The sequence below is a fragment of the Semicossyphus pulcher genome, unplaced genomic scaffold (assembly GCF_022749685.1).
Source record: "Semicossyphus pulcher isolate SPU_LCO1_2020_fin unplaced genomic scaffold, fSemPul1.0.p SCAF_5, whole genome shotgun sequence".
Taxonomy (NCBI): Eukaryota; Metazoa; Chordata; class Actinopteri; order Labriformes; family Labridae; genus Semicossyphus; species Semicossyphus pulcher.
Genome location: NW_027211726.1, coordinates 23,065,231 through 23,137,319, shown reverse-complemented (window position 1 = coordinate 23,137,319; position 72,089 = coordinate 23,065,231). Strand labels below are relative to the sequence as shown.

At 39.9% G+C, this 72,089-nt stretch overlaps 2 protein-coding genes across 2 annotated transcripts; one reads left to right on the top strand and one right to left on the bottom strand.

Annotated features, from left to right (window-relative positions):
- Positions 1-51,845: 51,845 nt before the first annotated feature.
- med10 (mediator complex subunit 10) lies at positions 51,846-54,027 on the bottom strand. Its single transcript, XM_069681723.1, has 4 exons — positions 53,796-54,027; positions 53,624-53,707; positions 53,064-53,166; positions 51,846-52,633 (listed from the first exon to the last, which is right to left on the bottom strand). The coding sequence occupies exons 1-4, from the start codon at positions 53,915-53,917 to the stop codon at positions 52,538-52,540; spliced, it is 405 nt and encodes a 134-aa protein (XP_069537824.1). The 5' UTR covers positions 53,918-54,027; the 3' UTR covers positions 51,846-52,537.
- A 1,870-nt stretch (positions 54,028-55,897) lies between these two features.
- On the top strand, positions 55,898-71,031 carry ube2ql1 (ubiquitin conjugating enzyme E2 QL1). Its single transcript, XM_069681868.1, has 3 exons — positions 55,898-56,022; positions 56,732-57,655; positions 67,473-71,031. The coding sequence occupies exons 2-3, from the start codon at positions 56,951-56,953 to the stop codon at positions 67,602-67,604; spliced, it is 837 nt and encodes a 278-aa protein (XP_069537969.1). The 5' UTR covers positions 55,898-56,022; positions 56,732-56,950; the 3' UTR covers positions 67,605-71,031.
- The last annotated feature ends 1,058 nt before the right edge of the window (positions 71,032-72,089 follow it).

The following is a 72,089-nucleotide window of genomic DNA, read 5'->3' as shown; positions in this document are numbered from 1 at the left end:
GAAGGACAAGAGGAAAGTGGAAGAGGTTTATGTTGTGCCTGGTAATATTTTTGCAGGCCTTTTTTTTGGAATGTGAGAATGTGAAGGCAGCATCTGCATATATGTGTGTATTCTTGTCATTATCCATTACAAAGTGGTTGACATTCAAGCAGTATTTCATCAGTAAATGTGTGTTTTTTTCTGTGTCCTTCATAATAAGATGTGGAGGCTCCTTTACAGGTGTGGGGCACTGTTTTCATCGATGTGTAGAAGCTCTAAGATGTCTATCCATTATAGAAAGATAAACCTTTGTTGATCCCACAATGGGGACATCGCCTCACTCACCTCATTCTCCCCCCTGACTGTAGACAAATTTCTCCAAGCTTCTGCAAGACTGTCGGCCTACTACCTATCCACTGGACCCAATACCATCGAACCTCATACAGACCATTTCCCCCACACTTAATCCTGCAGTCACTCACATTATCAACTCTTCACTGTCAACAGAAGTGTTCCCCACTGCATTCAAGCAAGCTCAGGTCACCCCACTGCTCAAAAAAAAGACACCCTCAACCCAAACCAGGTTGAAAACTACAGACCAGTCTCACTTCTACCCTTCCTGTTAAAAATACTTGAGCGCACAGTCTTTAATAAAGTCACTGTTAGACCCAAATCAGTCTGGCTTTCAGCGGGGCCACTTTACCAAAACAGCACTACTGTCGGTAACGGAATCACTGCGTCTGGCTAAAGCTGCTGGACAGCTGGACAGTCCTCAGCTCTGTTGCTGCCGTCAGCCGCCCTTGACACAGTGAACCCCCAAATCCTCCTCTCTACTCTCTCTGAGCTTGGTATCTCAGGATCTGCCCTCCTCTTGTTCATGTCCTACCTCTGTGTGTATTCAGATTAAAAGCGAAGCCAAAATTCTTCCCTACGTCTCATTTCATCCCCCGGAGAGATAATTTCAGTTGTTTTCTCGAGATCTCAACCAATTTTTCTAATTATCTCGAGATAAAAAAGCTGCTTTTCTCGTCATAACGGGATCATTTTCTGGCGATTGAGAAAAAAAACAACAGGCTGGTCATTGTGATATTACAGACCATGACATGCCATGCTGCCATTGCCCAAACTAATGAGGCAAGTTAAGCCTCTACTTCTATGTTTGCTTATGCAACTCTGGGGATAAGAGTTATGATCATATGATGAGACAGTGGTGTAGCGTTGAGTTTTTGAGATAACTAGATAAATTAGTCGAGATCTAGAGAAAACAAACGGAAGTCGGATTTCCCCTCTGGGGATCAATAAAGAATGATCTTATCTTAAGTCAGAGTATGTCACTCCAGCTGAAATCTTCAAACTCATGTGAATACAGGAATGAAGCTAATGAAGTGAATTTTGCGTTGCGCCTTACGTGCCTCTCAACTTTGCATCGACTTTTTATGTAATTTCATTTTGCAAAAAAAATCAATTCGCTTTAGTGGATCTCAATCAGCCAAATATCTGCTGTCAAAATCAGTTCTTCCCCCCTCATAGCAACCCTCCTCCACCCAATCCCAATCCACCTCCAGCATCCGTCCAATAAGACCTCAATTAGTGTCGAGGCATCCTAAACTACTCTTGGCTTCACTAAGCCCTTAAAAAGGGTCATGAAGTCCTAAACATTTGTATAATTTTTACATTTGCACTATTTATGAATAAGTCCACGTGCTTACAATCATTCCAACATATTAATGACTTATGTAAAAAAAAAAAATACTTTTTATCAGGTGGAAAGAGTCCCAGTAATCCTTCTACTGAAAGCAATTTTGCAAAGAAAGTCAAATCCAGTGCTATCTGCGTTGTTGCATTTGTCTGTGGTGCACCTAATCATTGTCATCCATCTTCCTGACGTCAAGACAGGAAATTAATTATGAAGCCAACTTCCTGTTGAATGAATGTTTTGCAGTCACACAAAACACACACTAGTCAATGTGTTCGGCACATTGATGCATGGTACGCTGAATACACAGCACCCACATTCAAGCCCATTTGCCTGCATTGTGATGAGGCCTTTATATGCAACAGGAAGGCATGAGGTGAAACATCTGTCAGGGCCACATGGGCTGACACATGGAGACAGAAGACAAGAAAAAAAGACTGCAAAAAGAGAAGAGGAGAAAGACAGAAAGACAGATACAGAGGCTTACATAATGACACATCAGACTATGAATAATGTAATATCTGTGTTTACTGTTTTCTATGAATAATGCACAGTGTGTGTCTTTGTAAGTCTGTGTGTGCACTTTTGAGTGTCGTCCCCTTGAGTTGGTAGAATTTGGTCATGGTTTTAAATGTGTGCGAGTGTGTGTGTTTGTGTAAGTGTGTGTTGAGATCAAACAAACGCAGACAGACACGGGTGAGGCAGGGTTCTTTGGATTTGCTTTGAACTCACTGAGTAAAAGAGAGCGAGGAAGAGCGAGCTAGAAAAGGAGGAAGAGGATGCAAGAAAGACGAGAGAGAGAGAGGTAAATCAAAGAGCTGGCCTTTACTCTCTATGTTTCATTTTCTCATCCTGTGATCTTTCTCTTCACTTGTTCAAACTCCTCCAAATATTAAAAGATGAAGACTTCCTCATTTCAGGGTAACACTCCACACATCTCAAGGAAATATCAAGTTATTGATTTTTATATTTGGAGCTTCTCTTGTGTGTGCTCTGTGCTTTGTCAATAAATAATGTCACACAACTTTAAGACTATGTTTATCTCGTACAGTTAACATTGAAAGGTTGAACCAAGGAACACAAGCCTATCGACACAAGCCAACTTTCTTTGATTTCTTTGCTATCCCAAGAAACAATATGTAGAAATGATATCATAAAGCTATTCAGCTATAGAACTGGAACTGGGTCAAACATTACATCATTACATTGGCCATAAACAAGATTAAACATCACAGGGACATTATCAATCAATCAATCAACCAATCAAATTTTATCTGTATAGTGCCAAATCATAACCAGAGTTATCTCGAGACACTTTACAAAAAGAGCAGGTCTAGACTGACTCTTTGTTATGTTATTTAAAGAGAGGCCCAACATGAATCACCATGAGTAGCACTTAGCAATATTTGGCACATTGGCAAGGAAAAACTTTCTCTTAACAGGCAGAAACCTCGAGCAGAACCAGACTCATGTTGAACAGCCATCTGCCTCGACTGGATGGGCTGAAAAATGGGATAGAAGGAGATGCAGGATCGAGACAAGCAAAGAGAGCAAGAACAACCTATGTCCTTGTTTCAACAACAACATATGTCCTTGTTACAACGGAGTATTAGGGCCACATAAAAAAAAAGAAAGAATTAAGATTTTGAGAATAAAGTCGTAATATTATGAGAATGAAGTCGTTATATTACGAAAATAAAGTTATTTCATTAGAATAAAGTCGTAATTTTAGACTGTAAGCCTAAATATTATAAATATCAGAAGAGCAGCCACCCACCTTCACTAAAATGAGGAACTTGTGAAGTTCTGCTTGTGAATGATTGCACAGGAGGCTGAACACAACTTGAGCCAGAGCTGTATTATTGAACACACCTGGTAGCATTGAAGCATAGCATACAGGTACCACGCGAGAACATGCAAGATCTCCTGCCTAGTAATACGTGAGCACACTATACAGCTCAATACATTAGTATATGTTCACACATACGAAATATTTAATCTTTTCTGAACATCAGCACCACTTTTATTATTTTGTTTATTGTGGCCCTAATACTCCAAGTACGTCGTACTTACATCAACAACAGGTAATACAGACTTATGGTTTCAATGCCAATAATAGTGGTACGTTAGTGTAAAGATTAGCAAATAATAAATAAGCAAGAGAAGCATAGTAATGATAACAGGCTTATAATAATGAATCAGCAAGAATAGCATAGTAATGAGAATGATAAAGGCTGTAGTAATCGTAATTGTAACGGTTGAAGTCAACAGGTCTACTATTAGCATTAGCAGCAACAATAATGATGCTATGGGGAAGACTGATGTTAGTAGTTTTTGCAGTCGAGCAGGTCCACAGCAGCAGGTGGTCCGCAGGACCGATCCCCAGGAACCTACAACACAGGGGAGCACAAGAACTCCCGGGAAGATATATGGTTAGTAATGTTAATGGGACCAGAAGATAGAGAGTTATTGAGCTGCATTAATATAAGAGAGAGCGAGAGAGAGAGAGAGAGAGGGAGGGAGGGAGACAGACAGACAGAGAGAGGCAGAGACACACACACAGAGGGACAGAGAGAGAGAGAGAGAGAAGCTCAGTGTGTCAGATCCCCCGGCAGTCTAAACCTACAGCAGCATAACTATGAGCTGGTCCGAGCCTGAGCCAGCCCTAACTATAAGCTTTATCAAAGAGGAAGGTTTAAGGTGTACTCTTAAAAGAAGAGAGGGTGTCTGCCTCCCAGGCCCTGACTGGTAGAATGTTCCAGACAAGGGGGGCCTGATAATTGAAGGCTCTACCTCCCATACTACTCTTTGAGACTTTAGGTACCACTAGCAGGCCGGCATCCTGGGAGCGCAATGTTCTAGAGGGTTAATATGGCACTATGAGCTCTTTAAGATATGGTGGTGCCTGACCATTCAGAGCTTTGTAAGTAAGAAGAAGGATTTTCAATTCTATTCTAGATTTTACAGGAAGCCAGTGCAGAGAGGCTAATACAGGAGAGATGTGATCTCTCTTCCTAGTTCTTGTCAGTATACGTGCTGCAGCATTTTGTACCAGCTGAAGAGTTTTTAGTAACTTATTAGGGCAGCCTGAATGAATTACAATAATCCAGCCTGATCTATATATACATCTATATAAAAAGTTGGGTATTTTTGTGACGGCCTCATTTCATTTGGAGAGAATCCATTTAAAAACCTTATTTCATATTTCTATTTGACTTCGATGGCCTCCTCACACCTATTTTAAGAACTTCTGCAATGTGTTGCAGTTGACTCACAGAAGCACAGAATTCTCCCTCATGCTTAAAGTTGTAATCTCAAAGACTTCAGTTTCGTTCTCTTTGGCGGCACCTATGGCGATTAATGGTAATTGCGGGTGTCACATGTGTGACGTCCACGGTTGGCTCCGGTTGTAACTCTTGATTTTCCTCGCTGACGGTCACTTTCCTTTTTAGACTGGTAGTTTGCCTTCATCTTAGCGTCGAATTTGTTTCTTTTTCTTTGGATTTTCATTTATTTTTTAAGTTGTATCTGTAGTCATCGAGCTTTTCTTTGTTTGTTCAGCCATAGTAGATTACCGTTTACTCGCAACACTTGCAGTGACCGGAAAAGCAGCCGCTTAGCTCCGCCTACCCTCTCTGGCAGACCAACCACTGCTGGGTGATGGAACACGCATCAGTTGCTGGGCGCCGCTTGTGATTTTTTCCATGAAAGTCGCCACAGACACCCAGTCTGTAATACTGCAAATGCAAAGGCTTTCATCAGTGGGCCATAGGCTCAATCACCATTGTGTACCTCATTCAGCGATAGATAGTGACTTAACAGACATTTATTTGAATGAAAATCTCAAGATTATTACTTTACCTCTACATATGGCCTTGCAACGAAACAATGGTGCTTTATATTATTTCATAAACACTGTAACTTCTGACTATGATCCGCAGGTCAGGAATATACAAAATGAAATATAGCTGAGGGTGTAACATCTCGCTCTGAACACATTGGGAAGGAAAACAAAGGGACAACCCGCACTACTGAGTGACAATGAATGTCACTGGTTCACCTTCATTTTTAAAACTGTGATTTGATCCTTTTAGCTCAGAGCTTAATTCAGTTACCTTCAAGTATTTAAATGAGTAGTTAAGGGATGAATGCACAGCGAATAACAAAAAAGCCCAGACATTACCACAATGAATCTGAAAAGGTCAAAGGTTATTGTTTCTGAAGTATATTTCTATTTCCAAGTGCTCTATGGCTCGTAGTTCGTAACAATAGGAGCTTTAATTTGGAAACAATGGAGCATGGACTTTTTGAACAAATTCACAGAAAACAGCAGAAACAGAAAACAACATAATTTCATGCTGGCTTTCCACTAACAGCAGTCTTTATATGTAATAATATCATAGTGGTATATAATATATATTTTTTATAAGTCATGCGAGCTGCTGTGATAACAGATGATTAGATTATTAGGAACAGTGTGTTATCAAATGTGATACCCACAAACAAACTCTCACACAATTTATTAAATGCATTTACACAGAAAAACTGTCCACGGATAAACACATAGACATGAATGCACACACATGCACCTCTACCCAGACTGTGACAACAGATGTACAAAAACACACACAAGAGAGATGAGCAATGCTCGTCCATCTGGGCTGCAGTCTGCCGTGTGTCATAAACATCACAGGAGCGTGACGTGGACACAAAACTGCAATGAAACAGGAGAAAATATCAAGGTGAGAGAGCAGAAATGTGTCTTGGCATGAGCAATCTTCTCCCCGCTCAAAAGGCATATTTTAATCTCTCTCTCAGCTCACACTGCCCAGCAGGTGCACAAACGCTCACTCAGGTTTCGTCCTATTTTTTTCACTGCCTTTGTTTTGTCTGTCCTTGTTCTATCACTTATTTCACTGCTGACCTCCCTTGTTTTCATGCTCTCAGATGCTTTGGCCAGACTGAAAGCAGAGAAAACAGACATCTCCAGAGCTTTTTGCTCGTCTCTCTCGCTCCACTGTGCTGAAAAATAGAAAGACATAGACATCAGATCCGCTCTGCACTGTCATCGTTCAGCTTTAATGCACGCTGAAGGCTACTTTTGAAGGTCTTGCGGTATGAGGTGTTTTATGGAGGCCGTAATGATGAGCAAGTGAATGCTTTAGCTCCGCTACCTGCTCTGTCAAACTGGGCACAATGGAAAAAACACACATGTACAGAGAGGCAACAGTCCGAGTCTGACCTTTATTTGCCCTTTCAGTGGAGTTGTGGATTGCAGATGGGAGCATTTTTCTTGGTTTATAAGCACACACACCAAACACACACACACCGGGTTTGCTCTCAGTAGGACCGCTGCTGGTCAAATATGTCCAGCTGATGAAGTCACCCCACCACCATATGTCACACTACCCCCTGCCCCAATTCCTAGGTCCCCATAAGTCACCCAACATCAACCCCCCAAAACCAAACAATCCTCCTCAGTCATTTGCCAAACAGTCCTGAACCACTTTTTGCTCAAAGCTCTATAAAAATATTCACTGATGTGGTGACATCATCTGCGTGCAGGCTCATACTGCACTGCGACTATGTGCATGTAAGTAACCAGAGTGGCCGACTGTCTGCAACACTGACTCCCAAAACGGGAGTCGACCTATGACTCAAATGTCCATTTATACATTAGTATTTGGGAGGAGACCAGAAATACAGTATCTGACTCAAGCTCTCTAACTGCTCATATTAAGTAGATGCGAAAAAGGTTAGAAGGTGATAAAGTTACCATGAGTAATAACTATTAAAATGCCGTATGAGAGTGGCTTGGAAATGTTAATGGTGGCTTTTATCTTAAACCAGAGTGAAGCCAGACAGGGCACTTCAACTGTCAAAAAACAGTCATTTCATTTGTGTTATACAACATCCTTATTATTCCATATTTATATGTGCATCCATGAAGTGTTTGCAGGGCAACAATGATCAAAAGGACCAAATAATGTATACTGCTGTTGCTTTTCCAATTCTTCTTTTTTATCTACATGGAAAATCTTGGGAAACAAGTGAGTTTAGTATGTATCAGGTCTTCCTGGTAACCATTCTATTACAGCCTTTCCACACTAACACTTTGGTTTTGAGTCTTAGTCTTTATGTATTTTTATTAGTTTTTATTGAAATGTTCCAAAAGTGCTTATGTAATCAAAAAGTCTGTCCACAATCTGACAGTTATGCAAACTTGTCTCATACAAACACAGAAACGTTTTTTGGTTGACACTGGTGCACTGAAGTGGAGTGGAACCAATAACAACACTACAACGACAAGGTAAAGTATAAATTAAGTCCCACCAGCTACCATATTGCCAGACCTGCCAAAGTGATCCTCAAGATAAGTGGATTAGATGTTGGAAAAATTCTTGTATACAGCATAATGTATAAGTCAGATTTTTTCAAAGGCATTAATTCTGCTGTAGAGGAATAGATGAAATGATTTCAGTATAATACAGGATATTTGGGGAGTTGAACCCCTGAGATTTCTAAATATCAGTGAAAATAAAAAAGTTTTCCTGTTCAATCTTCTGTCATCAGACTGCTGGTTCATTTTATTTGTACAAGACACAGTGCCAGACGTTACAGCACTCATAAAAAGCAGAAATGAAACAAGCCAGAGTTTTGACCAAACGAAGCTGCCCTGCAGATGTCTATTTGTCCAGAGCAATTGTCTTAACATTACTTTGACTTATTACATTTCAAATATATGTTTGCAGAATTTTTGCTGCCTTGTAACATACAAAGGCTGTTCACAGGGAGAGAGGAGGGTTTTAATTTACGGCGGGAATTAAACATGAAACAGCATTATGCTCGGTCCAAACTTAAAAGTATGTGCATTTCGATTTGTGGGGTGGTTTTGTGGAATGGTCGCGAAGAAAAACAAATCAAACAGAGTATAAATATAATGCAATTAAAAAAAATGTACAGAAGATTTATCTTCGCTAGGTACAGTAGAGAGGAAGACGAGTGTAACACTCGCTGATGGGAATGGTGTTCCATTGTTTATGTTTGTTTATTAGCTTGATCGAAGGTATTTGCATAAAATATGTAAGGCTTTGGTTAATGTTGGGATAGGACTAGACAAGCATCTGCTTCATCCTATTCCTTTTTGGACAGAAATTGAGATCATTATTACTGCTGTATTATTAATGTGTTCATATTGAGCCTTAATTTTCAATTATTGTATTGTTCTGAAATATTTCTGTTAAATTGCTATTCTTGCTTTGTTCATTATTATATTTTCTAAATTGAACTTTTTAATTTTATTTCTTGAATTGTTCAAAATAAAGAAGAGGAAAAAAATAAGAAGAAAGAAAGAAGAAAGAAGAAGTCATACAACGCAGGAAAAATGGGCCAAATGAAATGAAGGCAGGAAGAACAGCAGAGACCATTTAAAGGGCAGGTATCAAATTTGCACATATTGGCTGTATTGCTGTGAACTTACTGTGAGTCTGCTGGCTAAGTGCACTTTTCTACATTAAGATGCATTTGTGAAAGGAGTTCAAGACATTGCAACATTTGTCAGAGAGGATTTACTCACATCTCTTCACATCAAAGTGTGTCATTTATTAGGGAAAGATACAGGTCATTGAAAGCAAACATGAAGACTGAGAGAGACTATTTATAAAGAACCCACTGACTGATAAAAATGACAACCAGGACAAGTTTTTCTAAAAAATCTTACATAAAGACTTATTCGTCACATTTGTTTTTGTTTGAAAATGTCTAGAATTATTAATAAAACTAAATGTTAATGCAATTATTTCCTCACATACCCTTGTTACCAACACATGACTCGAATAAACTGCAGAGGAGGCTTGATTGTTAAGTCCAGTATACTGTGATCAGATTAAGAAGTTGAGTCAGAAAATATATTATTTTGCAAGGATTGCAGTTGCTGCTCTCTTTATAGGCTCAAAGAGAAATGTCTGTTATAAGCCTTTATTGCGTGCTATTACATCACTGTTACAAAAAGGATGGGAGGCTGGAGAGTTCAAACGCGGTCCAACTGATTTGAAAAACATTCCTTTTTTTAGAAAATAGAAAAAAAAAATCAACAGCAAGATCATTTTTTTAATTTGTTAAGATAAGACGATGACAGTGTTCTGTTCTGATAATTTACCCCCCAATTTTAAATAAATCAATAACAATGCCCCCCAGAAACAGATCAAGAATAATGGCTTAGGTTGATGAACACAAAGCAGATCCCCATGGCTGCCACAGATCTCCTCTGTTCCTTTGGAAATGATCAGCAGGCGTACTCAGTGAAGGGCAGAGGAGTGTGCCACTGATGTGGCTAAAGAGAGCACTAAGAAGGGGAGGGCGGAGTACGACTGGAGAGTCATACATGCGTTCTTCTCTCTTTTGTCCCATTTATGCCCATAATTCATTTCAGCATCACTATGGAAACTGAGAGGCCATAATCAGAGAGCAGCGTCCTAAGTGGTGCCTGAACAAAAAGACGATTTAAAAGAAAAGGCTGGAAAAACACTGTTGACTTTGATGAGAGATGATGAATGAAGAAAAATTACAAGCCATGGTGAAAGACTGGATGAATTAAGTATTGAGTTTATGTGCAATTTAGGATCCTTGATCATTTAAGAGTTATTATCCTGCAGACGATAAATAAGAGGCAATCAGTTATCTCTAATGGGGCAAGATTGGAACCACTTTATAACCTAAAGCAGCCTGGCTGAGACTTAAATGTCTGTTCATAGGCCAGTCAATAGAGCTGATGTCCCTCTATGTACAGCTTTTACACTGCAATGCAAAAAAGACAAAACCTGTCAGTTATAAAACACACATTTGTGCACTATACCTTCATACACACATCATGCTGTGAGGGGAAGGATGTATAGAGATAATGAGGCATTTAACATGCTGAATAAATGCATTGCTTAAGCTTTAGGTCTTTAGGCACAGCCACTTTTATCACAAAACAATGCATTATGGCCGTTTCAGCCACTATGGACCTCAAAATGTACCCTCAAATCATTGGAATTAGGCTAGCTCATTGAGTGTGAACATATGATCCCACAATAAAGCCCAGGGTAATAGGGTTAGGGCTCCTCCAAGTAATGTAACTGAAGGTTATAAACTCTTCTTGGGTCCATATACACATTCAAAGTGTTGTATGATTCTTAGTGTTTGACTTAATAACTCTCACACTTTTACTCTTTGAACTTTCTATTCTTTACTTTGGCTCAATGTGGCACAACACACATACAGTAAGATAACTCAAAAATTTGTCTCAAGATATGTTAGAAAACAGTTGAGTATTGCTTTAGGAGTGATATCAACTGATATGACTTTTCTTAAATGGGTATCATTTTCAACTGAAAGTTGGACTTGTACTTATTAAAAATCCAACATACCTAACAAGTAATTGGGGGAAAATAGTGTTTTTCATATAAATAAATATCAACATAAGAAAAAAAGGGTCTAACAAAGGTCAATCGCTCTCATGGTGATTGTGTATCATTCAGATTTAATCTTAAATTTTCCCAAATTATTGGGAAGAAAAAAAAAATCAGTGTGCCATTATTTTCTTAAATACCAGATTCCCCATTATATGAATATATGTATTTTTTATTAAATTTTTTTGTTAATTGTGTTTTACAAAAAAAAATTTTATACTTCTTATTTGTCAACTACCCAAATACTTATGATGTTGGAATAGCAAGTAGAATGTTACAAAAATAATAAGTTGTTGGTCCCTTATAAACAGTATTGTGAACATAACAATATTCATCGTCTCAAATAATCAGATTTGCTTGTGTTTGAGGGTCTGTTGTCACACATATAAATCAACAAGGGGAGAGGAAGAGGAGGCATCACATCAATGGACAGCAGGTGGATTAACTGCAATGGGTGCTCAAGGGACATCAGAAAGTGGCCCAAAGCAGGTGCATCTCCCAAAATATCCCCTCAGTTGGTTTGAGCAGTTTAAATAGCTGGAGAACTCTGCAGCCAGAAACGCCTCATTCTGCTTTTCTTGCCATCTTTCAAAATTAGCAATCCAGTTTATGCCTGTCTATGTTAGTTTACTGATATACAGACTATTTTTGACACTTTCTAGGTGGTAGGAATGAAAAGAAATCATCCTAATCATGTTTGTTATGGTTAGAATGATGAATAATGTTACACTGTCAGGGAACACAGAGAAGCAAAAAATGATGTAGACTCAAAAGGATATTTTTTTTCAACCTCCTGGTTGGTTTGGACATTTTCATTACAAAGTATCAATTTAATCTTCTATTATCTCGCTATTTATTACATTAATGCTAATGACCACCCAAACTGGCAACCCAGTCCACAGTGGGTTGCAACATAACCATAACTTCACCATCTCAACTGAGTGGGCAGAATGATGAAACATGGACAGAAGCCCCCTCACCTTGGTGAGCAGATCGGTACCACAGCAGGATGGAGGGATGTCCAACACACCCTGGGGAGATGTGTCGGTGTGTGTGTGTGTGTGCTCATGTTTAGGCATATGTGTGTGCACTCAACAGCGAGACAGACTGGCAGCCTTTACCCCCCTGCAGAGAAAGGAGAAGCAAGAAAGAGACAGAGAGAAAAGTGTCAGTGGGTGAGGGGCTGAAACAATGCATGGTAGGAAGACAGTCAGATGGATAATCCTGAATGATGAAATGGGGAAGGGGGAAGGCCAGATATTTATTTGGGTCTGAGGTAAAAGAAATAAAAAAAAAAAAAGAAAAAGCAGATTACCGCAGAATTGAGGCAGGGTGTGAAGAAATAGTCAGTAAGTTTAAAGTAAGATGAAAAAGAAGCTTACATTCTGGGAAAAGGGAATAAAGGGAAAATAAGGCAAGGTGGGGTAAAGTGAGAGGGGGGTGTTAACTTAACGTCATCACTTAAAAACTCATGGTTGCATTATGAACCCCAAGGCAGCACTGCTGCAAAGAGCAGACACAAAGTCAGTTCAACCACATTTTTGAGAGTGATGTTAAGCAATGATGATTTGATTCACAACAAGCAGACCTGAGGTGATTGACAAATTAAGGAACAGCTTTTTGGAACCAATATATTACTTACTTTTTGCATACTAAAGTGTCGAGATGCCAGAGGTAAATATTTACACAGCTACCCATGTCTGACCTAAAAACACTGAGCGCAAATGACCTTATGTTGATCCCACACTCCCCTGTAGGTCTAGATAGCCTTTTTAGCCAAATGTCATTGTTCTTGCTTCCTGTGTGTGTTCTTCAATGTGGCTCTGACCTTCTGTGCAGTGTTGACTCCTGGATGTATTGTCAAAACTGGGTTATTATTCAGTTCCACTCTCATGGATTTGCTAACACAGAATTTTGTATTATGATTTTATAAGTAGGACCCAAATGCAGACCGCACTCATCAGGATGACCGCAGAGATTTACTGGAGAAAAAACAGTTCAGGTAACCAAGCAGGCAGCCTGTAGGTAGCAGGACGCAATATGCTGGATGAAGTGAAGCCGGGTTGTTAACAAAGTCGAAAGCCGACTGGAAGCTAGCAGACATGAGGCTAGTTTGCTAAATGTAGCTGACTGGATGTTAGCTGTTTGGAGGTTAGCAGGCTGGGGTCTGCAGGCTAGCATTCTGAAGGCTAGCAGGCCTGGGCTTGGACTCACAACCTGGGGCTGAGTTTTGGGCACAGAGGCTGGCAGAGCGAGTTGTGATGTTAACAACTTTGTTAGTGAACTGAGATGTTTTTTTATAAAAGGTGTGAGGCTGATGAGTGAAGCTGAGACAGGTGGGCTGCAGGGCTAACAAAGAAGTAAGAACAGGGGAGTAAATGGCCGGGGCAATGTTGAGAAAGGAAGGAAAGTCTTAGAAACCCTGGGAGATGAATATAACATCTGATTGGAGAGGAAAAACATAAGAACAGACTGTGACATTTTGATGTCTTCTTCACCTTATAGTCTCATGACAAAACATATTTTAGCATTGATGAGATCAGATAAATATTTGATGATGAAACTGTGACAGCTAAGCCAACCTGACACATTGATTATCAGAAAATCAAGCAGGAACTTATGGAAACATAATCAATCACAATGCCTTTGTACGTGTGCTATTGTCGACGCAGCTGTATAAATACTGTATGTGTGTGTTGTGTGTGTTAAAGATCACACTCGTAAATGTGTGACTAATGTATTTTGGATTGGTTGTGATTAACTTGCAGAGCGAGCATGGCATCTGTGATCACAGTATTCCTGGAGCCAACCACCGTCTACTACACTGGCAGGAGTCCCTCCACCGTAGCTTGAAATGAGGAAGCATTACAGCAATTAAAGCAAACACACACTAATGATGCATTCACACTGTGAGCAGCTTGGTTCATCCATCGCTCTATTCAAACCAAGTCCGCACACAGTGAAAGGCTTTTATTGCATCTTTGTTGTTATTTGCAGCTGCAAAAATTAAGAACAAGCATTATGTCATTTGTTGTTTCACTGCAGAGAAAAATTTAATCTATTATCTATAACTCATATGTTCTAATGTTAACATGGCTACCAAGTGTAAGTCTTACTAAAGGTAAGTTTTTTATCATAACAAAACAGGTTAAACGGATTATTTGAAGTGGGCTCGTCTTATCAATAGTGTACCATGTAAAGTAAATAACAGGCAGCACAGTCCCTGTTTGGAGAGGCCAGCTGGAGTTCCAACAGACGCTAAGCTAAGCACCGCTGCAGACGGGGCAAAAGTGCCAGGTACTTCGTACTTTTTTGTCACCTTTTCACACTGACGTCAGCCTTTACCTCTGCACTATGTCCTACTCTACACAATGGCCCTGTACATACGCAGCGCACAGTATCACGGCAGCTGTTTTGGTCAGTGTTTTGTAAAAGAGACAACAAGTAAAGTAAAACACAATACTTTGGAAATGATTAAGGGCTGTTCACGGGACTAGAGGATATGGTTTTCCGACGCATGCCGTACAGTGTATTGTGCCGTACAGGCCGTCCGTTTTCCGGACTGTTCAAACGAAGAGTGTCCTGGTTACCTCATAGATTACACAAAGTTCTGTTGAGTGATAATGGCCTTAGATAGCTGTGGCTAGCTATGCTGAATGTAAACATCAACACCCCATGCGCCACACTAAGACAGCTCCACGCCTGCACCGATCATTTTTCTAAAGAGGATTATGCAAAAGACTCTTGCTAAAGGGCATTTCTGTGCCCAACCATCAGGAAAGCTAGCACTAAATAAAATAAATGAATGAAACAACTCACCAAACAACCACAGAAGTTTACCCCTGCGTCTCTGTCGCCAGTCTCATCTGTAAAAACCTTGTGTTGTCTGGTTCATAAAAGTATACTCTAGTCTTCACCTTGAAGAGCAAACAAGAGTCTAACTGCAAGAACAAGTGCTGAATACAAATGTTATTATACAGCATATACACTTGTGATTTTTAGACCTTTAAGCAAGAGAATAATGTCTATAATTTAGCTATCATGACATTATGGTGATGTCTATGACCCCCTGCTGTGTGTGCTGCCTGCAATTGTCAAAGCCACTTCTTGGCAGTACAGTGTATGCAATGAAGTTATTTCCCCCCATCCATCAAAGCATCTAAAGTAAAGACATACTACAAAATAAAGTAGTGTCCATAACTAACAGTGTTACTGTATAGTGCTCCTCTGTGGTCCCCTGAAATAAAAAAAGAATGAAATGAATGTCTTCCCTACAGAAAATGTTTGAAAAAGATCCGGACATATTCTGGCTTTCAATTATAGACTTCAGTCAGGTGTAGTTTCCACAAAAGACTTCACATACACACAACATCCACACACTTAAACACACATGAAATTGTGAACCGGTGTTACACTGTACTGTACAGGCGAACCCTTTTACACCTTTTCTCCCTTACTTGGCTCAGTTAATGGTCTTATCTAACAGAAATCAAGTCTGGGAGGAGGGTAGGCAATTCAACCACTCTGTGTGTGTGTGTGTGTGTGTGTGTGTGTGTGTGTGTGTGTGTGGGTGCTATCGTCACAAGGTTGAGTCTGCTTAGATTGCTCTGATCAATAATGCAGTGAGAGAGGGAGAGAGAGAGAGAGAGAGAGAGAGAGCGCATCATCTCTGATTCATCTGACTCACAAGGATACACTGGAACAAAAGACAGAGAAGATAAAGAGAACGAGGACAGAAAAAGAGGAGCGATCAAAAGTGGGAGGACTGAGCAAACCAGTGTGACGAAGAATCACTGAATCACAAAAATAATAACATAATTAGTGTTTTATTAGCTCACAATAAGCTAAATATTGATGACTGTGTTACCACAGTGTGATTGTTTGACTCACAGGCCAGCCCACGCGCTGCCTAATGAGAAATTTTCCTTTTTTAGGAGTTGTTTTCCTCTAAGGTTTGTGTTAGCAAACACACTCACACAATTCATGTTACCAGATACTAAAAGGTATTGCTACATAGGGACAAATAAAATGTAGACACAGTTTAAATTACTACCAGAATACTGCTTCATACCTACAATGAATCTTTTGTAAAATGTAGGCTTGCTAACCTGTTGCCATCTAGTTAGAAGGCATTATGTAAGTATAGGATATACAACTATCTACAAATCCAGTTAGGAGAAAATATCAGCTTTTAAATGGTAAATTCACAGTGCTAATGTTTTTTGCTGTGTTGGGTCTTCAGTCACAGTGCACTCTGCCTCCTTCACAACCCCCTCTGTCAATTCTCTGCTGAGTCTTTCAAGGATTTGCAGTAACACTTCACCTTAAATATCACTCATCACTGTAGGCCTCTCAGGTACCTGCAAAGTGTTTTCTCATTCACCATGAACAGTAACAAAAGTCAGCTTGGATTTACAGTAGTAGTAGTGTATCACGGATATAGTAGTGGTGAACCTTTATACTATGCCACCTGACATTTGTTCCACTATGATATTTGCACCCATATAAAATAATGACACACAGTAGAGACTGATTGGTGTGAAATGACACAAAAAAGCAACATAACACACACAATGGCTACAGACATTGGCACTCAAACAATTAAATTACCTATCAATGAAACAACACTGTTGTCCCATAAATCCCTAAATGCTTGTGTACATGCGTCACAGGAATAATTTTAAAATTTTTAAAGAGAAATCTCGACAAGACCTTGAAAACTACTATCCAGTGTACACAGCTATGAAACACTGTTCACGAAAGCAGTGGTTCTCAAAGTGGGGTCTTTGGACACCTGGGAGTCAGCGGACCATAGCCAGGGGGTCCACGAGACAATTATAAAACATTTATAATACATTTTAAAATGTGCTGTATCAGGTGCTAAATGTAATTTTCAGAAAATCCTCATTCATAGCAACAAGGTCGGCTATTGAGGGAACTGCAGTCAACCTTCTTGTACACGCTCGTGCGGACACTCGCACACATGAATGAGCATCCGGGGTTTTTGCTGAAGACACACGAAACTGAGCATGCTCAATCTTGGAACTCCCTGGCTCTGTTTAATTTTCATTGACGAGACGTGTTCATTGACCAGCATCATGTTGTCCAAAATCAACACTGTTTGTCATAATACCTAAGTTAATATCATGTTAGGTGGCGAAGTTATTTGTCAAGCTAGATAACTGACATACACACTCAGATAGTATTTTGGTAGTCATAATGTCCGTGAGCATGCTAAGATTAGCCAACTAGCTCTAACATAAATACACTGCATGACTCTGGCATTGTGCTTCGTAACCAAACGGCAAATTACGCCGGCGAACCAGCAAATCATCACAAGCATTAGCTAACAGTAGCCAGGCAGGGCAGCTGGAGAGAGCTGGGATAAGCACTTGTGCTGTGAATGAAAATACGCTGCACCCGGTGAGAGAACGCTGCACACGGGTTTTGTTTCTCTGACAACAATAAGTTGTGGGTCTGTTTTGATCCCCAAAAGCAATCGAAGGTCTCCATGATTCGCATGCCCTGCGATTCTTGTGTGTAGTTTGTGTTGGTGTTGTGGGTGCTGGTTGTTTGTTGGCATTATCCATCTCCATTTCACAGCTTGCGTTGTCTCGTGTTGCACACTGTTGACTGTAGTGGTGTAGAATGAGCTCTTGGTAGAGTTACTCACGAATGCGCACATTCTCTTATTTCCTGAGTGCTTTACTTAAAAAGCAGCCCACAGGTGGTTAGGGCCAATTGAGGGAGTTGGGGAAGGTCTCAACTTATCAGTTCCTCTACTATCCCTTCACACATTGGCAATAAAAAATGATATTTGATTGATGAATATATGTAAAATCTTACATATTGCCCCTTTAAAAACAACAGATGAGGACCATTTGCACCAATGAAACAAGCATATTGTGTCCATTACTCCCACCCACATTAGCTATTGACCAATAGAAACTGACATGATTGTGACACATCATGTCAATCTGTCATGAATCACTCAGCTCACTCAGGTCGCAATGAATCGTTTCTGCGGCTGTCTTGCTACTGTGTATTTTCTGAAAGCTTTTAAGATCAATTACTTGAAAAGTATAATTTGAATTTGCAATCTGAATAAAATGACCCTCTGTTCTAAAGTATATAAGTGGTATTAACATGATTCAAACTGAAATGTTTTTCTGTTTATTACCATGAAACAGGTCTGAAGTATTTAGGTTGATAAGTTTTACAATACAAATAGTTCCAATGTCATCTAAGAGTGCAAATGGTGGTAAGCAAATGCTTAATCGGGGTTACGATTATGAGGGGGTCCTTGGAAATTGTTTTCCCTTGTAAGAGGTCCCTGGAACCAAAAAGTTTGAGAACCCCTGCTCTAAAGTCTTTTGTTCATAAAGAATAAAATCACAAACTTTAACACCAAGCTTTCAAGTCTAAAGGGAGAGTTTGTGCTCCAATGATAGATTTAGGGTGTACTTCTCCAAAGACCTTGAAAAACTCAGTAAAGGTTCGACAGATGTGAATGTGCAGTAAGCAAAAGTTCACCTTTCACACACCACAGCACAAAATATTGGTAACATGAATTTACGACCAGGCAAGGATTGTATTTACACAGCTTTGGAAACTGTTTGCTGATTATCTACTTTTCATGCGATTTGTTGATCCTGATGTGATGAAGGAAGCAGCTGTTGAGAAATATTTGTTAAACTTTTTGACGTGAAGCTATAATCATCGCTACAGGCATGCATACCAAGTTTCAAGAGATTAAACTTTTGCTGTCACAACAGTATATAATAGTGTCATTAATTAACACTGCAACACATGGACATCTTGCGTTTTTCTTTAAGCCAAAGGGTTTGTCACTTGCATTGTGAATCAACACACACAAACAAACACATGCAATATATTCAGACACAGTTTGCAAGTGAAATCCTATTGGATTTCTGCAGATGTGCAGAGCATCCTGAGAGGACAACGACAGAGAAATACCTAGTACAAGCATGTCACACTCAGTTCAGCCTTTGAAGTCTGGAGTGGACAGTGCCATAGACACAAACATGTACACACACAAGTGTGCAAACACCCAAAAACACCCAAAAACACAAAAACACTGCTCCTTCTCGGTCTGTCTATCAACCTGACCCAGATACAGTAGCTAAAGGAGAAAGAGGGGGCGAGTGAGCCTGCATCCACACAAAAAGGAACAAATCATTCTGGGTTGTGTACATTATCAGTGTCTGAATTTCATTTCATCACCAGCTGCATCTCACTTTTCCCCTTTGACAGAGGCTGCCTTTTTGTGTTGGATTTTTCACACTGCGGAGTGAGTGTATGCCTAAGTATGTCAGCTCTTTCAAACCAGATTTGAAGTTCTAAAAAGAAGCTGACGGGTTGAGACTTCTTTGCTGCTGGGGAACATGCAGGTTTTTAAAGAGGGCATGAAAATAAGAGAACATTCAGGCCTTTGTAAGATGTGTTTGTTAAAGCGCAATGATGTTGGAATTAATGGGTTATAAAAATAAAACACTGTATAACTGGCAAGCTGTCCTCAGTTACTGCCTTTGGATCCAGCAATAAACATGCTAATGCTAGTTTGTCACAATAGCTCTTCAAGTTTCTTTCTTTCTTCTATGACATGTTTTCCCAAGACTCATTGTTAGAATTTAATTTAGCATACGCTTTTGTCCAAAGCCACGTACATCTGAGATTTTATTAAACTGAGTGTACATAGATTTGTAAAATAACGAGTAACTGAAGTGGAAAGAAAGCTCTAAAAGCTAGCTAACTTGTAATCTGTCAGTGAGCAGGATTGCTAGCTGGGTCGCTAATGGATCAGTGTGCTTACTCAGCTGACAGTATGCCGTTTTAACTTTCTGTGCCAGAGTCTGTGTTGGTGGCCTGGCAACTGCTCAGAGCCTAGTAACAGAAGGATGGAAAAAGATATCAAAATATGCAAATATATACTTTGTTATATATTCCCAATTATGGGTCGCCTTCTTTTGGTTTAGGAATCAAATACATTCCCCATTGATGCAGTTGTCATCGCAGCCAGTTAAGAATTCATCCATTCAGACGAGAGGAGATGTCAAAGCATCTCACTAAATCCACTTCTAGCCCCTCTGTCTTGCTTGTCTTCCACCCTGCTGGGTCCTGTGTGTTCCAAAATACAGTTTGAGGGTTTTAAACAGCCAGGCGTGAGATTACATTTAGCTGGATGATTACTGTGCACCCTTGTTTTCCTTAGTCTCCATGTTCTCACTGGCCCTGCAGGTCAGGGGTCACCGGTAACCCACGGCGGTATCGTGACACCTCATTACTCTTTTCCCCGCTGCCTGGCCACCACGTTGCGTTGTTATGGTAACAACAAGACAGAAAGCTTATCTTGATGCTGAGAAAATTACACCTAAGCACCGAACCCCAGGGTGTAGCCTGCGCACATTTGTGTTTGTGTGTGTGTGGGTGTGAGTGTGTATGTGTGTGTGTATGGGGCATATGGTGTCCGCTGCATGGGGAGGTTGTGGGCAGAGATGAGAGGAGAGCTCCTTTCATGCTGTGTAATGTTCATACACCCCCACAGTGAAGGAGGTTTCCAAAATAATGGGAATGAGGTGGAGGGGCAGAAGGTAACAAGCATCAAATAAATGTATATTCATGGCCAAAATCCTGAGTGCAGAGATTTCGAAAGGTGAAGGGTCTTCTTCATATAATCCCTTTCCACGATGGATTGCTTCCAAATTGTACTACACTCAGTTCATTAATTTAGATAAAATTTCCTGCCGTTTTTTTTCATTTCAATGCACCCACATTATCAGTCAGGAATATAATCAGATGGTTCTCTCTATCAATTGAGATTGCAAATAGTTTTGTAACAAAAGTCACTAACTGTAGATCCACAGTCCCACACACAAGCGGTGACAATTTAAAGTTAAGTTTAGAGTGAAACACAATGCAAGTGTGTTTTCCAATTAGCTTCTTACATAATCAGCTGAATTCAGCTCCCCAAGAAACACTGATTCTTCTATTAACACCCAGGTGTGTCCATGACCAAAGGTTTGCAAATTAAGTGTGGGTTCAATGTTTAGTGTCTGGAAGATCAGTAGATCAAAGCAAATAAACTAAGATAAATAAATTACCTTTTCATTTTATTTTAGTAACTTGAACATGATGACATGGTATGGAGCACGAACAGAATATCCAATATTAACAAAACAATAGCAGTCATCATGGCTAAACTACAACAAATGTTACTTATACAATGAAAGGACATTGTTAACAAAAAGTTCACCTCTGGACAAATGACAATGATGACATTTTTAACTCTTGTAATTACAAAATTTTGTCAAAAATAGATGGGAATTTACCATTAAACCTTCACTGAAGCCATAGGTGCAGTGCTGTCCATAGTGCTGAAACCATAGACCATATATACTATGGCTGAAATGTAGCTTATTAGGGGCCCCCCACAGAGCGTGGGCCCTGGGGCAGCCTCACCCTCAGCCCCTGCGGTTGGTCTGCTACAGACTGTAAAATTTACAGCAAGTGTTACAACTCGTGTGCATCTGCACTTTAGTGTGTGTTGCTTTGTTTTGTGAGTGTTTAATAATTAAAGGATAAAACAAATAATTGGTAACTTATTGGTTGATTTCAGTTCTTTAACAGGCAAAAATGTAATGTCCCAATCACAGTAACTGGGATCAACATCAAAAACGTGAGAATATTTAATTTTTCATTCATGATATATTTGGGTTTTGGCAATTAGTAGGACAAAACTAGAAACCTAAACATGTTGACTTGTTCAGGAAAATAATAACAAATGTTTTTAAAAAAAATTTTACACTTAAAAAATGTTCTAACTAATTGTTGCAACCCTTGATATATTATCATAATCATAACACGTCAAACTGATGGCCCGAGTTTCATCAAATGGTCTTCAAACACATAAAGTAACTGAGACAATTATGGGATTAAATGAGCACAGAATGTCAGCCATCTTTCCCTAACCCCCTCACACACATAAACACACATAAACACACACATAACCTTTGATTGCAAATGCTTCTGTGGCTGGCACTGGAATATTTTCTCTGAATGGTGAGCAGTTGTGTGATATAGAAACAGAAACACACACGCTTTCAGATAGTCAATCACAGATAAGGTGAAGGGAAGCAGAGAGGCTCAGACTTTTAATTCTGAGCCTTTTTCTTTTTATCTTCTGTCTCTCCTTCTCTCTCTCTGTTTGAAAGTTGTCTTACTGTGCGAGCTGGTAGCTGATTGTTTGGGTAGAGAGTTTTAGAAATCAATGTTAATTTACAAGTCTGTAAACACCCATCACACACATACACAAAGCACAGACTCAGTCTGACGTAGATCTTGATGTGAGTCAGACAGAATAGATAGCTATTCCTGTAAGGGTTATCGACTGTGCTCTATTTTCCTGCTACTGAGATAAGACACGCCCACCCAGAATAGATCGGCCTGTGAATGAAATCAGCTGATAGCACCAATGACCTGTCCATCAAACTCTAATGTACCAGTCAAGCTTCTATTGAACAAAATCCATTCAGTCAGACTGATGAAAACCCAGCTGGCATGGGGAGCGAGACTGAGTCACTCTTTTGTAATATCTTTCCATCTTCAATCCCTCCCGCCTCCCCTTGTTCGCTTCCTTTCATTTTTATTTTTTCATCAGATGGTTTAATTCATATTGAGATTCCAGTCTCGGGGGAGAATGAGCACAAAAGAAATGATAAACAAAATAAGGCAGCAACAAAATAGACAAGACAGGGATGTGTTTCTGGAAAAACAAATTCAAACCTCAGAGAAAATGTGAGGCCTACGTTGATTTAAAGTGATTTTCTACAATTACAAGATGCATAGCACAAGAGACCTGTCTTGCCATGCAGGAAATGTTGTTGTTTAGCTTTAAATCTGACTCACAGTGCAATCTGATGCAATTCATTTCTCTTCTTAAACACCAACATGTTGTTATAAATCTCCATGGTGACAGTGAAATGTATGGCCTCTAATGAATAACAAGGCAGTAAAGGACACTTTATTGCCACATGGTATGCATAGAATTAGAGAATGTCTCATTACCAAAATCAGGGATCGTGCAATATCAAAGTAATATTGTTACATGAAGATCTTTAGCACTATAATGTCTGTACACACAATTTTAGGCTATAGCCAGCACCTGGCAAGCTTAGCTTAGCATTATGACCTTAAGTAAGTACACATAAGTTAACCCTAGTCAGAGCAGAGTGTCAGGATCCCACCGTTTTCCCATTCTACAATTCTATGAATTAATAAATTTGATGCTTTCTTGCGCTTTAACAGAAGTTATTAGCCACAGTGTACAGTTGAGAAAAGGAGCCCCCAAAAGTTAATGAGACAATTTGACCCCCCTTTAAGGCAAACACAACACTATGTACACTTTGGTTTTTTATACTGCTCAGCTTTAAAGATACCACCATGTACATTTTGTGAATGCTGGACAGAGCAAGGCAAGCTGTGTCGCCCTGTTTCCAATCTTTATGCCAAGCTAACTGGCTACTGGCCTTAGCAATATACAGTACTTAATCTACAGACATGAGAGTTGTGGCGATCTTCTAACCTAACTCTAACTTATTAAACAGATAGAAAAAAATAAATCATGCATCCCAAATGTGAATTATTTTTTCAAGAAGAAGCAGCAATGATCCAGTTTTTACGCTCAAAAATCCCTTACCTCTGTACCTCATACAACTCTAATGCCTTTACTGTGTTTCTCCTTCAGCAGGAAACAGAAGGTTAACATTTATGTTGCTTATTGCCTTCTCTGCTGTGCATGATGCTCATCAGCTTTTCCTAAAGCAGACTGGCCATAGTTGCCATGGAAGCCAGAACAGATCGAGGCAGCGCCTGTAAAGAACATACAGAAGCTACAGGTGCAGCATGCTGAGACTTAATTGCATTATGTTGGTTTCAATAAACCCTGTAAGAACGTACAGTGCAGTCCTGATTTTACTGTAGGAAAGGCCTCATTATGAATTTAAGTCACGCTCCAAGTGGTGAATTTTTTGCTTCAAACTGGGGAAAGAGCCTGAGTTAGAAGTCGGGCCTTCAGAGCTAGATAAATATTTAATCATCTCCAATCCTGTCATATTGTTTTGACACAGCCAAAAACCATAGCAGCGTCCTAAGCCAATTCACTTTACTGCTGAATTGAAGATTTTCACTTTAATTCAAGGTTTTTCCAAATCACTACAGGCTTATCCCTGAGGTCATCAGGGATGTCAACAGCTTCAGCTGATAGAAATCTTTCATTAACCTTTCATTTCATTGCCTCCTCCACGAATATTCAACAGAATGCAAAACTATAGTGTAAAGTTTGTCCTTCAACAGAAATAAAATGAGAACAAACAATGTGATGGAATGAATGCTATGTCATTTGAGCTTTCTTGCTGTTTGAGTACTCTTAGTATGGAGAAAGCATTATTGCTTTACGTAAACGCAGCACAGCCTGTTACATGGGACTCCCAGGCCCTTGGTGTTGGCAAACAGAGTCTATGAATCACACTGTGAGGACAACAAATTGGTGCAATGCATCTTCCTCCAATGATGCCTGTAGTACTGCTGTAATGTCAGAAAAGCAAAGGAATGGATGTGGATGTGGATGCAGCAACAACAAAATAACCACAACATCATACATTAGCCAATAGTGGTATATTTTATTCACCAGCTCAGTGAATCCAACAGACCACTTGGGTTAGGATCTTTTCTGTTAGAGAGAGGAGAGAGGAGAGCAGCGAGTGCATTGCCGATCCCCAAAACGATTGTCCGGAGAAGATTTACAGTAACACAGAAAACACACGAACTGATTTGATTTTCTGGTTCAGACTTGGCTGATTTCCACTGAGTTTTGACCCAGACTCTGAAATAATCTTGGGGCAGTTTCCACTCGCAGGTCATGAAATATTCACATCATATCAAATGAATTATGTATCAAGTTTTACTCACTTTAACTAAAATGCTGTTCAAGTGCTTTGTATCCCTCTCTGTCTATTGTCACAACACGGCAAGAAAGGAACTGCATCTACAGTAATAATATATTTAGCTGGCATATGAGTTATATAACCAATAATGCTGTTCAGAGACGGGTGGCATAGTTTCTAAGCAGTGCCGTCAGCCATGATGGATGATGACATTTTCTGGCATAGTTGCATGTATAATTGCATATAGATGAAAGTTGTGTTTTCAAACCAGAGTCAGTTGTCCTTTAACCCACTTCCTCCTGCAAATTACACATTATGTTGATTTTAATTGATTGACAACATTGTATTTATACCTAAGTGAACTCCCTTGATGGAGAACATATAAAAACACTGTACCTGCAGTCCTCACCTTCGTCCCCTCTTTGCTCCTTCTACTCTCATTCCCACTAACACAACCTCATGTATCATCTGTCAGTCACCACAGCAAGCAACATTTCTTCTCCCTTCAGTCCTTCACTCATTCATTCCTCTCACAGATGGCTTCCTATAGGTGTTATTGATTGAGATGGAGCAGTGCAAGGAGACACATGCAAGGGAATCCAACCTTGGCTTTATCTGACAAAAAGCATTACAACAGAAACAAGTGTTATCACAATTATGGACGCGAGACGTGGTACAGAAAGTACGTCATCAGTAACTTTGTTACTTGAGTCATAGTATATAGGATCATTTGCAGCAGTTTTTGGAGGTTGTCACAGCAGAAATGACTAAATTAAGGCAGTTGTTTGACATTAACATATTATCATTACATTTAAACAAAACAAAGTTTATGCTGTTTGGAAATTCTAAAATAAACACAGATGTACAAATAATGGTTGACAAAATAACAATAGACTACAATAGAGTATATAAAAATACATTTCTTGGTGTGATATTAGACCACAAAATCAGCTGGAAAACTCACGTAAAATACATAAGAGCAAAGCTTTCAAGAAACATCGGGGTTCTACGAAAAACAAGGGGTAGGAGAAAATGATAACATGTTCTGTTTGCTTTATGTTGAATATGGATATTTTGTTTCCACTTTTTTTCAATACTTTTCTTGTTTATTTTTTTTATTTTGTTAATTTTTTTTATCTTCATTTATTTTAACATGTTCAAAATAAAGATATCAGTAAATCAGTATCGATACTCCTGGTCAAATATGACTGCAATACAAGTGAAAAAATACTCTCAAACTGTATTTTCACAATGCCAAGAGTCAAGAGTACATGAGTGTGTATTCTGCTACGTTATGTATATGTATAGAAAAGGTGGAGAATCATCGTCCTTCTCTGCCGTAGCCATCATTACCACTACTAAAAGAACTGCCTGGTCTGAGTCACATTTGCTCTGCGTTTGCTCTACGTATGTTCAACAATAGAGGCGAGGTACAGGTACGGCAACACCACTTAGACAAACCAAACGCAGAACTACACAAACACAGTTTATTGTCTTTTGGATTTTAGAACAGAAAAGGAAATTCATCAGCTGACCTCAGAGCAAAAGTAGCAAGACACGAGAACATTCATTCAAATGTAGTAGAGTCAAAAGTACAATATTTGTCTTTCAAATGTAGTGGAGTAAAAGTAAAAGGGTTCTTTAAAAATACTTAATACTTAAAGATCTCAGTTTTGCTCTCTTTGGCGGTACCTTTGGCGATGAACGGTAATTTTGGGGCCACGCTTGCCAGATATGCAGACAGTATTGCATGTGTGACGTCCACGGTTGGCTCCAGTTGTTACAACTGTAACTCTTGATTTCCCTCGCTGATGGTCTGAGTGGATTTCCACTTATTTGTGGAATTCTATTTGTAGTCATCGATCTTTTCTTTGTTTGTTCAGCCATAGTAGATTACTTTTTTAGTCGCAACACTAGCAGAAACCGCTTAACTCCGCCTACCATCTCTGACAGACCAACCACTGCTGAGTGATGGAAAACACGTCACTAACTGGGCACCGCTTGTGATTTTTTTCCACAAAAGTCGCACCAGACACCCAGTCCGTAATATTGAAAATGCAAACGCTTTCATCAGTGGGCCATAGGCGCAGCGTGTTACCTCATTCTGCGATAGATAGTGACTTAACAAACATTTATTTATATGAAAACCTTTGAGATTATTACTTTAAGTACAGTACTCAAGTAAATTTACTTTGTTACTGTCCACCCATGATTATTACCAAGGACCACCATGTCCATCATGATGATAATAATATTGGCAATTTCAAGACATATTTTACTCTGCAACATGATAATGTAATTAAAGCGCGCCAAACAAAACATAAAACATGAAAAATTACGTTTTCTTTGTATGTTCATATAATGTTTAAGTTTCCTTACCTTTCTGCCCAAACCTGATGTTTTTGTCTCTGTTTATGTATGTCATGTATGTCTCTATTTTTGAGACATTTAAGTGTTTATAAAACTTCGGGCTGTTTTTATGTAAACTTACTCATGGGATTTAAACACACCTTATCCTTCTCTGCTGCAGCCTGGTGACCCAACCCCTTAGGATATTCTAATCAAAAGGCTATTTATTGGTTTTATCATATCATGATAAGAAAACTTATATAACATAAGCAACTTTATTGGACGTGAGCATATATAAATATGAAATATCTATCTCTACAACAATACAGGACAAAAGCCTGACTCAGTAAAGTCCTGCTTTAGGATATTCATACACCTTGCCCTGCCTCACTGATCCCCTCGGGTCCCTGGCAGGTTATATAACCAGTCCTGTCCTCTGCTTTTCTCTTCCATTTCACCCCATGTCCTGTCCTTTCCTGTTCTGTCTGTTTCCATTTTCTCCTTTGTGAGCTCCTTCTTCCACTCCCTCTTTCACCTTTCCCCCAACAACAATCCAACAGATATGTGGCCTAACTTGGCGTAGTCATGGATGGGGTAAGACGATGGCAACGAAATGGCCTAAGAAAAGTTAAAGTTGTGACAGGTATTTGCCAGGAAATTCTCTTCTCTATCTAATTATCTCACTCTTCTCTCACGTCCTCTCCCCTTTTTCCTCTTCTTTGTCACTCCGCCCTTCTATTTTTTCTTGCTCATTCCAACACAATCGAACACATTAATTCCTCCATGGATCCCCGCAGCATGGCAGAAGTTCACTGTTTGACAGCCAATCAAATGTTAATAGCCATCTCTAAGGAACACCGCTCTTCCCAGCCATCATTTCCTCTCTCTCTCTCTCTCTCTCTCTCTCTCTCGGTCTTTTTATTAAACCATTCTCTCAAGGATGCGCTTTCAGACTCCCTTTGTTCACTTATATTAGGACAGTGCATCACAGTGGGTGCGGACGCTGTGGCCTTCTTCTGACAGGTTGAGTTGTTTTTGACAGTTGAAGATAAGGGGGAATGTTATGTTTTTTTTGCGTTTGTTTAAATTCTGAAATACTTGTTCAAAGCACAAAAGGTATTAGTGCTTTTAATTTGCCAAAGTCATGTGGAATTTTTTTCTAAGATGCAGTTTTAAGGTTTTTCAGTCATAGATCTGCTTACAAATGTTTTACCCCCAAGATGCTCCTTAGATTTTGAGATCATTTGAATATCAAAAGAGTGACATAACTAAACCAAGGGTTCCAGGAATAATTAGCATAAATGGCTAAAGATAAGGTAAACATTGATTTCTGTTAAAAAATGTGATAAATCACTTCATTGCATGTTTTGAAGCTGCAAAGTGCACATGACCAGTGTTTTTTTCCTCTGTTTTTCAGGACACATGCGATTGTTTTTCCCCCCCATGGTCAAAATGTAACAAAGGAAAAGATTATTTCAGATATACAGCATCATGGCAGCTAAATTAAATACCATACCAATACACCAGCTTGTGCTTATTCTTTTTTCATTCATTCATTTTTTTATTTTTTATTTTTTATTTTTCCTTTGGTTTCTGTTTCTTTTCTCCCTAGAACAGCGTTTAACTGAAACCAAACTCTAGATATATAGATGGATTGATATTCAGACAGTCTGTCTGGAAACACCATGTCTACCACTCCCCAGAGTGCAGTGTAGACTAAATTGACTACACAGCAGCCGAGGAGCAATGCTATGATAATGATATGATAATTGAGAGTAAAATAAGGTTGAAACTGAACATCCGCCTGGATGCATAATTACTGAGGAGTCTCAGGCTGTTTGATCTGATGTATGCTAATTTCAGACATGTGAGGCATGGTAATTTGATAGCATTTCATATTCGGTGGAGCTACCTCCTACCCCCAACCAACCCCACCCCCAACCTGAACATCTTAACCCATCCTTTATACATACCTCAGCACTGTAAAGATGTCAAGACTATTGTATGCTCAGGACTGCACATAAAGCAAATGCCAACACTTGTCTTCTTGAAAGATCGTAAAATATAATTGGGAATGTAAATGAATAAAGCAGATGCAGTGTTTAGTTATAAGGACTTTTCATGCTGGCATGAAATTGCATTCTGAGCTCTTTTCACTAACTTAATTCTGACCTAGTGGTTTTAGACACTTTGATAATATAGAAAATTGGATATAAAATATATTATAATATATATATACATTTCTATATATATATAAAAAAGGAAACAGGTAAAGCAGATTAACTGCTCAAGAAATCTGCTTATTGCATTTGTGAAAAATGTGGCACCACTCCTACTTCAGACGCAATAAATGAAGCAATAAGATGAATCAGTCTCCTCAAAGACTTTACAACACAGACAACTTGTTACTGATTAATGAAAACATTTATTTATTTATGCCTATGAATAACTGAGTAAATGAGGTTTTGCATCATACGTGATGAAAAAAGTAGACCAAATAAAGGAATAGAAAAAGAAAAATCTGAATAACTAAAAGGTCTTGAGCTTTTTGTCTGATTCTGGGATTACTGATATTTACCTATTTCACTTCATTACCAACTAAAATGTCCAACTGTGTATGAGGTCACAGTGCTGTGCTGTAACTGACCTGGGTAATATTTTGTGTGAATGGCTGTGTATGCTTGTATGTGTGTCTGTGACAAGGGGAAATGTGTTCCTGACTTGTTAGGATCAAATGTTTCAAAGAGCCTTTCTGGGTTTTCCTGTTCTCCCCATACTTGACCAAATCTATGATGAGATGAAACCTTTGTTTTTCCGACTCATTTTGTCAATTTTAATAGCAAAAGGCAGGTGAAGTTTATGCAAGAACAAAAAAGAGGGATTCAAAATACATCCTTCTTATGGTGAAGGTTAAGTCATGTTTGGAGGTCCTGGAGGTTTGCAGAGTTTTCACAAACCAGGGTCGTTCAAACTACACAGGAAAATTGTCCCTTTTCTTTTGCAGCTTTGGTTGGTTTAGATGATTAATTGAAGCAATAATTGGGTTGGATTATTCAAATAACTTTTAAAGGCTTTCTGTCAACTCCAACTATGAATGCATTCATTCTCCAGTCATCTTTTAAAGATGTTCTTTTGTTTCCCTGAAACCTGAACAAAGAGGACTATTAAACATTTTGTGCTCATTTTGCTCCAGCAATACAGAAGTAATGTTCGTTAACAACTGCAATTTCTTGACGAATGGGGGAACTTGTGCTGAGCTGACCCCTGAGCAACTACTGTTCTGTCAAAGAGGGAAGGATTTTCACAAGACAGCCCAATGATCTACAAACTGCAGTAAGGGCTTGTCGCCTGTAGATCGTCATCAGCTGTGTTTGTTACACTTCATGAAAATAATGAAATTAAACTCTGACCAGATAAAGCCCAATAAGTCCATATTTGTTGACTTCACCAATTTGTATTTAACAATAATGAGGATCTATTCACTTTGTTAAAATACAGTAAACAGCATTTCTTGTATTTGTTTCACAACTTTTTTGAATTTGAAGTAAACAAGCCATATTGTGTTTGCATGAGCAGTAAATTGAAACAAAGAATTCATTTGAAGCTAAAAAGTTTGACCACTAAAACCGCTAAGCCACTGGGGGACTGCACTGATTAGCTAACAGTTAACACACATATATAGCAGAGTTACTAATAAAAATGCAAAACAAAATCACTACAGCTACCGAACAATAAAAGCAATTAACTATCTAACATGCCAAGTTGTAAAAGCAACTTTTAAAACAGAAACAAGAAAATTAAAGAAAAGCTTGAGTTAATGGATAAATAAAGCTAGGTATCATGTGCATAACAATGGTAGACAACAATATTAAACTAAAGACGAAAATACAATGTTACAATTTTATTAGCAGACGCTTTTGTCCAAAGCGACGTACATCTGTAGTCATCTGTTTAAGACAGGAGGGAACAAAGTTAGGAAGTGCCAACAAACAGCTTCAAGTGCGATCGGACACAGGTGCCGAGAGGCAGTGTTTCAGGCGTTGATTTTTTTTTTTAGAATAATCATCATCAACAACATCAACAAGGTCAGTATAGTCATTATCATCATCATAAATATCCTAATCAACATCAACAACATCCTCAATATCATAGCATCAATATCATTAAGTGCAGAGCTGTTCATGAAAGAGCTGGGTCTTTTTCTTAAAGGTGGAAAGGGACTCTGCGGACTGAACAGAGTTTGGTAACTCATTCCACCACTGGGGACCACAGAGGGGAAGAGTCTAGTTAGCGACTTAGGGCACTGTTGTGATGAGAGTGCCAGGCAACTTTCACTGGCAGAGCGTAGTGGACAGGAGGGAGTGTAGACCTGGATGAGGGCGTTCAGGTAGGCAGGAGCCGTTTTTGTTGCTGTTTTGTAAGCGAGCACCAGGGTTTTGAATTTGATGCGAGGGGCAACTGGGAGCCAGCAGAGGGATATGAACAGTGGAGGGACATGTGCTGTTTTGGGTTGATTGAAGACTAGTCGCGCTGTTGCGTTCTGGATCATCTGCAGAGGTTTGAATATGCATGTAGGAAGGCCTGCCAGTAGGGAGTTGCAGTAGTCAATGTGTGATATTACGAGAGCCTGTACCAGCAGTTGTATTGCATGCTCTGATAGGTAGGGTCTGATCTTCCTCATGTGGTACAGGGCGAAATAGCAAAAAAGCAAAGGGAGAGCCTAAACAAACTGAACAAGATGGGACCAAGGATTGGACCTTGTAGGAACCCCATGCAACGTTTATTTATTATTTGTTGTTATGGCAGACAAGTCTAACAATTATACAATAGAAGCTTGTTTGAAGTCATTTGAGAACAAACCAGATGACAGACATTCATTTACAATAGAGAGATGACAAGGGCCACAGACTTCTAATTCCTCCTCTGGGGTGAAACGTATCAAGGGGATAACACAAGAGGATAAAGCACGTGTGACACAATATCAAGCAAACTAGAATCCTTAATGATTGTCCATAAATCTCTAGTCAAACATTTCATCATACAGCAATTCAGCATTCACCGAGCTTCAGCGTGGCAGCAGTCAAAAAACTTTGGTATACCTAACTACGTGCAACTACTATGGTGCAAATGACCCAAAGAGGGGAAAACATTTGGACCAATTTGTTGTCCTCAATACCTCCTACAAGCACCAAGAGAATAATCAAAGAGCTCTTTTTATGTAGTAACCAGCACAGACATGGCTTGTCTGACAGGGAAAGATTGTCCCCAGGAGCCCACAGTTGGCCCTGCTACCAAGAAAGTACCACAGCAGGGGAACTTGGTGTGAATATCCCCTTCTGTGAGGATGTAGTGTAAAGTAATGTGTTCGAAACTTGACTAAAGCAACTTCTTTGATTTTTTTTTCTAGGAAAAATAGAAAGCTGATAGACGAACATTATGCTTGCCTTACTCTGCTGAAAAATGAGCAGAGTTCCCCTGATAAAATCAAAACAAGAAACAAACTTCCTGTTACTTTTTAATTGTCTTACACTCTATGAAAATGCATATCTGGCTGTAAAGCTGCTGCCTAAACAATGTTTTGCTGGCTTCAAGAGGATGTATTCAAAATACATAAACCCACTAAAATAATTCTCACTGTCTTCTGTGAGATTTAAATCTGGGTTATGGCTATTTGGCTACGCCATATAGTCATGTAGTTGATGAACCCCTCAGCCAGAAACGTGCCTTTGTAGCCAGGAAAAGTAATGGCAACACATTTTCTTGGTAACACAATCAAAAAAATGCAGGGTGCAAAAATGTTTTGTCCTGTCTAGACACAGTACTGCATGAATGATTGCCTCTGTTTAGATCTGCAGGCTAACTCACATCGATCCCAAATTGCACAAACAACACAAAGCCACACTGATTACTGCATGTGCACTCTGGCATGCAGTCATTTATTAAATCGTGGTTCAATGTTGATTCCATTTCTACGCTGGGCCTGCACAAAAAAAGCAGTTTAACAGCTACAAGCTATTAGCTATGAAGTGTTAAGAAGGCAGACAGGTACTCTCACTATGAAAAACATAGAAACCTCATGAGGAGCCAAGTGTGGATGTAATCTTAAAATAGCCATGCAGTGACATGGCAGGGCAACTGTGTATTTGCTGTGTCATCCTCAACCTTGCCAAATAAGGGGAGAATCATCCAGACTTGTGAGGCTGCATAAAGTCGATTACATAAGGCCTGCGCTGGACAGGACTGCACCAGAGCGAGACAAGTCACTCTAACGTTTCACTGGCTGCCTAAGAGCAGCTATTTTATAGAGTTATACATGTGAGGCAATTGTGTCATTTCTATTATGTAAGGGCAAAACCAATTAACCCTCTTAAAGGATTTAAATTTTTCTATTAAGGGAGATTAAAATCATTGAACGTTGTTTTGACCACTCTGAGGAGCAAATTCTCAGGTCCCAAAAACATCTCATTGATGATTCTCTTATGGGAAAAAGAGCTTAGGCCCATTCACAGATCTGGAGCTGCGTATTTGTTTGTGTGTATCGGTGTTTAAGCCGCTTATTAGGGCTATTCTGGTCTGTAGTGACTGCAGCACACAGGTTCTTACATAAGCTTAAGGAGCTGAACTGCACAGAGTGATCAAAACATTGAGTGGGTATAATTGTGTGAGTGTGTGTGTGTGCAGTCGGTCTGACCTCACACAGTGACATTCAAACAGAGCAGAAGGCCAGATGACACTCACATTATGAACCCTTCTGCGTCATTTATACGCTCCACACGCTCTGGACTTCACTGCGCTCAATCTGTGCCTCTCTCTCTCACACACACACATACATCATCACACACATTCACACATGCTTGTTAGGTGGAAATTATTGGTGAGGGTGTATACATGCGTACATATAGGCCTACTCTGCAGATGGAGTGTGACTGGCGTACATGGATTAATTAACAGAAATAGCAGGCATGTGCACACAAGCCCATCAATCAGCATGCAAATGATCCCACCAACACACTGGCATGGCTGATATGGCACTCACACACACATACACACACACACACACAAAACTAATCGTGCAGAAATTATAGTCAATTGAAAGCCTCTCTATGAGTGTGAAAGTACCATTACGATGAACAGAAGAGTGAAATTGTGTGTCCCTGAGTGTGCAATTGTGTGTGTATGCGAGTATATGTGTATGAGGGATGTATTGTAGAATTGTTGTGCCTCGTCTCTATCCCAGCAGCATCTCCAAGGCTTAACTCTGTTAACCTCCATTACAGAGAAAAATCCCAACAGTGTTTTCTGGAAAAAGACATTGGAAATGTGATTTAGGCTAACACTCAAACAGACAAACACACACACACACGCGCACACACACACACATACAGTAAAATGATCGACAAACTCAATGTGCCCAGTCACTCGCTCCCAAAGTTAAAGACAGCAGGTGGTCCATTATTCAGGAAGTGTCTGCGTTTAAAAGCGCAGAGGGAGCTGGATGTTTAGAGCACAGGCTGAAGCAGTGCTGTGGACCCTCACATGTCCGCTGTAATGTTTACACATTAGATGCAACCAGATGGCTGTTTGTGGTCCATTTGTTCTGTATCCGTTTGTGGCATTTCATCCAGTTTTAGCTCCATACATGTGTTTAAATATTTTGTGTCAATGAAGCTCAAACATTTAGGAAATGCAGTCATTTGCTTTCTTGCTGAATTAAATGAGCAGATTGATACCACTCTGTAACACATGTACTAAATGTGGAGCTCCAACCTGCAGCATGTTAGCTCATTTTGGCATACAGACTAAAAAGACAGGGGTGCTCAGGAAGTGACTGTTTCTGAGATTGTTTAGATTGTAACCCTCTATAAAAACCAACTTGTATCTTATACACAAGATTTTACAGATAAAATAAATTAGGTTCTTGAGCGAACATCAGATCAAAGGTTTACTTTGTCCAATACACTGGTTTATAACCAAATACCTGAAAAAAATGCATTCCCATCAGCCTCACTTTACGTCAAGTGCTAATTAGCGAGTGTTAGCATGCTTACAAGATAAGTAAAGGTGACATATTTTAGCTATGCAATCAATTTTCTATGATGTGTTTTTGAATCACGTTGGTAAAGTTTGTTTAGTTTTAAAAATTGTATACATATTTTAATTTCATCATTTTTCAGAGCCTCTTCTTCCTCCTGAAACGAAAAAGCTGTCTTGCCATTCAAAGGTTAGACCTTTAGCTGACAGTATTTGGAGTGACCGCATAGCCCCTCCCAAACGTGTGCGACCCCTCATGGGGGAGCAGCCACACCGCACTGTCGCTCAAATTTGTAGAAAACATGGCTGCTCTAGGATCGGTTATTCGGCCTTATACTGTATGCCAAAAATCAGCAGGAGGTATCGGAATGGTAAGTTAAAATCTTGACAACGACTTGACTACAAGGTAGTGCAAGAAGGCAGCCTGAGGTAAATGACGGTGAATGACGCTTGGTTGATTTCAGCAAAAGCAAGGTTCTACGTAGAAACCCGTTCTAAACGGCTCATTTCAGAGGCTACCTTTTTAAAAAATGTCATTCTGGAAAAACACGGAATTATGCAGTTTTCACTTTTTCACTGTGAACAATAAACACCCAAAAATGTGAAACCCATGCAAAATATGAGAATATCCATTGAAAAGATATGGCCCCTTTAAAGATGATGAACACAGCAACATTACTTACTTAACACCAACATGCTACTGTATTTTTGAGTAGGCTCCGTTAGCATTAGCATTTAATACAAAGAGCCACAACTAGCATGAATGTAGCTTCTTAGTTCAGTTATTGTTTCTAATCTTTTTATGTATTTTATTGGTTTGGAAGTGTAAACTTTCTTAGAAATGTGGATGAATGTAGCTGGTTACCTTCAGTAGGTGGTCTGGACCGCTTGTACATTCTAATTGTATTAAATGCATTTCGTCCATCACATCACAGTGTGATCATCCTTCAGGCATGTTGGTTACAGATGAAAAGGTAAGTTGCATCAGCTGTAGCCTTGATATTAAAAAGAAGGGGCCAGAAAGTATCTGATTCAACTCTCTGAGTGAGAGTGAAAGGTTCTCTCATCACTCCATAGCTACAATCAGGGTGCCTTTGTGTTAAACAATAACCTAAATCATAGTTGGGTAAAAGACAAATCTGTTTATAGTGAGAATAGCTGTAAATGGGAAGTAGTCTATAAGAAATGGTGTGCATATTAATCCACAGGAGAGTTGTTTATCTTTGCCTTGAAAAGATCTTAAATAATATCACAGTTGTTCTGCATGCTACAATTGACACAACTCCCCCACTAATGCCAGCACCAATAATGCTAGTGAGACTCAAATAAGATAAAGAGGTTTTGGTTTAATTAATAAAGATTAACCTACTTTTCGGCCAAAGGGAAGCCAAGGCCCAGACAACCTCATCCAGTTGGAGTATTTTCCTCTGTAATGTACTTTCAACACAGCGTGACATTTTCCTAGAGCACATATGCATGACATCACCTTCTAATCCATCTTCATCCTGTCCTATTCCTGTCAGGTGAACAGCGCTGAGTAAAGGGTGAGGGTGACCTCTGCTTCTAAATAAAGATTCAGAACATTTGGCTGGTCTTTACATAGACGTCACACTTGTTGTCTGTTCGGATTTTCTGTGAATCTCTGACTCATGTTAAAGCTATTGCCAATTCTCTGCTGCAATCAGCACCTCAGACAGACACTGTGTGATAACTCCCCTTATAATTTGATGTAACAGAAGCCATTAGATCAAGAATATAAAAGCAGCAGACTCTTGGTATCAGTCTTTTTTTTTTGTTTAAGTGAAGAATATGTACATAAGAAGATGTATTTTTGCAAAGAACATGCATGCCCTTTTGTGCCTGAGTGTTAGACAAAGTGAGGGTATAAATGCAGTGTGATGGGAGAGAGGATTTCAGTAGTCTTTACTCTAAAGAAGGCAGGGAGTCAGATATGTATAAGGCATATGGCAAACAAAAGGAACATCCCAAGAAAATCAGCTGCATTAACTGCAATACAGCCTCTGCACTTGAAATTCAACTGGGGGAATTAAAAGCTGTAAACCCAGACAGATTAATTGTCTTAAATAAGCTTATAGACATGGATAAAGAAAAGCCAAAGACATTCTTACACAGCACCACTCTTGCTTTTCATTGTGTTGGGGCAGGAGGAGGGAGAAAGTGGGCTAAGGGGAAAGGAAGATGAAGGCAGAGGGGCTGAAAAATAAATGCAAAGCTGTTAGGTCTTTGGGAGGGGATTAGTCCATAGTCCCTGCACACTCACAAATGATCTGACACACAGTTTAAATATAAGCTATTGCACAAGAATTATTGTAGGGATGAATAGATTGATGCACAAAGGTCCTAGATAATTCTTTTCTGGTGAAAGTGGGTAAGGAGAAGGATTGCCGATCTGACATGTTCGACCTTGACCTCATCAGCTCACTAATGTCTCAAATAAACCTTTTAAGGGATGATGAAATTATTACCTGGGACATGAATCCTGCACTTACAGGATGTAAAATAACCTGAGCAGCCCCCCACCACTCATCGCTCAAATGAACACTGCAGAGATTTACTATTACACTTCCAGAAAGTCAACAAGACTAAATGTCTACAGCTACAAGCTGGATCACCAGTTATTGAGACAGGTTACTCCAAAACACGACTTAATGGTCCAGAGGAAAAGTTTGGAATGTCATTAGGATGCAGAATCTTGGGACCATATGTGCACAAAATATTGTGTCAGCCCATCCAATAGATGAGATATTTTCTTCATAGGTGGAAACTAAAAGTTAAAGGATCAGAAAATTCATCAATGTGCCTCTTGGCACCATTGGAATCTGTCCCAAATTAAATGACAATCCATCTCTTTTAAAAGTGCCTTTTCCACATGGACTTCCCTTTTCCCACCTTAATCCTTGCTTCTCTTAATTTCTCCACCTGTGTCTGCCCTGAATGGACAAAGCGCTGACATTGACGGAAAGTCAGCAGTTTTCTGCCAATCTAAATTTGGTCAGCTCACGACTGTGCACTTTAAAATAACCCTCCCCATCTCCAAATCCACCCACCTCCCCCTTAACAATCTGGAGGCTGAAGCCCAAGCAACACGGCAATTATACATTTTTTTCCTTGCAGTTTCTTAACGTCTCACAGGTAGAGCGGGGAGTCACACAAGCATGTCGACAGACAGGAACGCACACACACACACACTGTTATTCCCTGATTGTAATGCATTGTGGTGCCTAGCGTGCAGCGGGCAGAAAGGCAGTACCGAGGCCTACTTTCAGCCTTGTCTGGAAGGATTTTTTCGGACATGCATCATTACTGTGAGCAGGTGTTGCTGCCTCTCTCAACTGCTAAGTCACACTCAACATTTTCTCAAGACCTACTGAAAACACTTCCACAGGCACAGCCAAAGCCATACATTGAGGAAAGCAGGAAATATTTATGTCCTTTTAACCATTTCAAATACTGCCCTGAACAAATGTGACTTATTCATGAAGCTGACTGAGTGCATTCTCTCTAAAAAGTGTTTGGTTTGGGGCTTTAAAGGTGAAAATAGTCCAACTTACATGAAGAAATCTTACATATTTGATGATGCTGTCTTTGCAGGTTTTTCTAAGGTCTAATGAGTCCACTGGTGCTTCACCACAATGCTCAGAGAGGTTTCCTGAGGACAGCGCAAATCTTACTTTCAGATTAACTTTTCTAAAAACTGACATAACATTAAAATTATGTTGTGGTTCCAAGAAGAGCAGCCTCCCAGCTGTGAGTTCGAGAGGAAGGCCACGTCCAGTTCCATGACGTATTGTTATGTAACTCTCTGCCAGTGTTGCCACTGACAGTCTGCCAGTCAGGACAAGCCATTAAGCTGCTCACCCCGTGAACACAAGTTAACTGGGTCTAAATTTGCCAGCTTAGGCTTAGCCAGGCGGCGATACACTGACTGAGTGAAAGCTGTGTCTGTGGGATGATTAGAGACTCTATGTTTTGCTCTGGGAAGGAGCTCATTCTAGCATCCACTGCAGTGAGAAAGTGTACAATGTGTGTTTGGTGAACGGTAGGTGTGGAGGGCAAAGTGCAGCAGCCGTGAAGGTAACTCACAGCAGGATTTAGGTTTTTGGCGTTGAGGTGTGTTGAACGAAACAAATAAAATTACTATGTGACATGCTGATACCAGCAGAGATTCATCCCTAAGCTGCTATTTCTGACTGGCTTGGAGTGATTCCAGACTAAGCTCTTCTTGGTTGTGTCCTACCAAAAAAAAAAACTGCAGTGCCTTCCATGAGGCTACTTCTAATGCAGTCAAGTCAACACATCTATTAACAACTCTGTACGTACTGACTGGTGCTTCTTCTGCATTCTCCAAAGCAAAGATATTAAACTTTAAAAGGACTTGGGGTGCGAACTACAGAGGAGCCAAAGGGGAGCTTAGCTCCTCTTAATAAGACATGAGCTCCCCTGAAAACATGATTTGTGAAATTTTGGGGGGGTGTTTGAAATATTTACATTTGGTATTTTTGCCATTCATTTGTATTTTTTTTTAATTTATTCTGTATCTTCATCATAATGGATCATGCGTAAAAATTAGGCTGCTATTGTTGTATGATTCATGCATAAGGGTGATTTATCACAAATTATTTACCGTCATGCATGTTATTCTTGCTATCACCACTGGAGCGTGGCGGAGCAATGTCAGTTTAATTCAAAGATAAAAAATAAAAACTTTAAGTAGTAGAAGTCCCTACAGTCTGCGAGCCAAATCTCTTTGTTCATTTCTCTGTATTGCAGTCAGCATACATATAATGTCAAAAAGAAAACAAGAGAGTTTACTTGCAAATTTTGGATTGTTGAGTCTTGTACCGCAAATATTAACATTAGCTTGACAACGCCCAACAAGCTGACAGCAGAAGCTGGAAATGGGGGTAACAGCTCGACAGAAGAAGAGGCCAATTAGAATGCAAACCCCACCTGCCTCTCTCTCCCAGCTAACTGGACCAGCTAGCAGTAGAGGGAATGGAAGACCCGCAACACATGGCTATTTGTTAAGAGTGGAAACTTGGGATGTAATGTATGCAAAGATGCAAAAACCCTTCTGCTCTCTGAAAAGGTAACTGGCACGCACTTATCAGGATAGTGGATTAACAGGGATTTTAGCAGCCGTGCACAGAACCAGTTGCGCAAAAAAACCTACAGACATAGCTTAGCACACAAAAGTTGAAGTCTCTTTTGGTGTTGATGAGGACTGGATCTCTGTAGGCTACAGTGCTCGTGTATGTGTGCATTGTTATAGGCTGGTTTGTTGGTTGGTTTGGTTTGATACTGACCCTCGCAGTTTGATGTCTTAAAACCACCCTTTGATGTCTTAATTGTACAGAGAAATCATTGATGGGTGACTTTAACCGTTGGTAATGTAGGCAGTCTGCCGCGCTTGAGTTTGGATTTAACGCTCACACATTTGTGTGTTTATAGGCTGTTTTGCTATTTGACCTATCAATTTATGCCAATAAACTATAGTACGACCCCATCCCAACACTGCTTGTGACAAATCTAAAAATAGTATCGCTAATTGTTCTCTGTTTCAAACATTAATTAGGTGAATTTACTTTTTCATTCTGCAGTCGCTTTTAGAATACTGACTTCATATGAATATACAGATCTGGTATAAATAAAGACACCATTGTGAAATTATCTGTTACTCTTGTTCCACTTTTTTATAGGTGTGACATCTGCTGCCACGGGGACTTCAACACGAGCCGGAAACAATATGGCCTGCTTGGCCCATTATACAGCGAACTGAAACACACACACGCACACTTCTGCCCTCATTATGCTGGTGGCAACCTCATTTTGTCCCAAACCACCCCCATCTACACCCCTTTGTACACACACACACTCACACAGACACATGACCCGTGCAAACACACACATATGCCCATTATACATTTTGTATCCATCATCCCCCACAAGGCCGGGGCACCCTGCATCCCTAAGAACTCCTGATGCTTCGTTCAGGGTTTCTACAAAGACTCCCCACTGACTGTAACCTGCAAACAGACAGCACAACAACACTGCAATATCATACACCGAAACAATAATACTTCTGTTTGTCACTTACTTGGCAGGGAACAGCAATAAAGTGTTTTCATAAAAACTATAAACAAAAAACAACTAAGGGGAAGCATTTAAAGAGAGGAAAGGATTACAAAGTGTGGCAAGAGATATGAAACAGCTGATGATTAATCAGACTGACACCTCTTCTGTCTGATACGGAGTACTGAGGAGCTTCATTTCATGTCATTTTAGCTTGTTCCCAGACTTTCATTTTCTCAATAGAATAAACCAAAAAAAAAAAAAAAAGATTAATCCTGTGTGTTTTTTTCCTGCCACCTCTGGAGATACAATCAGATTTATCATCAGAGAGTTTTGCATTCGCCTCTCCATGTGTCTTCCCTCTCTGCTTCCCTGCTGCCCTCTTGATGTATATACGGCTGGCTCGCGGTCAGATGTGCGTGGGTGGAGGTTTGTGTGATGTGCATGCAGCCAGGTCACCTTGTGTGTGGTGGGCTGTGCGCTGCATGTCTGTTGGGGAGGGGTTCGACCGGCTTGGCATTTATGTGCTGACCTCCACGGGGGTCACATCAGAAGACAGAAGTTGAAGCCAAATGGCAAAACAAAGGCAAGGCGTGGCTGTGAGGTTTATGGAGCCTGCTGTGTGTGCGCGCGCGCCTGTGTGTGTGTGTGTGTGTGTGTGTGTGAGGCCATAGGGATAAAAGAGACACCCTGAGGACAATGGAGGTGTGTAGCAGCTGACTATGGAGGAAATTATTCAAGAAACAAATTAACATTTCACTAGACCACTTGGGGCACCGCCTGTTAATCTCACATAGATATCTTAGAATGGTCTGCTGCATTTTCCTTAAAATCAATTCTGTTTCGCCAGTAAAAACGACTGAGATTAAACCCAGCTGATTACAGGTTTTCTTGTGGTCTTGCCTTATGATAACAGATAAGATATGATGATGAAACCTATCTTTCTTGAAGTGCTGAAATATCAGAGCCTTCATGTGAATAAAAGTAGAAAGTTAAAGTAATAATCTCGAAGATTTTCCTTTAAATAAACGCCTGTGAAGTCACTATCTATCCCAAATAAGGTAACACAATGGTGATTGAGCCTATGGCCCACTGAAAGCATTTGTTTTTGCAGTGTATAGTATTATTATGGACTGGGTGCCCAGTTAGTGACGCGTTTTCCATCACCCAGCAGTGGTTGGTCTGCCAGAGAGGGTAGGCGGAGCTAAGCGGCTGCTTTTCCGATCTCTGCAAATGTTGCGAGTAAAGAGTAATATACTATGGGTGAACAAACAAAGAAAAGATCGATGACTACAGATAAAAATAAGTGAAAATCCAAAGAAAAAGAAACAAATTCGACGCTCAGATGAAACCAAACTGTCTAAAAATGAAAGTGACCGTCAGCGAGGAAAATCAAGTGCAAACCAAAGGGAGCCAACCGTAGACTCTGGTTGTCGGCGACGTATGCGCCCACAAATGCCTTGTATCGCCATAAGGTGCTGCCAAATAAAATGGAAACTGAAAACTTTGAGATTCTAACTTTAAAGAACAATCTAAACTTTATTTCAGTGACATATGATGAATTTTATTTGAAATTGTTTGGTCGATAAAATGTCAGAAAATAATGAAACAAATGTCCATCACAAATACAAAGACTATGACAGTCTGTGGTGTCAGACAGGAGGATGCAGCCCAAATTGCAGGTTATCTTGGACAATGTCTCCAACCCACTCCATGATGTGCTGGTTAAGCACAGGAGCACGTTCAGTCAAAGATTCATTCCCCCGAGATGCACCACAGAATGCCATAGGAAGTCATTCCTGCCTGTGGCCATCAGACTCTACAACTCCTCCCTCTGTCTGACACACAGACACCACTTTAAACTGTGCACTGAACTGAGCTCTTAATGTACATAAGCTGGATAATTGTGCAATAATTCACCTTTGCAATACGTTGACATACTACTGCATACACTTTTCATTTGTAAATAATTCTTATGTATGTAACTTTTTGCATTTATCTATTATTTTATTGTATGTATAATGCACATATTTTACATTTTTTCTTACTTCTATTATGCCGTATATTTCTCTGCTTCTCTGTGTCAGAGCAACTGTAACGCCCAAATTTCCCCCTGGTGATTAATAAAGTATTTCTGATTCTGATTCTGAACAATTACTGACTATTGACTTGTGATTAAAAATCCATTTTATTAATAATATGAGCTTCACACACATTTTAAACAGAACAAGCTATCGTAAATCAGAAACATGATGCATAAACATGTAAAAAGTATTCTATTTTTGCAGCTGGTGGAGGTAGAGATTCGTTATGCATGAACTATTAACTTCAGCAATAAGATGATATTAGTGCACTAAAAAGTAAAACAAACCCTACTGAAATTCAGTGAACAGAACATACCATATTCAAAGTAACTAAACTGTCCTAATGTTCGCTACTCTAGTTTATCTTTTTGCCACAACTTGTTTTTTTTGATGGTTTAAAATTGACAATATAAAATCTTGGTGTTTAGCATGAGCAAAGTTAGCCACATTTGCTTTACAGAAAAAACAATATAGCTATTGTAGCAGTGCAAAACCACAATAGCAATAACCTCTGTGGACATTTTATCATGTACTACATTTTATTACACTGCAATTTCTAACATATACAGTATATCTATATATTGTATATAATATATATACTATAAATATATATAAAATAAATGACTGTTCTATTTAGCTGAGCAAATTCCAGTGTCTCCCTATACCGGGACACTTGATTGGACTAAGCTATCTTTAAAGTTTGTAAGACAGAGCTGAAATATAATCAACTACAAGACATGCGGTATTTGAAACAAAGAGACCAACAACAGCAAATTTACTGTATAATAAAGCAGAATTCCCCCAGTACAAGTCTTGATACCCTGAAAACACACGGCCTCGGGCCAAAACAGCCTCTGGCAAACACCAATATCACAGCAGCAGTTGTAAAAATGTGAGAATGTGCACTGATTGTCTTCCCAGGCTTTGTTTAAAGAGGAAGGATCATTTAGGAGGTCTATTCACAAATGGTGCATCGGGGGAGTGCCGCGTAAGTGTACAGTAAATCATAACTATGAATATGATGCCTCATTGACTTGTGTAATCACACAGTGACAGCGGGTGATGAAAATGATCGATTTCCTCTTTTTCACAGTGTAATGAGCAAAGTTTAAACATCACAGTGGGATAAGGCTATTCAATGCTCAGCACTGCTATTGCACCTTGTACTTTGCTGTGCATGTAATATCTCATAAACACATATATACACACAAATGGCTCACATTTTCACCTCTAACATTTAACAACAAGAGAGAAAGAGTAGGGCTGTCTACAGACTCAGATAATTAAACCAGGGGGAAATTATAACAGCTCCATCTCTCTACTCTCCCCGCTCCACCTCTTCTTTGTGTGTGTCTCTCTCTCTCTCTTTCTCTCTCTCTCTCTCTCTATGTCTTGTTCTCTCCAACTCTTACTGCTTGTCAGCAAATCAGCCTGGCTGCAGATGAAAATGGAAACCCAAAAAAGGAGAGAAAAGAGAGACGGAGGAGGTGGAAAATACACATGCTGGCAGTTGGGCCACAAAGAGGAGATGAAAGTAATATTTTCCATCTATTAACTTCCATCTGTGGTGGGGGTTTTTTTGGCACAGTTATTCTATTTCTGCTGTTGACGGGTGCTTAGCTGCAGCAGGTGCGAGGAGCATCATACAGCAAACATCAGTGGGCTAATATATAGGTTTTATTTAGAGTCTTCATCCCATTATAAGCAATTACACACACACACACACACACACACACACACACACACACACACACACAAACAGACACTGTGAGGGTCCAAAAGGTAAAATAGGCATGCTCCTCACTAGCCTTTGTGTTGTGTGTCTCATTACCGTAGCAACACAATCAGGCCCTGCTCACCTCCGCAGCAGGGCTTTTTAACTTGACTCACACTGTGTGCCCATGTTTGTTTCTGTGTGCGTGTGTGTGTGTGTGTGTGTGGGTGGGTGGGTCCGGACATGTGTATGTCCAGAGAGCATATGTAGGAGTGAAACTCCAGCTGTGATGCGTTTTACAATTCATATCTGTGCACTAAAGCGCTGTGTTGTCACCACAGAAATCAGCTGTGTGAGAAAGGCCCTATAACTCCAACACACACACACACAAACACACATACACAGCAAAGGCCATTGTCCAGACAAGAGAGAAAAAGAGTGGGTGATGGCGAATGGGAGGGGTGTTTCCATGGTGACCAGGGCGACAGAAGGAAGAGGGGGTCCACCTCCCGACCTTCATTGAGAAGGTGAATGACTGTCACCAAGCGGAGGCAGGACAGCCAGTCGTCACAAAGCTAGAGACAAGAGTGAGGGAGAGAGCGATCAGCAGCATGTAAGCCCAGCACGGCTGTGGGCTGTGTGAGCTCCAGTGGTCAGTCAGAGGCACTTATCATTCGCATCGGAAAGACATTATGCAAATAGCATCAAAGGCCTCTGCCTTTGTGTTTCTTGAGCCAACCCGAGGGCAGTCAATAAAGGGATTTTACATTTCAACCGTAGTTCCGTCTGAAAACTCCAAAAGCATTTGCATGAAGGTAAAAATGAAAAACAGGAAAAAATGTGATGCCTTACACAAATGATGGAACGCGGCCAAGCTTCTAAAAGTCCACAGTCCAGAGGCACTGGAGGAAAGGCTGCAAGAGAAAGTGACAGAGCTGACAACAGAAGCTCTGTTTCACTTGTGCTCCAGAGGAAGCAGAGCTCAATGATCTCACTGACATTTGTAATAATTGTCAATTACTAAAATTCCTGACCTTTATCTTAACTTTGCCCAACACTATGTTGTGTTTCACCTCATTTGTGTCGACAGAGATGATACCAGGTAATATTGTTCTCTATAGGTGCTTTTCAACACTAGGAACTTTCCCCAGGAACTCGGAACCTTTTGAGGAACCAGGGTCTAAATTTAGTTTTGGGGTAATTCATTTACCCCCTGGAAAGTCCCTGTATGGGGGGTAGTGCTTTCCAAAGGTCCAGGAACTTTCAGGGCGGGGCCTGCAGTGCTGATCGTTTCTGAATGGTCGAATAATCGCAGCGTCTTATTTCACCCGCCATGTTTTAAAGACTGCTGCTGCAAGCTCACTGTTATCATTGTTATCAATCAACTGTTGTTAATGCCACAAAGCACGATGACAAGAACAGCACAAGTTGAATCTCCTCCATGCTAACAGGCTAACTGTAGTGTTGCAAATGATCACAAAGGATGCTACCGGCCCATTCGTCATGTTTTATGGTTTCATCTTTGTTGTATGGCCTTCATGTTCTTCTTACCACTGACTGGCGGTGTAGTGCAGCTACTTTTATTGCTTCTTTATATGTCATTGGCCTGATTTGCATAATCTTCCCTGGACTTTAGGCCACTGTGGAAACGCAGACAACAATGGGCCACAGTTCCTGAAACGTAAAGTCCCTTGTGCTTTTGGTCGAAAAGCACCTTGTGTCTTATTCCTGTTTCAGAAACCTTTAAAGAACACCATTCTTCAAAACCAAAATACTTTGTTGTTTAAACTTAACCCTGCATGGCTTGATGCTAGCAATGGGAGACAGAACAGGGAAGACCAAAAAGCATTGCGATATTATTGCGAGTACAAGTAAAATAACTTATGTTAGTTAGCTTGTTATTGTGATAAATATTCCAATACGTATGATGATTATAATGTTATCTGATAAAATTTGTCAACGTATGAAATAGCAGAACAACAGTAAACAATAATACAATGTTATCTCTCAACGGACATTTGTGGCATAGAACTGATTATCAGTTACAGATCTAAAAGCTCCGTCCTCTCTCAAGCTTCACTAGAATTCACCAGAAAAGCAACAAAATCAACACAATAAAAAAAATGATGAACAAAAGCTACTCTCTTTTTATTAGGACTCAAGGTGACATAAGGAACAAGTTGTCTCTGTCTTGGTTAAGCACCTTTGATCAAAGGATTCATCGATAAAAAGTGGCTGAAATAATATTTATTTTAAGGGGAAGGTCTTTTAGCTAAGCACAATCAGATGAATAACATTTATCAGGTTGACTTGCCTCAAGATGACAACTAACTACATACAATTGTTTATGTCCTTCTTTGACCTAAATTCATGTTTTCAGGGAATTCAATTAAATATTCAGAGACTTTAAAGGCAACACATCACCTGATACTGCACCAAACACTCCTTCACAATGTGATACCTGCAGGACAAAGGCAGCAGTGAAGCAGCTCAAACCTTTGTTTTTATAAAGCAATTTGTTGAGATTCCCATTTACACCATGAATTTGGAGAGCGGAGGGCTCTTCCAGCAGACAAAAAAATGAAATATCACAAGATCTGGAAATAACATTTTTTACTTTACCCAGCATGTTATATAAACTCCTGCATGAGTTTCCTTCAAGCCTTTAAGAATGACAAATGACACAAAGGAAGAGAGTCCACCTCTATGAATATTTCACTCAACATCAGTGACATTCCTCTGACACATCACTGCTCCTCAGGGAATGCATAGAAAGATACCACAGTAGAAGAAAAGGCATTGGTCTTTAAAAAAGAGGGAAGACGGTTACCTAGGTAAAGGAGGAGGACGTTTTATCGGGGGTGTGGGGTTTGAATGCAGGAAGAGGAGATGAGTGGGAAGAAAAAGAGGAGAGAGAAAGACTCATTCACCTTGGATGAGTCATTCAGCACACCTCAGCACCTCATACAGAAACATATTTACAGTTACAATGCTCTCTCCCTCTCCTTTTCTCTTCTTCTGGTTATCCAAGCATCACGACACACATCCACATACACACAGCCGGTGTCTCCCTGTGAAAAAAATGTCACGGTGCACAGACACAAGCACAAACTGGATAAAAACAGCATTTAATTCCATTTCTCATCCCTCCCAATTGGCTTGTTATTGGATTTGAAAGGATGCCCTTGACCAACACCGCTGTGACTCACTGCAGTGGTGATGTTCGTCATCCACAGACAGAAAAGAAGGGTCAAAGGGTAAAATATACGCTCGAAATGGAGAGGAGAGAAATAGAGGTGGCTGACAACGTTCAATGAATAATGCTCAAGGTGCTCTGACTAAAAAACAGGAATGTCTGCAGCCTTACTGAAGGACAGGTGCTGTGACGTGATTGCCGCCTCAAGTGCAAGCAGTTCACTCTGCTGATGGCGTCATAGGTTTCCTGTTTTAAGGTACGCATGAGTGAGCATGACAAAACATTTTAAACACATTACGTTGTCATTCCGAAGTCATTCCCTGATTTATTATTCTACTTGTATCCTAACTGAGGACTGACCCCAGTCAGCCAGATACAAAATATATTTGGTTTTTGGTTTGGGCTGTGTTCACTATTTATTGGCTGATTTGGGTTTTCCAGTTGCTGATGCCGATATTTGAAGACAAGGGAAGAGCTGCAGCCCGCACTCTACTTATCATTTTAACTTGTTCACAAGTTATCAAAAAACTATACTCTCAAAAAAAACTTAAATGAATAAAAAAAACCTAAAAGTTTAAGTGCAGGGGGATTAATTAGCAGATAATAAAAAAGTACTATAACGTTGCAATCAGCATTGCACAATTCCCACTGACTGTCCCACAGGACCCACTGTTGTCTGCCACTGTTGTCTTGCCATGTTTCCCCACTGTACATTGAGTGGGAACATGGCAAGCATCATTACACAGCAGCCACACTAACAAGGGAAATGTGTCTATAGAAATTTTTATGTTTAATCAGCATTGTGAGTCTAGGCCAATGTCTATTATCTCAAAATGCCATTATTATACTGTGGCTTAGTGCTAGAGTTGGTCGTCTCTCAATCAGAAGGTTGAGGTTCGATCCCTGACTGCTACAGTCACACGTCAAAGTGTCCTTGGGCAAGACACGGAACCCCAAATTGCTCCCAAAGGCATCGGGTTTGAATGGGCATAGATCTGATGGGAAATTGGCACTTAGGCCTTTGTCATCAGTGTGTGAATGAGTGTATGAGAGGGTGAATGTGACATGTAGCGTAAAAAGCAGTTTTGAGTGCTCGGAAGACTAGAAAAGTGCTATGTAAGTACAGTCCATTTAACATTTACCATAATCAGATCACTGATGTGGTCATACTAAAGTCAACAATGCCCTTCAACAGGAAGTCAACATGTAGTTGTAATTGCATATGCTACATGAATTATGTTTTACAAAGTCTGACATTTTGGGAAACATGTATTCTTTCTTGCTTTAGTGAGCTAAAGAAGGATATTAATACTACTCTTATGTTTATACAGTAGATGTGAAGCTACATGTTAGCTTAGCTTAGCACACTTGAAACTGAGGCAAACAGCTTGCCTGTCTGAGGGTTACAAAAACTGCCTATGCCAGCACCTACTTTATAAAAAAATTATATAGAGGGAGTTATATGGAGGAATGTGTGACTACTTCTTGGCCAGACATGGCACGTAGAACCGCACCGCAACTTTTTGGTGCTTAGTTTTTGTACAGTATAAAAAAAAGATATAACATGTTGATAATGACGCTTTAGAGGTACTAAAGGCAGATTTTTCAACAGCTGTTTCAACTGTTTTTTTCCCGTTTCTGTATTTACTGTACAGGTATAAAAGTAATTAATCTGCATGTCCAACTCTCTGCAAGATAGCAAAAAAGAGAGATAGATATTATCTAGATATTCTTTTAACTAATAAGATTATTATTTTTATATTCCACAAAAATATACTCAGGCTTTAGATATTAACTGGCTGTATGGTAAAGTAAGATTGAACCTCATTATCCTCATTATCTAACTAAATTATAATGCTTACAGAACATGCAAAGTCTAAAAAGCAGCTTGGCAAACAAATGAGAACGATAATTCTGTGGATGTAAATATGACATCTGTGACTCAACTCCTCCCCCAATACAAAAGGGATGCTGATTCTTTACTGAATCACGGTTGACTAAACGAGACCATGTTCGAAAAATCCTCAGGGAAGAAGGACAGCCAGGGAAGAGGGCCGTCTATATTACTTTGCAGCATAGATCACAAACCAATAACAGGGCTCATTTCCCTCCTTCTGTCTCAGAGGATTGGCCTCAAGGGTCACAGGGGCGTGTCGCCGTGGTTAAGCCCCAGCAGGAGGAGGCGTGTTGGGCCACAAGCTGCCTGATGACGCAGCGCTGTCTGTTGCCAAAGCAACTGTCTCTATCTTATAGATAGGTAGACACACACTTACACAGACAGGGTATAATTACAATGCTACATGTTTCCATCTCGACACTTGAGCTGAATGACCCTGTGCAAGTCACTGATATGTCATCAAGTCCATGCAAGTCATGTCTGCAGTTGGCCCACTGACATATTTACCCATGTTTCAATTCTTCATGAAAATCACTTTGGTGATGGGATTTTAAAACCTGAATACTTCAAAAAATATTTCATTTTTATTATCTCTAGTAGCAACAACAGGAAAGTCCTGAAGAAAAGATACAAGTAAAATTAATCATACTAGTTTGCGCAAGTTTTGTTCTACAGTATCTTTATTTGAAGGTATTTTAATGTTTTTTTCACCCAACAATAAAATGTAATGTAAAATGTACATAGATGCTATAGACAAAAATACTTGCAACTAACATTTTCTCTGAAATAGACAAATAATTTAATGGAATTTCATAATTACTGTAATATACAGTTATTGACTTAATATTCCATATCACAGATCATTATATACATATACATACTGTAATATAACTGTATATACTTTATTTGACACTTTCTAAATTGCCCCTTATTTATACTGTACTATTTCATACTGCTAAATGTTGCTGTTATTACCTATATGTCTCTTCATCCGAAACCATGTCACTATAGATTGTCACATATGTCCCTTTTGTATACCAGTTGAATATACCTCTTATTTTATTTTTTATCTATTCCTATTTGTATTTGTATTTGCCTTCTTGCTACTGCAACAACCGAATTTCCCCTCTGGTGATCAATAAAGTACTATCTTATCCTAATGGCACACATTGCCATCTTTCAAAAATATAACCCTTGCAGTATTAGCCCAACCTGGATATCCATATTTTTTTTAATTCACATTTCATATTTGATTATATTTTGTTTAATTTTCAGGATAGTTTGTCACAAGTTACACATTTGACTTTTTCTGATAATGTTTTATTCCATGCCATAAATTATAAACTATTATTTAGCATCCTAAATGATTTAATAGAAAAAACAAAACAAAACATCGGTCCAATAAGGATCATTTAATAACAAAAACTATAATACAAACAAGTTACAAATAAAGAGTGGACTCATTTCTGATCATGTCAAATGATCAGGCACAGAATTACCATCAATAACATTTGCATTTGATAATTGTGGCCATTAGAAACCTGAGATCGATACAAAATGTCTGGAACTGTATGTGGTACAAATGGATGCTGCACAATGATTTGGAAGCATTACAAAAGTAGAGTGTAAGAGTTCATATATACTGTATGTACAGCTGATGATGTAAATACCGTAATGCAGAATCAGACAGGTGAACATTTTCTTCTGTACACTTGGGAGTTGTAGAAATTGCTTTTGACAGCATAATCAGTGTCAATGTATCAGCAGGTACCTTGAAAACACATGTGTGACCCAGTAACATAAAATAAAGGTTCTTCCTCTCTACTGTTACTCGCTTTTGATTTGTATTTCTATTTGTAATTTAAATATGGTTTAAATATAAAGAAAGAAGAGGTTTGGCTGAGGCAGGGTGCTGAGCAGAATCTCAGGGTACTCTTCAGCAACAGCATCAAAATGTGTACAGATAATATTAATGTGTTCTTATCACATTCTGCTGGCAACCACAGAGGATCCTGATGGGTACAACTCCATTCAGGCTTTTTAAGGGTCACAGGTTGAAGGTCAGAGGTCATGTAGCAGTAGGCACTAGGACGGGGCATCTTCACCATGTATAGCCTTATACCTGGACATCTCCTCTGGAAAGACTTTGCTGAGCTCGGAGACAAGAAGACTCTTGAATTTCTGCAGCAAAAAAAAATACAGCAGTACAGGTTATTACTTATTTAAAGCTATATAGCTATATACAGGTTTAAACATACTGTAAGAAGTTTTAAACTGGTTATGAAAATAATACTGGTCTTTTTATGTCCCACAAAGCAAAAGAGACCATCACTGGTGTCTGAGATTTACAGAGTCTTCGTTTAGGTTTTCCTTTAGATTCACAGTAAGTATTATGTTAAATGACAGCAGGATGATTCTGCATTATTATGTCAAGGACAAAGAAACTTAACACGTGATGAGTATAATCTGTTTTCGGGGCCATATGTATTACCAAATAACAAAGACTCCATAGAGGAATTCCTAAACAAAATTGGGAGGAGATATCAGACTCTGATTCTTGCAGTGGCACTGGTAGGGTATCAATGCATGTGACCCTGGCATTATCTCTTACCGTCATAGTGTCGATCTTCCCTTTGACCTGCTCATTCCTCGCCAAGGCTCTCTCCAGACATTCCTTGGTGTACAGCTGAGGGTTTCGACCTTGGTCAATGTATCTACAAACAAAATGTTTAATATCAGTCGAGGGACTTAAATGGAAGCTATAAAGAACTAATAATTCCATTAACCAAATTTGGTAAATTAGCCTTTCTTTCTTGTCAAAGACATTGAATAATACAGCTCTGGAAAAAAAAATCAAGAGACCACTCCAAATTTTCCTTAAATCAGCATCTCTCTCTTCATGTCATGGACACCCCAATACCCAGATCTGAACCCCGTATAGTATGAGGCATTTAACATTTTTAAATTATTATTAAATCCGGACATGGACTAACGGTTTAAAATGGTCAGATTTTAAAATGGGGCTCGGCGTAGCTTCTCTCAAGAACAACATATATTCACAGCAATACGGAAATGAAAGAGAGAAGCAGAAACTTAACAAAAACTAATATATTAAAAGACCATAAATCCTGATGGGCACAGCAATAACGTTATAGAAGCTACTACACTCACTCAAAGACCTCCAGCGGAACGTTGATCTCATGAAGCTGTTGACGGCACTTCTCGATGTCTTGCAGTCCAGATATCATAAAATTTCTGAAAAGAAAAACGAACATAACAGGTAAACATAATGTTAATTGAAGTGTATCTGTAAAACGCTCTAAATAAGACCAAAACGACTTACAGTTTCTGATTGAGTCCTGCTTGGCTGCTGGGCTGGAAGTCGCTGACGATGATTCCCAACTGTCGAATATTCTCGATAAATTTCTCCAGATGCTCCTCCAGATTATCAAATTTTTCAGCCATTTTAACTAACAACTTAAAATCAGTAGAAAAGACTACGTTTACAAAACTCCTATTGTCAAATAATCGCTATTTACTGCCAGGCACGGTCTCTACGACAGTCACTGCGCCGACGTGCTTTACGGCAATAAAATAACCAATCGCAGCGGCTGATGTTCTGCTACCTAGGTAACAACCAATGACAAAGTGTCGTTAACTGTGGCTTTAAGCATCAAACTGTCGTGCTGCCAATTCAGGAAAAGCTTCTTTGTTAGGACCACAAAGTGCAGTGAGTACACTGCAGTAAAGGTGACTCCATTTAAACCAGCAGTACAATTACTATACTGAACAGATACAAATACAAAACGGGAAAAAAAAAATATTGATTTAAAGCCAACAAGTCTCAAGCTTTGTTCTATTATTTCCTTCTATGACTGTGTGTTCGTTGCTTAAATAGACAGCACAGCATTTACTTCCAGCTGATCTGAAAATATGTTCGGATTATTTTAAAATTAAATTCAGGAATATGCAGAGTCTACTCCCCAGAAATGCCTTTTGCACTACAACCTAACATTCAGAAGGACAACTTCTTTCATCAAATGACCTTATAAAATCATGTGTAGCCTAATTTAAAGATAGTCAAAGATAGGCTGTTGAGTCGAACATGTTTTCAGTCACAACTGTTCAAGACAAGCCACTTCAAAAAATAACATAAAAGTTACCTCTGGCCATATAGTGTTTATGATATTGTTTACAGAGACCAACTTTTTCCCACCATGAGAAAGCACTTGGTGACAATCACAAGGAAAAGTGAGAGATAGAAAAAGAGCATAGAATCACTAAGCAAGTTCCACATAGATATGTAATGTAATAGTATTGGTAATTGTGATTAGAATACTAATAATAGAAGAAAATTGTAGTGACAATAATATTTATTATACTAATAGCCTAATATTAACTGTAGCTGAGGGGTGGAGCAGTGCACCTTGTGCTTTCTCATATCAAACTACTACCTATAGCTGTTTCTAAAAATACACTATATCAGAGACAGTTTCTTTCATATAACTGATACCGATGGCTTTATTATCCTGTGTGAAATACAGTTTGAAATGTTCTGTAGGCTAATAGTAGTAAATGTTGGTCTACTACTACAAGACATTAAGGGCTGAGAATAATGGTTGACCCTGCTATAAAAATGTTTCAACACATTCAGAATTAAAGGAAGAGGGGGCGAAATAGGGGACGTATTTAAATGCAAGACTGAAAGTGAAAGTAAACATCGGTTGCAGTAAGATGACATTCTTTTGGCAACTTCCTTCTTCCTTAAGTGTACTTTTTCCAGGTATTCACAGGAACACCAAAGTGCACAGTCTTAGGCAGAGAAAATCAGGAAATAGAAATCAGCCTTCAAAATAATGTTAGGTCTACAATTAGCCTATTATCAGAGATGGCTCATCGTACAGGTTAAACATTTTGCTATTTTGTCTAAGTAAATCTATGTAAACTGCTGTGGGGGTTTTCATAATGTTGTAGGCCTAATTCACATTGTGTAATATTTCAGTTTCCCCGTGTAATACGTTCTTGGAGCATATCATTCGTTATAGTTATAATGTATAACCAACCGTTTTGCCTTTTTGCTACAGGCTATTGTTTCACTTCAAAATCCTATTTAATTGTGTTGCTTTTGTCCATTTTCATTTACACCGAATAGTTGATTTAGTAATAAATGTGTAGCCTGATTAGTTTTATTGGAAAATGCAATTTTTTTAAAGTTGCAATGATCCATGCATTTACCCAGTTTGATGTTTGGTTTGGGTTTGCCTTATACGTAACCTTACTTTGGGGCTCTTATTTTGAAATTGCGTAGCCGTTGCAGCGCTCTCACCGGTGAGAGCAGACTGGCTGAGGAGGATTACCGGGGGCTGATTTGTCCTCGGCTGCATTAAAGCTGGAGCTGCTGCAGCTGCACACACATCAAAAGCTCTCCTTCGCGTCCATACTGCGGTTCCCACCGACGTTAGGTTCTTCTGGATGGTGAAGCCATTTTTTTTCTCTTTACACACAGCAGGAACGGTGTCTCTACATAACTGGACATAAAACGGACATACCTCGAATTTCACCCATCTACGGTAAGCACAGGCTGCTGTCGGATTGCTGGTGTATAACTGGATCTGTGTGGGCGGGATAAGACACATAAAGGAAAATGTGTGTCTATGTAGCCTATTCTCATGATAAGGACCTACCTTTTACTGTATGTTTTTGACGCATAGTGATATCGTGACTTAATTGAGCTTTATGGTATTTGAATCCTCTTATAATATTTCCAAATTGCTTAAGAACAGTATACATGTATGTATATGTATAAATCATTAAAGCAAATGTATAGTCACATTTGTAATATTTAAATCAAGTCATTTTATTCCCCCATTGCTTATATTTTTATATCCTAGGCCCTGTGTAAGGAGACTGTGTATTACAATCGGCGAGATAATTAGTAATAACCTTTGTGATGCATTATAGTGTTTTTCCTCCCATGATATTTTCTCCGGTAGCCTTTGATTACTTTTTTGATTCCCCTGCAGTATTCGTGTAGCCTGTTATAGGCTATGTGGTTAGCTGTTATACATCCTTTCTTTAGAATGTAATAAAGATCACCTCAGTGCTTCTGCGTAATGCATCGTCCTATCATAGAACAACTGCAGTCATGATGTCGGTGCACTTGTAGGGAGAAATGACTGAATTTAATTGATCTATTTCTTCAAAGCTATTTTAGGTTGTCTGTATGCGAATAATCATCCGAACTCGCATTCATTCGTTGTTTTAATGTTTTTTCTTTAGTCGGGCCGTCTCGAGATGATGCTCTGAGGAGAAAACAGCACAGGATCCCCGCTTGTGTTCATCCTGAGGCTGCAGTGAACGGAGGGGGGGATTGCGGTACAACAAGGTTAATAATCAGCATCAATAAAGGTCTTCTCTGTGAGCGGGAGCCGACTTCAAAGGGTGAATCTTGCCCCTGTGTGGGGGGATCGGCGGAGAAATATAGATCTATAAAAAATTATGGCCACCCTACTGCGGAAGATCGGTCTGATCCGCCTGCACGACCGAGACACCGAGGACCCAAAGCACCACCAGGGCTCGTTAAAGGGGACCAAAGGGAACCAGAAAAACAACGCTAACAAACACTGTCAGACCGCCAACGAAACCAACATCCTGAGCACCCCGGAGATTAAGGCGAGGAAGCTGGACCAGCACGGCAAGGACAAGCCGTCCGGCAAGGATAAGCAGGGCAAGGATGCGAAGGAGAAGCAGCAAACAGGAGGAGGCGGGAGTAAAGCGACCAGTGCCTCCTCGATACCACCGCTGGCGCCTCACCGGCAACACTGCACCCAGGTTCGGACGCGGAGGCTGATGAAGGAGCTACAGGAGATCAGGAGGTTAGGGGACAACTTCATCACGGTGGAGCTGGTAGAGGACAACCTGTATGACTGGAACGTCAAGCTGCACCAGGTGGACAAGGACTCGGCGCTGTGGCAGGACATGAAGGAGACCAGCACCGAGTTCATATTGCTCAACGTCACCTTTCCCGACAATTTCCCCTTCTCGCCGCCGTTCATGCGCGTCCTGACACCCAGGTTGGAGAACGGCTACGTGCTGGACGGCGGGGCCATATGCATGGAGCTGTTGACCCCCCGCGGATGGTCCAGCGCCTACACGGTGGAGGCGGTTATGAGGCAGTTTGCAGCCAGCCTCGTAAAAGGACAGGTGAGAGGAGGAAGGGCTGGTGGGTGAGGGTCCTTGCATGAAGTATCACCAACCTTAAGGCATGTTAATCATCCCGAGTACATTTATTATCAGCAATGACACGCACTGGATATGAGCAATTCCATTTGACATTCTAGCTTAGTACAGTGTAGCGTGCATGCGTTATGCGTAATTAACGCGTAAAACTGCTTTTACGCTTATAGAACATAAGTCTACCATGTCAAGGCTTTTAGTTTATTATGGGGTGTTTGAACCAATTCAAAACAAGTGACAAAAATATCACAAGGGTTTTTTGTCTATTTCCAATGAAAATCCACATGTAATATGATTGGATTTTTCCCGAGACAACATGTTTGTTGGACAACAATAGTATCCAAATAGGAAATAAACACAAGTGAGAGATGTTTTTCCTTTTTTTCTTTGAAAGAAAAAAAATACAAAGCACAATTTTTGTCAAATAGATGCTCCTGCTATACTCCTATTTGTAATATATTTTATGCTCAGTGTAAGCGATTGTCACTGCACTGGGGCCTCTAGTCTCCTCATTTCCCCTCCTCTCTGCTATGAGAAAACCCACAATTGTGAATATTATTCATCTTTATGTGAATTTACGGCGGCCATGTCATGCAGTGCAACCCTCAGTATCTCCTTCATGCCAGCTCCTCTCTGCAGTCCTGGTTTGCTCTCCTTTTATCGCCTCCATAAATCAGCATCCTTTGACAACAAAGACCTGCTTCCATGAAACGGAAACATCCCTATACAGGCTCTAAAGCAGTCGAGTATATCTGTTGTCCTATTCTGAAGGAGGAATAAGAACATTATTCAACACGTGTGATGCGTGATGATGCAGAGAAAGAGATGAATAAATAGAGACAGCAGGTTTCCTACCTAACTGCAGTCCACAGTGACTTACTTAGACTGACTAGGTTATGTAATCCTGTCAAATCCGTTTTGCACATCCCCAGTGCACTGCAGCAGCAGCAGCAGTAGCAGCAGCTCTGCAATTGCGATGGAAATGGCTGCATATCAAAATGCACTTGAGGCGATTTTTGTATAAAAACTGATTAGGTTTTCTGTTTTCTACGTATAATAAGCTAACGTGTTTTCAAACACTCACATTTCAGTTATATTCCAGTAATTTCATCTGTGGAGTCTGCTCCTCTCTCCTCATTGACTTGTGCCTTTTGACGTCAGCAGTATGACAGCGCTGTGGCAGGAGACCTTATGTAAACTGTCACTGGGTTCTCCTGCCCCCCCCCACCCCAACCCTCTGTGCTTTTTTGTTTTTGATGATATAACTGAACGTTGTTCCTGAGTCATCTGTGGTTATTAAGCATCTGTTACCAAGAGAGGTCATGCAAAAAAACTGTGCCCACAGCAGAGAGAGAGAGAATATTTGTTCATCTTGATTTGCTGCTTGAGGAGATGGGCTAGCAGCTCTGCAGTGCTCCCTAATTATGGTGCAGTGTCTTCCCTCTCCAGTCGGCTAATGGAAACAATATTGATTAATTATTCCTGTGTATGTCTGTGTGTGTGTGTGCATCATCTGTTTGGCTCTTTGTTGCCACTCTTGAAGCTACAGAGCTCACAGGGCTATATATAAACCTCTATACACCAAATATATTTATTCGTCCGTGGGCAAGCCACTCTGACAAAGCAGTGTGGCTTGTTTAGAAGCTCCCTCCCTATTTTTAGTGTGCGAGGCTGCATGCAATGACAGAGTGGTGAGGTTAAGTCAACAGAGCTACACGTGTCTTCACCTGCAGATGTAAAGGAACACACACGTGCACACACACACAATCACACAAGCTAAGTTGAGATATCATAAGAGGTTGAGAGGATTGACTGAATCAAAGACAATCAGCAGTTCGTCAGTCTGACCTTCAGATACTTTATTTTTTAAACAACAACAATTAAAAACATTATTTCTCACATCAAGTGACTAAAACACAAGATGGTGGTTTACTGTGATATAACTCAGGATCATGATCGATTTAGGTGTCTTTACAGTGCAATTTGTTATTTAATCTATGCTGCTGTATTGTTGTCTAGCAGTGATTCAAAAACACACCTGTGTCATTCGGAATCATCCATTTACTATAAGCTATAAGTTTTCCTTCTGCATTTGCACTGTAGGCACATCTTATGAGATTTTTCCAGCTCCATTTTCCAGCTGTTGATTTGTGTAAAAAAGCGCTTGCCCTCCGGTTGTCATGGTTTCAGAATTTAGATGTTCAAAATGTAAAAGTCAGTTGTGTTATTTTTAGCCATCCATCATTCTTGTTAAAACACAAACTTGTTTAATCTATTTTGATGTGAACTGTTCTTAAACAGCAGCCCGAGTAACAAGATATGAAACAAGGTGCAGTCGATCCTGATAAATCATTTATAATGCAAAGATGCATATTTACGTGTTCCACTGTATGAAGTGTATATTATACTACTTTTCTCTTATGTTATATAATTGTAAATTAATATAAATTAATATCTTTGGGCTCTAGAAACCTGGGTTGGAAAAGTTTTAATTCTTTTATTGGCATTATTTAGACATTTTATTTAAAAAAATATAACTTACAGATGATTGGTTAATGAAAATGCTGCCTTGATGTGAACATTTAAACAAGGATATAACCCAACCTAGCATATTAATGGAGAATTCCGTCGATTTATTATGTAAGTCACGATTAATGGGTACTTACTGGGTACTCACGACAGCTGAAATCAAAACAAGGAGCATCACAAATCCAAATTATGGGTTAAGCATCAAACACACATACATTTCCTAAAATGCAGCTGAATAGTGTCATTTATTAAAACTTCCTCCTTCCGCCTATTATATGCTCTTCTCTCATAACCCAAAAATCCAGTTTGTATGTTTTGTCAGAAACACAAGCCAAGAAAACCCCGGTGACATCATCAGGGTTATTTTTTCAAACATTAAGTTCCTCCAGAGCCGCAGCAGACGTTATACTGTCTAACAGTGTAAGTGTTTTCACTGACTGAGTAGAGGACCTTGAGATGAGTAAACTAAAAGTAATATGTGAACATAACTTATTAATATGTGTAAACAGGCATACACCTGTTTAAAGTCTCATGTTTTTTAATTTGGGACTTAATTGTTCTATTAAAGTTAATTTTTATAGAAGGCTGAATGATGGCAGAATGCTACGCCGACTGTGTGAAGACATTAAAACCTAAACCAATAACACTAACTATAAAATAAAAATACATTGTCATTGCCCTTTAATGACCCCGCCATCAGGCTCCCCTTAATGATCTAATGAGGATGATGATGACATTGATCCCTGTATGTTTATCCCATCCCCTTTAAGCACATGTCTTGGTTACGCAATCGCCCTACCCCCAAAGCTGTTTTCCCATCATGCACCGGGGCCTTCCCTGCTCTGCCCATTGACTGATCTCCATTCACACGATTACCCAGCAGCCACTTTACACGAGTGTGTACCTCTCAACGAGCAGGCGCTTAGCTGAAATAGATAAACACTGACATGGCACTGTATAGGCCCGGGGCACTCACTAAGCTGAGCCGCAACACACACACTCGCACACACTTTGTTTGCAGAATCTTTTTTCAAGAGGTACTTTTTCTTTCTCACTCCGGTCATCTTTAGATGCATCATACTAAGACCTTCCTTTTACATGACTGCAAACACAATGGTACTAATTCATACTAAATGTACCCTTTTTATGCTGAAGCCTTCTGCGCAGGCTTGTGCATCAATACTCACTCACAAGCACGTTCTTATCAACACAATTTCTTCCTCTATTACTTTGTTTTAGGGATGTTTCTTTTCTGTCTCTATGCACACACACAACTACTGTTTTTCAGCCCATATAAATTGTCCGCACACTGCTGAGTTCTCTTCAAAGCGAAAAAGCAGTGACTATTGTGTGTAAAAACAAGTAAATGATGCTCACAGTGATCGATTTATGACAACAAGATGTTCCGCACAGGGTACATCGCTCACTGCCATCAATCAATATGGTAATCACACCTCTTTAACAATGGACAATTGCCATAACGATATACATCCAAGGCAGCAGTCACCATTTTGAGGTGGTGTCAGCGACCATATGGCAGGGTGTGAAGATATGTCATGATTCGAAAAGAGAACAACATATCCCAGCTTTTCACCAATGCTGTCTGTCTGTAGCCAACCGGTGCATTATCTGTGTTTGTCAGCCGGAGTAATCTGTATTACAGGCCTCTGGCTGCACAGAGAGGCTGAACAGGTTTCAGGCAGCTCTGTTTAGGTGTCAGCCAGCTGGTTTGTTCTCTGTTGAAAAGGCGGAGCAGATGAGTTGCTTGAGAAAAGAGGAGGTTTTCCTTTAATGTGGGTTGGTAAAGAAGAGGAACAGAAACGAGTCCCGAGGAAGGGCATATAATATCTATCTAAATGAGTCATTCATTGAGTCATGTATTGAGTTCCCCAAAATAAGCCAGAATTTCCAGAATCAAGTCATTGTCTTCATGCTCGTGGTGAGATCAGCCGTATTCTGCCTTGTTTCAGTTGTCTGAGCTAATTTAAAGCATTTCATTGCATCAATCTCAATATGAGATTAAATGACTTGTCATGGTGGACATTAACAGCTGGGATTGATTTCAATATTGATTGAAATACATGTCGAAATAATAGGCCAAGCACTTTAAACTATGTGTGCACTTGAGAGAGACAAATTGAGAGAGTGTGAGTGTCGCTAAGCCTCGCAGTGAAATGAGGCCAGCATTGCTACAGGAATGGAAACTGTAACCCTAATCTCCAGATCATTCAATGTTACCACCTCATCTCCCTTTATCCTGCTGCATCACTTCTGACCCAAAATAGCCGAGTACGCAACAGGACAAACTGATCATCCGACAGATGTCAGGAGAGCAGAGAATTAATGGACTGTGTTAATGCATCTTATTGAATCGAGAAGCATGCAGTACCAAACTATAGTCCTAAAAACGCTCCCTGTTCAAGGAACTGCCAACTTTGATATTTATAACACTAATGCTTACTAAACACCAGTGCTGTGGAGCTTTACAGATAATGCATTTTAACATATATCCTGGTTAATCTCATTTTAAACTTTTATTTGGGTTTGCTATCCAAATTCTATGAGCTTTTTTTGTTTTTGATGCAGGAGTAAGCCAGTGTTCTACGGATAAATGTCCAAGGAATTCTGAAAATAAATAGCTTTTGTCATTTTATAGTGTGTATAATACGTATGGCCCTGATGTAAACTCCCAGAGAAGATGATGATGCTATGACATAAATCTGACAATTCTGCACACATCAAATAGTCAGTTCTAATGCTACAGTAATAATATCCAGTGTTAACCAGCAACAGAAACAGAAAATAACAAAATAATCTTATTGGGGTCATCCTTATGTTTCCTCGGTCCAATGGTCACTAACATTGTAAGAGATTGGTAAGGGAGATGGACATTCAAATGCAGTTTGAATGGTAAAAATCTGTTCAGCCATTGTGGAGTGAAGAATGTCCAGAGAAAAAAACTGTACCCGCAAATTTGAAGGCATCGGTTTCAAAGACTATCAGTAGGCTATAAACTTTAAGTAGCTGTTATTAACCTACCCAGGGAAACAAACACTGAACATTTGACGTAGGGGAAAATGGCAGAGAACATAAAACTTTCGAAAGATCTACTTAATGCATCTTATTAAGAGGATATTGAGCGAGGGGAACAGGACAGGACTTTGGGAACATAGTTAAAATAATAATCTTTAAGATTTTCATTTAAATAAATGTCTGTTAAGTCACTGTCTTTTGCTGAATGAGGTAACACAATGGTGAATGAGCCTATGGCCCACTGATGAAAGCCTTTGCATTTGCAGTATTACAGACTGGGTGTCTGGTGCGACTATCAAGGAATAAATCACAAGCGGCGCCCAGTTAGTGACACGTTTTCCATCACCCAGCAGTGGTTGGTCTGCCAGAGAGGATAGGCGGAGCTAAGCGGCTCCCTTTCCGGTCTCTGTTGCGTGTTGTAAGTATGAAACTGAAATCTTCAAGATTAGCACTTTAAATTCCCATCTCATTTTGACAACCCAGCACAGTATTTCATTGACTTAAAACCAAAAAATTCTATCAGAGGTGGATATTTTTTTCCCAAATACAAAACAGCATGTTAAAAGATTTTTCTTACCAGAATGAGACAATAGACAATGTTGAAAAATAAGGGGGTTGCTTAAGACAAAATATGTCTATAAGAGCAGAATCTTCAACTTACAAGAAAACTAATGCTTTCCTATTTGGTGTATCTCACCATATATATACTTTTTGTTGTAGTTTCCCAGGTTTTAGATATCCATATGGGTCATTTCTGCCAAGACACCAATTGAAATGTATGTAAACTGAACATTTGTCTGTTGATTGAAAAATGTGTATAATCCCAGAACTGACTGTGGTGTGGGCATTCTGCGTAGCTGTGCAAATAAGACCTTTCTGTTGACAGTGTCTGTAGATTATCAGTCACTTGATAGCATAGCACTGGCGTAGGACTATTTATTGACCAGGACCAGTAATTCATAGGGAACATAGAACCTTGTATAAAGTAGATTGTTGTTCTCACATTTCTTTTTTTTTTTTACAGATTTAATAACACACAGGATGTAACATGCTAACTAGAAAGCTTGAGCGATGTTGGAAGGCAGACTTTGATATTCTCATCCAGATCCTAGCTTGCTGTTTCCACCTGTTCCCATTGTTTGTTTTAAGCTAACCAGCTGCTCCCTGTGGCTTAATATTTACCGTAGGGAGAGATAAGAGACTGATATTGATATTTTCATCCAACTCTTGGCAAGAAATCTAATAAGCGCACTTCCCTAAATGTCAAACTTCTCCTTTAAGCACCAGATGGAATATAAAACAGATTGAAAATGTTGCTGCCTTGTATATCAGACTTGTGTATCAGAAGTGTTTTCCTCTTGATAAACAGGAGTGTTTAGCTGTAAGACTCAGGAGCAGAGTCAATATCCAAAATTATGACATTATTTATCTGTACTGCACTGCAGCATGCAGGGGACTGCATCAGAGTGGGGTGGCCTCAGAACCATTTTCTACCTGACACAAATAATTCTGGGTAAGAGTGTTGCTGTGTTAGAGAGCATACACACATACAGTAATGAAGCTGACATGTTACACAGCACCAGAGCAGACATCAGGACTCAGTAATTTACTGTGCAGACTGACCTGTTTTACACTGCCTTCCATTTGTCTTGTTGTGATTCCAAGGTGATTTTAATATATTCTGTGACATTTATGTGAATGGCACCATTGTCGTGGCTTTGTAGTCCTGGCTGTGTGTCTACCTGAGAGTCCCTTTTCAATGTGAAGACAGTTGTTTCTTTTTCTATTCATGCTCCCACGCACTCCTCTTTAGAGGAGACTCAGCACCGCTGCCAACAACAGAACAAGCAGCTGTATCATCACAGGCAGCACAAACACCTCCCTTTCCCTTTTTTGTCCTCCATGTCATCCCACGCTTATTATTAGCCTCAGTGTGTGAAGGAAGGAGTCTTCAGCGAGGTGCTGCCTCTGTGAAATGTCTCAGTGCTCTGCTTGAGATGCTTTTCACACTGAGGGTTTCACAAGAGGGTTGGATGCTCGTATATTTATTTCCTGTCATATTTACAACCTTTTCATGATTCAGTGCAGTGGTTGGTCTGAGCCTCACTTCTGTCCCCATGGCCCAGTGTAGTGAAGGGTGTATCTTTTCTTCTGATCAAATGTGACATCTTAAAAGCCCTTTCCCTGCGTTTAAACATTGATCTAATGTTGGTCAACCTTCATTCTGACCACTTGTCCTGTCATCATCTCCCCTGCCACTGTGCATTCTCCATCAAGTTCATCCGTGTGCATGTGGGGGCTGTGTCTCTGTCTCTCTGTATTTTGCCTGGAAAGACTTAAAACAGAATGAACCTGACAAGACGACTGACAATCTCGAGGAAGAGAACCAATCTTTCCTTTGATCTGATACGGCTCATCCAGATCAGACAAATAATGTTTTGACATGTGCTGTTTTTTTTACATTTCCCAAAATAATATTGTTTTTCAAATGGACCCAGAAAGCAAAATGTCAACATGCAAAAAGACATGAAAAGATCATGAATTCATTTATTTTGGTAGGATCAACAATGGCTTGTACTCAAACTGGCTGGGATTAGGCTGAACAAAAAAGTAAAGACTGCATCAGTTATTAAAGAGATTGTTGCATTTACCCACAAACAAAAATGTGCCATTTGGATTATTTGAATGATGGAGAGCTGAAACTATACTTACACAAATTGTATCTGCAACATTTTGATCATTTATCATTTTAGTTCTTTTTTAGGGAAAGATTCGCAGACTTCTCAGTTTGCAGCTTTTATCTGTTGCCTTTCTCTCTTTTCTATAATAGTAGAATAAATAGATTTGGGTTTTGGATTGTCAATCAGACAATATGTAACATAGAAGACATCAGCGTGGCTTTTAGGTATTTTAGCCTTTTGAATTTATTCTACAAAAAAATTGACAGACAATTATTGGAGTTCAACTCATAAGTGGTAATCTCGAAGATTTCAGTTTCGTTCTCTTTGGCGGCCCCTGTGGCGATAATTGCGGGAGCACATTTCCCAGATATCCAGACAGTGTTGCATGTGTGACGTCCACGGTTGGCTCTAGTTGTAACTCTTGATTCTCCTCGTCGACGGTCGCTTTCCTTTTTAGACTGTTTGCCTTCATCTGAGAGTAAAATTTGTTTCTTTTTCTTTGGATTTTCACTGATTTATTAAGTTGTATCTGAAGTCATCGATCTTTGTTTGTTCAGCCATAGTAAATTACTGTTCACTTAGCTCCACCTACCCTCTCTTACAGACCAACCTCTGCTGGGTAATGGAAATTGCGTCACTAACTGGGCGCCGCTTGTGATTTTTTCCGCAAAAGTTGCCACAGACACCCATTCTGTAATACTGCAAATGCAAAGGCTTTCATCAGTGAGTCATAGGCTCAATCACCATTGTGTTACCTCATTCGGCAATAGATAGTGACTTAACAGACTTATTGATATGATTTATTTAAATGAAAATCTTCGAGATTCACCTTATCATTCGACACATACTGGCTTTAAATTTCAAATGAAGTTGATTTAGCAGCTATGCAGACACAAGAAGGTTCATAGGAGCAACTTTCTCTATTAATTTTAAAGTGATGACTGCAAAACTACACAATAATCTTAGATTTAGATCTTTTTAACAACAAATTGTACTAGAAACAAACAAAAAACTGTCCTTCTGTTTTTATTTTTTGTCCTAATTTAATTTATGTCCCTGTTATAACCAATTATACCTATTTTCTGTGTATCTTATGTACTTTCATGATGATGTAAATGATGTAAACAGTACGGACTATCATTTCATCTGGCAGATAGTTAGGTGAGAAGATTGATACCACTCATATCTCTCTGTTAAAAATGAATCGTAACCAACAGGCACTAAGATTAGCTTAGCATAACAATTGGAAACTTTGGGAAAAGCTTGCATCGCTCTGTCACCAAATTGGCCTCCAACACCTCTAAAGCTCTATGTCTCATTTATTTAAGCTGTACAAAATCCAAAGAGTTAAACCAAAACATTAAATGTGATACAAATCTTCATTTAGCTCTCAACCAAAAGCAAATTAGCTTTTCAACATGTCAAATTTTGCAGATAAAAACCAACCATGTGCAACATGTTTGGATTTGAATTCTATATACTTAATCTTGTCACACAATCCTAACCTCATTCCCCCTGTCCTTCTCTGTCTTCTCTCACAGGGCCGTATATGTAGGAAATCAGGGAAGTCCAAGAAAGCTTTCAGTCGTAAAGAAGCTGAGGCAACCTTCAAGTCCCTGGTGAAGACCCACGAGAAGTACGGTTGGGTTTCCCCGCCCGTGTCAGACGGCTGAGCGCTCGGCTGTCGACCCTCCAACCCCTGCGCTAGCCGGACAAAACCCAGCTAGCCCTGACACGCAAAACGACACACCACGCTAACTCAACAATCTCTCATGTACACCTTTTGCTGTTTCACTTCTTTCCGGTTTTGTGTGTCTGTGTTTTTATTTCCTTCGCCCTTATCTCCACCAAAATGCTCTGAGAGAAGACGCGCCATCATCACCGCCACTCCTCAACTAAGAAGCGACTTTCCTTCCCCTCCCTCTTTCACAGGGAAGTTCTCTCCCCCAAATTCGGAGAGACCTGAGAGGGAGGTGTGTGTGTGTGTGTGTGTGTGTGTGTGTGTGTGGTGTATGTGTGTTTTTCACTTCATCGGACATCAGCTGGGAGTGTGTGCACATGCATTGGAGTCCGTTACTGTTGGTGGATTTCTTCTTTGTTGTTTTTTCTTCGTGCACACCCATGCACGTGCAGTTGGACAAATCGGACGGTGTGGACCTTTCCACCCATGTGAAAGACTACTGAATGAAGACGACTCATCCCCCTTTCCTGTCCTCTTCATCCCTCCCTTTCCTCTTCTCTATCCTTCGCTCTCCTTCTCTCTAAAGCTCTAAAGCACTGAACTGGCGTCACTTCCCTCCATCTCTCTCTGTAGCTGTCGGGTCATTTACATATAAATGAAGCTGTTAATGTTTAATAGACGGGCAGCGTACTCATTCACTCCTTCATTTCCCCTTTCTTTTTTTCGACTGTGCCGTTGCTCACAGTTCAATGCAACATGAAGATTGTAATTTACATGGAGCTGTGCTCTCTCTCTCTCTCTCTCTCGCTCTCTCTGTCGCTCTCTCTCTCTCTTTGTCACTTCCTTTAGCTCGCTTTCCCACTTTTTTCTCTCTCTCTCTTTCTCTCTCTTTCCGTCTCTTGTGGCTAAATTTAGAGCTCACTGTTGTGTAGATGGATATTGATTTCTAATGGAGAAATAAGAAGTCACATGTTGCTTTATGCAGAGACTATGTATGATAAATAGAATGACAGTCAGTCACCTCTCTTTCTTTCTCTCTCTACTCTCATGTTATCGTATGTGTGCGTGCGCGCGCGTGTGTGTGTGTGTAGGAGAGGAACAAGACTGTAATTCCCATGATTTAGATACCAGATGGTACTGCTGAAGGCCAGGCCTCAGTATGTGTGTGTATATCGGTTTGTGCGTGTGAGCAAGGGCGACAACCCTTTAAACAGAGAAGAATATGATTTACTGTGAATGACACAAAGGCCTAAAGGGAGTGCTGTCTTTTGTTAAATTACTGTCGCTGTCTTGTTCTTCTTTCTATGTCTGCTCCTGATTACTACTACTGTAAACATGCGCGTGGTTGTGACTGAATATCTTCTTGCACATAGCCTCGTCCGTCCCTCTCTGGTCCAAGTAAAGAACTAAAGGCAGTAGAATATATGCTTCAGATGTTTAGCTGTGCTCGAGACGTACGCACATACACAAACTCGCAGGTACATCCACATGCAACTCACACACACACATTGGTGCATACACCTGCGGTGGTAACACCCTGAAATGAAGACAGACGGGAGATCGAGCGTCGCCATAGATGGAAAGGTGCTTTAAATGAGCGAATGCTTCAGTGCCCGTCTGATTGATGTCTCCTACAGGAGAGGGAAAGAAGAAGAGCAGAGGGAGAGGAGGGAATTGTGGGAGCTTTGATCACTGATGGCTGCTTTTCGGAAATGTCAGGTGGCTTGCAAAATGGCCGAAGACAGACATTACCTTCCCAGCCTGCTGTGATTACTTAAGAGACACACCGTTCCTGAGTTCCAACCTTTAAAAGGACTTATAAATATCTAATATTAACTCTGCAGAAGTCTCAATCAATCAAGGGCCTACTAACCCCAGACTATCTGTCCGTCCAGACCAGCTTGCTCCGCGTGTGTTTGTTTTGCTATCTGCCAGTTAAATGTCAGAGGGAAAGCTGCTAATTGGTCTGACATTTCAGTCGAGCATCATTAGAGAAGAGCAGCTGAGAGCAGAAGGATGGAGGATGTCAAACCTCCTGCTCGGCATTGACATTTCGTCATTTTCCGCTCCTGCCCCGTTTTTGAGGGGAGGGTGGAGTGTAGGGAAAGCAGAAAAGTTGGTTAGGTGAGGTGAGACAAGGCCGTAGTATGGTAACAGCACGATGCCAGACAGCTATTAGCAGGCCCAACCGTAATCCTGGAGCAGGATGATTAAGGATCGCTGAGCTAAAGCAGAGCCACAAAACCAACATGCCGTGATCTCCCTGTTTTGCGTTAGTGGTCGATCACAACTGTCCGTCTGTGTGTGAATGCATGTGTGAGCAAATATATGTGTGACACTCCCATCATGAAAAAAAGGCAAAAGAAAAACTACAACACACCATCTGGTATGTGATCATGTAAGGAAGCGTGTTAGTTATCTTTGAATTTGGCTAGTTATTTCAGGGTCGATCGTTTAGTGATCTCTTGGCTTTCAGCTGAGAAAACTGTAAACTGAATTACTATTAAGACAAAATATCTCAAAAGCTGAGTGTTTGCTGGTTTCAAGAGAATAATTTTGTGATATAGTTTAGATTGGTAGTTTGCAGACACTAACTGGGTGAACTGATTATGTTGTATTATATCTGCATGTGATATGTGATTGGTAGCTAGCTACTGTATATCTTTTTTCAAGAAAAAGCAAGAAAAAATATGGGGGAAAAGAAAAAGAAAAATGCTTCTCTTTTCTTGGTCTTTTTTTCTTTTGGGTTCTGTATTGTATGTATCTTTTTTCTTTTTCTTTCTAAGCGTCCTAAAAAAAATGTCACATTGTGTTATATGAATGTTTGTGTTTTAATTTATTTGTGGTTTGCCAAAATGAAGATTTGAAGCATGTTGCAGGTATTGTCACAAGAAAATGAGAAGAAAAAAAAACATTACTAAGAATTACAGCCTATGTGTTTGTGTGACGGGGGAAGGTGTGTTTATTTGGGGGGACTTCAGGGAGTCAAAACGGACAGAAGGTTGCAAAGCCTCAAGTTTATAAAGGGAGTATTTCTTTCAGAGTTCATCAATATGGATCTAGAAAATACCTACACTCCCTTGAATATTTCCTAGTCCCCTCGATGATGTCACTACTGTCCCTTCCACATTGGTCCTGCTCTAGACAGTGAATTGGCTTATGGGTAATGCAGTTAACACAAAGATCTGGACTGAAAGTTCCCCCAGTCGCAGATCTAGGATCAGTATGACCTCCCTATGCTTCAAATCTCACTCGTAAAGGGAATGTGCACATCTGACCTGTGATCAGTTACTCTGGGCAACTTCATCCCACTCCTGACTTGAGTGTTTGGTCAAGACCAAGGTCTTAAAAGTTTAAAAGGTGAAAGGTCGTTGCAAGACCAAACAGGAATGTGCAATAAAAGTTACAGCTTAATGAAACTCTGCTGATTGGATTGTGTTTTTGTTTCATATCTGCTTTGTGAGCTACTGAGAACTTTGTTTGCTGCTACACTTGCATTTATTTTAATGACCCACTTTAAGCTGCTGTGTCCTCTGCATGGCCTCTGCATTGTTCTACTTGTATTCTCTGCAGTTAATAAGACATTCCCTGTGTTCCAAATTGCATACTTTTTCTTTTCACCACAGTATGTACTGCAGCTGCCTTTACAAGTATGCACTTTGCATGCAGGGTTGGGCTGATAATGATACAAAATCTTGACCTAAAAGCGGCCACCAACTGTGACTCACATTCATATTCAATTTCCCATTAAAATCCAAGCACACCACAATGTCTCCTCAGGTTATAATGTAATGTAACCACCATCTGGTTCAACAGTGGTTAAGTCGACTTCATTGTAGGAGAGAGCGCCGAAGCAGCCGACAGACCGGAGCTGCACTGTCAAGTGCTGTGCAGCATCCTGCTGCCCTGTATTTCTATAACCTTTTCTCTGCCTCCACCATAGATCTGTAGCTTGTCTGTATACAAGGGCCCAGCTTAACAAAAAACAAAAGTGTGCATGCACTTGGAGTTACAAAAGGCCTTTCTCCGAGCTCACTAGAGATGCACTTGAGGGCTCAGTTGATGCTACGTATCTTCTACTGCAGATGATTGTGAAAAGCCGAAAGCGCATGCTGGTTTGCATACTGTAAAATGTGACCGGATGTAGCAGGACTGGTATTTTTGGCATACATGTATTGGGACAAATCAAATCTTTTTCTGGCACACTGAATAATATGGATACTGGAACACAGCCAGAGTTTCTAACATCCTCAGTAAGGACGGACTCTAATCATACGGCCTCTGCTGCCGGGCTTTTATCAGATGGCCTCCAGCTTTATGGAAACACAGTGTTCCGTCTGTGTGCAGAGTGGCTGTCCTAATCTGTCGCGCCTGTAAGTGGGAGTGTTAAAGAGAGAGTGTGTCGGGTCACAGGTTTGTGGGGGTTACGTTTGGGCCCCTGTACAGAAAATACACATCCATAAGGAAAATACTGTTT

Excerpts from the sequence above, each read along its gene's own strand:
- ube2ql1 (XM_069681868.1), top strand. The coding sequence starts at position 56,951 with ATGGCCACCCTACTGCGGAAGATCGGTCTGATCCGCCTGCACGACCGA. Across the intron at positions 57,656-67,472 it reads CCAGCCTCGTAAAAGGACAG|GGCCGTATATGTAGGAAATC; the intron begins GTGAGAGGAGGA and ends CTTCTCTCACAG.
- med10 (XM_069681723.1), bottom strand. The coding sequence starts at position 53,917 with ATGGCTGAAAAATTTGATAATCTGGAGGAGCATCTGGAGAAATTTATC. Across the intron at positions 53,708-53,795 it reads GCAGGACTCAATCAGAAACT|AAATTTTATGATATCTGGAC; the intron begins GTAAGTCGTTTT and ends TTTTCTTTTCAG. Across the intron at positions 52,634-53,063 it reads GGAAGATCGACACTATGACG|AAATTCAAGAGTCTTCTTGT; the intron begins GTAAGAGATAAT and ends TTTTTGCTGCAG.